This window comes from Toxorhynchites rutilus, chromosome 1 (assembly GCF_029784135.1).
Source record: "Toxorhynchites rutilus septentrionalis strain SRP chromosome 1, ASM2978413v1, whole genome shotgun sequence".
NCBI lineage: Eukaryota > Metazoa > Arthropoda > Insecta > Diptera > Culicidae > Toxorhynchites > Toxorhynchites rutilus.
In genome coordinates, this window is record NC_073744.1 from 121,705,197 (window position 1) to 121,777,135 (window position 71,939).

A 71,939-nucleotide genomic window follows, 5' to 3' on the forward strand; every position below is an offset into this window, starting at 1 on the left:
TGTCAAAGCACCAAATACGACTTTTGCCATACTCATATACGATTTATTACAGACATAGAAAAAAAAACAACTGGCGCAAAATATTTTCGTGAAATGTTTATTATAACCTCACGAATCGCCATTTTTATATATGAGTATTTATGTTCGTAGAAAAAATAATTGATTGATTGACTTATGTTGGGAGTGGAATATGAATGTTTAAAATGACACAGATTGATGTTTGGTGGAAACTGCTCCGATGTGGGTTCGAACTCCAATCGTCTGGATTATCATCCACCAGCTATCTCGCGCGGCTATCTGAAAATTAATTCAACAGCGGTTAAAACTTTCGAGTGCATCAGCATTTCATTGACATTTCAATATGATGTAATATGTTCTTCATTAGGATCTAATATGATTACTGTTTCATGATTTTCTTCAGCATGCAACACGGTTTACTACAGTACTGAATCGATTTAAATTATACGCTTATACGACACATAAACTGCATCAGCGTAATATACGCATATGATGCCGATTAATTATATTTTACGACAATATACATCATAAAATCGATGTTTCCCAGCAAACATTAAATCGTATAATTTCGCACGTGCCAAGTCTTACAAGAAATCCGAATAAATCATAATCGCATATAATATCAATCAAAGTATGTGTCGTGTATATTTGAAATCGCATAAAACGCAAAAACTCGATTTTATATACCATTATCAAATTAAGTCGCAATTCGGTATAACAAACATCAGTTTTATGATGTACATTGTTGTAAAATATATTTAATCCGCATCATATGCGTATATTACGCTGATGCAGTTTGTGTGTCGTATAAGCGTATAATTTAAATCGATTCAGTACTGTAGCAAATCGTGTTGCATGCTGAAGAAAATCATGAAACAGTAAATCATATTAGATCCTAATAAAGAACATATTACATCATATTGAAATGTCAATGAAATTCTGATGCACTCGAAAGTTTCAACCGCTGTTGAATTAAATTTCAGATAGCCGTGCGAGATAGCTGGTAGATGATAATCCAGATGACCGGAGTTCGAACCCACATCGGAACAGTTTTCACCAAACATTAATCTGTGCCATTTTAAACATTCATATACCACGCCCAACACAAGTCAATCAAATAATTATAATTTCTACAAACATAAATACTCATATATAAAAATGGCGATTCGTGAGGCTATAATAAACATTTCACGAAAATATTTTGCACCATTTGTTTTTTTTCTATGTCTGTAATAAATCGTATATGAGTATGGCAAAAGTCGCTATTATAGCCGGTCAAAGTTGCATATTCATCCAAACAAATTCGGTAAGCATTTGCCATGTATGTATATGGCCTCCACTTTTGCATGCATATGCCAGTTAGGCGCATTATATGCCAACCAAATTTTAAGGCATATGATGTTATATATCCGCTTGTTATGCGATTTAATGTTTGCTGGGTTATTATACCGAATTGCGACTTAATTTGATAATGGTATATAAAATCGAGTTTTTACATTTTATGCGATTTCAAATATACACGATACATACTTTGATTGATATTATATGCGATTCTGATTTATTCGGATTTCTTGTAAGACTTGGCACGTGCAGTCTGCAGTCTTCGGGGGCTCTGTGAGACACCTGTAACCAGCGTGAGCCACATCAAGGAAAACGAAGAGCGTACGACATGCATTATCGAGGACTACTGTTTTGATGTCCCATCCGACTACTACGACGTGGTGCCGATTTGAGGAAGGGAAAGAAAAACTACAGGAAAAACTTTTCAATAATTTTATAAAATTAAGAATAGAATAAGAATATTAATATGAATAAAAATATTCGCAATATAAAATAATTATTTGAAAAATATCGTCATTATCCAACCAATGGAGGACCAACAAATCAGCCATTACTAAGTTCAAAATTGAGCCAACATTGGACTTACAAACTGTAGTTTAGTTTGACATTTATGGCAACCAATTTTTATTCGTAGGATGTACCAATGATTAGTAGGGTAGACAATGACTAAAGCGGACCTTACACGGTCAAATTTATTGACAATATGATGACATTTGAGAGCATAATGACAGCTGAACATGGCCGACACCGCAGAAATCCGGATTTTCTGATTTTCGGGCATCAATATCGTGACATTTCGTATGGATGCATGATGTTGACGTTTTACCTCGCGGACTTCCAGACTGAGTTGCCAGATTTGCAAGCGGACATTTAATGTTTGTTAGTCTTTTTTGCGATTGCAATTAAAATTTATAAACTTCTGAAATTGTAGGAATCATAAATTAAAGCTTTTGGTTTGGAAAACTGATATAGTAATTTACATTTAATGCGACATGCCGGAGAACCACTCAGTGTCGCATTGGAGGCGATTTGACCTGTAATTGGACATTGAAGATGAGAGTGGTACAGCGTCGACGTCTGGCGGCGAATGTCAATGTGAGGCCATAATTTGGGCCCGAACTCGATGTTTACAAAAATGTCTAACTAAACGTGTCGCATACAGGTCTGTCCAATTAGAAAAATGTCGCATTAAATGTAAATTACTGTACCTAAAATAGCAAAATACAGTACTTTTCGCGTAACTGACAATGTGATGGTGAGAGAGTGAATGAAAATTAACAACGTCTTAGGAATGTTTTTAACAATGAACTCGGTCATTTTTTGCGCTAGCGAGCGGGGCAGCCACTTTAGTCTAAGTTGTGTGTTTCTTCACACTCCGCTATAAAATTTGGAGAATGAGAAGATCTGGGAAAATCACAGGTGGTAATTCAAGTTACAGTAGAATCCCGATTATCCGTGAATAGTCGGGATGATTTTTGAACATAGAAACTATTTTTTATCAATACAAAAATAAATACAGATACAGATAATCGGGGTACAGATACAGATACAGATAATCGGGGTTCTACTGTCATAGTCTTATTTATCGAATAAAAACGTTTGCTTGCAGATAATATAATTTGCATATATTTTCACAATCCAAAATAATTTGGCATCCCTGAAACTGAAAGGATCAGTCTGTATTTGTGAAGCGAGTATTATGATGTGTTTTTGAGAAGGAAAAACGAGTTTTAAAGTGTAAATTATGAATGAAAATTAACTTTTCCAAATCAAATTAGTATTCTATGTAAATGCAAATCACTTTTTTCTGCAAGTAGTGAGAAAATCCCATACAAAAATTGTATCTGAAACTGACGTTATATAATAATAATAAATTTTAGTAGGAATATCTGAAAATTCATAGAAAATAGGTTAAGTTAGAGTTAGGACTACGCGCTTCAACTAATTAAATAATACCGAGTAGATATTTTCATTCAAATTTTACCAATTGAAAATTGCAATTTAGCCTTCTAATCTGATGGAGAATAGTTTGGATCCCAAACTCGAATGTCACCACTAGCCATCGCGGATATTTTCGTTGTCTGGGGTTGAGGGCGATATTGACCGTGTAAGGTGGCAAAATATTGATTGAGGTTAGATCGGATGTCGAAAGCCTAGCTGTCACGATATTGAAGACACTTATTGTCAATCAGTTTGATCGTGTAAGGTGCCCATAACGAATTGGTAATATTTGCCAAAAAATTGGTCATATATACTAATTATTGCTCTCAGTGTATTTCAACGACTGTGTTTCCGATGATGACGCCCTTTGTAAAATATGATGCTGTCAAAAGCGATACATTCAAGTAATTCAGTTTTCACTATAGTTCAATTTGAAAAAAAAACATTGATTCCATATAGTGTTTGGACTTTTGCTGGTTTTGAACTAAAATATTCAATGTTTTCCACGGCTGGTTAGAGAAAGCAGCAATGTATGGTCGACCAGGTAGTGGTAGAGGACAGAATGGAGCACACTGTCCGTCTGGTGGTGCTTCAAATTCAATGATGGTTGCCATCACACCTACTGGAGTTGGGCTTGTGCCTCCAATGAAAAATTATCAAACCACGGCGTCGGCGCCTCCCGTTGGTGCCATGTTAGAAGGCGAATGGAGTTCGTTGAATCCAAATTTGTATCAGAACATGTCTAACGATCAAGTCGATTGGGCTGCTTTGGCACAGCAATGGATCCAAATGAAAGAGACGCTTCCGGCAGATATGGTTCCGCCAGCGCCCCCTCCACCAATCATATCGGATCACTATGCTTCGAATAGTAGAGAATCTTCGTCCGATGGTATGCGCCTGGGAACGATAGACGAACAAGGGGAAGCTCCCATGGAAGTTGAAAAGGAAGAGGAACAAACTTCTATGGGTCATCAACAGCAGCAGAGCAGCATTTGGAACAACGAAGCAGTCCCTTGGCAATTTCCGAATCATTCGGAGTGGCGCAATCCAGCATGGGATACCAACTGGTCATCGGGTCAGTCAAATAAATCGACTATTTCGACGAATGAGACCGAATCTGTGACATCCTCGGTCAATCCAAATGCTTCGATTGCGGTTGCGAACTGGCAAGCAAAGATGGCTCGCATATACAAACTTGGTGAATCCAATCACACTGAAACGATTGTTGGAACCGTGCAGCCGACCAGCCAGAAACCCGCACAGCATCATGATGTCTCCAAACGAATTCCTGGTTTGATGGATCAGGTTATCAAGCTAGATCGGGAACCAGTTGAGCAAAGCGAGCAATGTGAAGACACAACGGAAACTATTAATGACGCTAAGCGAAAGCTGCTTCCGGCTTGGATACGGGAAGGGCTGGAGAAAATGGAAAGGGAGAAACTGCGACAGGTCGAAAAGGAGAAGGAGCAGCGTTTGCGTGAAGAAATGCTAGAACAGAGACGGCAGGCTGAGCTGGAAGTTCTGAGCGAAATTGAGAATGCGAAAAAGAAAAGCAAATTTGTTTGTTTCTTCCATTGCATATATGGGACATGTGATGATCGTTTTGTTTTTTTCCACAGGATTCAGATTCCGAGGATGAGGAGGATGTCAATGAAGGGGAGAATGTAGACAATGTAATGATAAAGCGAGAACCTAGTCCGGTACAGACGCGGTCGCGCGAGGAGATTATGCAGGAACTGGTAAACACGCTTTAAATGTTGAACTTCCACCAAAGTTGATGTGTTATTCTAAATTCCAGATGATTGCTGTTCGTAAAAATCTAACAGATATTTTGCTTGAGGTGACCAACGAAGAAATTGCCTCCGTTGCGAAAGAAACCCTTGCCAAAACTAAACGAAAAGGTAGCCTTCAGATTATGATTATGGTTAACCCCGGATCTCTCTATTTGTAGCCGACACGAGCTGCAGTTTAGGTTTTTCTCAAAGGCATCGAATAATCGTGCAATCGTTGTTTGTGCGCTTTTCGATTCGAAATCTGTTTTTCCGTTTCCCATGCTTCCCATTCATATCTGTATAGAAAAGAAATTGTACCTTTTATGTATACGTTTTATTCTTTGTTGTACTCAAATTTCCCCAATTAAGCACCAACAGCTCAAGCGCTTCGAAAGACCGGTCTCGCGACACTCACAGGTGGACTTGGTAAGTTACAACTTTTTTTGATTCAATATGACAGTTTACCTTTTTGAAATGTCGGTAAACTGTATGTCAATGGGATATCAAGGAACTATTGGAATTCATTCAAAAATAAAAAAAAATAATTTAAAGCATAAGGCAACAATATGTTTTTTTGTTTTTCAAATAAAAGAGGTGTGAAACCACAAAAAGTTCAGAAATTAATAGGAATTACTTTATTTGTAGGTCTCGGAATATATGAAGACAGCGATGATGAAGACAACAGTGCATCAGATAATGACAGGAATGACGAAGTGAACAGTGAAAATGAAGAGGAAACAGAACGCCTACTACGGGTAATTAGCGTTATTGATGAACCAAATTGCAACAGTTTAAATTCAATACTTCACACTTCAGAACGCTGTGAAACAGCGTCAAAAAGAATTTGAATGGACAGCTCGTGAAATTGAAGATCAATTGGCTCAGGAAGAAGCTCGGGAGGAGCGTAAGCGCCGGGAATACGAACAAAGTACACGTCAGAAGCTACATCAACAGCAGGATTCGCAACAACAGAAGCATGATAGCGAAGATGAGGACGAATTTTCTGCTGGCAATAGTCGAGCTGGTTTGGGCCATTCACAAACATCCGTGGGTAACTTACATGGGGGTAAATTTGGACCACGAGACGGTGAGACCCAGCCTGTAAATGATAATATATATGCCTATAAGCTCGGTAAGTTAATTCTGTTTGAGCTAAGCATTGTGATCGTGAGAGTTTGTATCCGTGTCAATGATTCGGTGATGTTTCTAGGGATTGTTTCACCACCGAAACGGTCCTTAGTATGAAAGGTTATATTTTGTTAGGTATTGAAAAAAGGATTGCCAAAATGTATGGTTGAAAATTTACGATAATTGAGAATGATGATGTTTCATTGTTTTGCAATCCTTTTGGCATTCATCGTATGTACATCGCTGAAATGATCTTCTCTTCTTTTCATTTATCTACGTAGGAAAGACCCGTGACAAAAGAATATCGAGATTCAGCGATCCAAAAGACACTGTTCGTCAGACGCACATCACACATGTTGCGATCGTTAATCACAGGCCGGGGGAAATTGTTCAACCCGTGTCAATGCCGAGAATGGCCCAGTCCGCTAATCAAATGCCACCAGGTTCGAGCGGGGTTTCGCCTCCGGTAGTAAGTCCAACGGCGACCCCGCTTTTTCCGGCGGCCATTGCAGCCGCGATGCATTTAGAAAACTATCGTCGCGGAAACAGTGTTTCGTCGGAAACACCGTCAACTGCTTCCAGCAGACGGGCCTCGTCTTCACACCGAAGTAGTCGCGAAAGAAATAGTAGTAGCAAATCTTCCCATAGATTACATAAAAGCAAAAAACACAAACGATCGCGGCATAGCCGTAGTGACGATGAAAATTACGACTATGCTGGCGAACAAGACGATGAACGTTATTCCCATCACTCGAGAAGATCACGCAGTTCCGAAAGAAGTGCTGGTTATTCGCGCCGACGACGGTCCTATTCGCGTGACTCGCGAGATGACGATCGTGACCGAAAATATTCATACCGATCAAGAGACCGGTCTCGTTCTCGTTCACGTGATCGTCATAAATCATCGAAACGAATTAGAAGTCGGTCTCGCTCGTCTTCGAAGCGGAGGTATTAGACGATCTTACATCTTTGGATCACTCTGAAAATATTCGATTTGGTTGATGTTAAATTATTTAATCTTAGATTTGTGAACTTTATTAGGCAAGGTTTCGACAGAAGTGGAATTTGTACAGATTTTGTGTTTAGCGAGCAATATAGTTTTATATATGTGTTACCTTGTATTGCCTTAGCTGCATCGAAGCCATGAACATAGTTTGTTTACAGGTACTCCGAACACTTTTGCATCAACCCTTCTGGAATATAATCGATACTGTAAATACATAAGTCTTTTGAGCAACGCGGCTGAAATTTGGATATAGTATTGGGGCTAATATTGGAACATTAAAATCAAACGAAATTCATTTATAGCGTACGAGCTAGTTGTTTGGAAAATGATAACCAAACCTTCGTGGTATAGTTTATTGATGAATCCGCAGTGATTGAAGACGAAAAAATAATAATACATGAAATGAAGTATTTTCAATACCTAAGTGAACAACAAGTTACATTACGTTGTAACGAATTAAAAGCAGGTTGGAATGAAATAGTTTATTCTGTTCAAAACCCACACGCATCCTCCTCGAGCTGAAAGTAGAGTATTGAACACATGGCAACTACAATAAATATCGCTCTTTCCCTTAAATTGAATCATTTATTCTCCATCGGAAGTATAATTTTGAGAAATTAATGTCAAGAATCGTTGATTGGTTTTCGCTACGGTGTGTGCGGTGGTAGTCAAATTGTGTTAGCCGTCAATTAGTCGGTTATTTGATCACGAATCGCTTGAAGCTAAAGCGCATTTTGTTATTAAATATCCAGTTGTAAATCGAGCTCTAACACTTGTTCGTAGTCTCCGTTAAGCACTTCTTGTGGGGTTGTCTGAAATTTGATGATCTGCGAAACCTTCATGGAATCAACGGGAGTGCTAGACACTTCTTGAGGGACGATTCAGCAAGAGTAGCAGCGCTTTTTTGCTACCTAAAAGATGCCAAACTATTTTTTTTAAGATCTAGCGTCTGAACAATGGATCAGTCAAGAAGATCCTTTTTCCTTCCCCTCCACGATGAAGAGGAATAAGAACACTTCGGGATGTGTTTAATTTTTATGCCCAATTTTCATGTGAATTATTTATGTGCAATCTGTTCCCAACGAAACCTTGTGGCAATGCCGTCGATAAAGAGGCGAACCAGCCGAGGAGGCTGAAAACCCCCCCAAATAAAGAATAAAATAAAACTTGTTCGTAGTCCCACTCCTCAAAAAATTGCTACTTTTTTTGAAATTCGTTTAGTTTTACAAGCTTAGTTACTTAATGTCAAACGTCTTCGACCTAGAATGTTTTGAAGAATCAAACTATATTTTTATACTAATACAGTAAACATTCGCTAACTGGGCGAAAAGGGAAGACCAGTTATTGACATTTGCGTTTTAACTGGTCCGGCATGTTAAACGTCAAATAAAATCGAGGGGAACTTCAATGAATTGTTTGATTCACGTTGATAATGAAATTGGATAAACAAAAGGATTCCATTGAAAGTTTCGCATTGAGTGTGACAACAGATATGAAATATAATTTGAGGACATTATTTTTCTGTAATTCAATCAATGTTTTTGTCATGCGAAAATAATGTCAATTTTCATAACATTTCAAGTTTCATTCGAATTCCCCTCACAGCAAATCTTCCATTTGAATATGGCGTCGATTGTTTACGAAATTCTGCTTTTTAACTGGTCCAAGGACCAGTTAACGTTCGCCCAGTTAAAACGCAGACCAGTTAAAACAGGACCAGTTAGCGAACGATTACTGTATATATCGCAGGATAATGGAAAAACGGAGCAGAATGAAAAACGTAGTTACTCTCTGAGTGACGAAAATGGAATGAAAATTTTTATTTATTACCGTATCCATAGCAACGAGTATGTGTGTAGAAATGGGATAAATTATCAGGGTCGAATTTGCATCGGTGTCACACAGTTGTGTAACCCGACACTCCTCCTTAACGATGCTTTTTCGATGTCTCGTTTGGATCTTTCACTCCGATGGCAGTATCTTCCCATACGATGATAGGTTTCGCTTGAGCTTGCTGTAAGTTGTTCAGTAGTTTTCGAATCCACATTAGCTGTTGACATCCGTCCGCCTACGCGACGAATTCGGCCTCCGTCGAGGAAAGGGCAACACAGGTGCAGACGCTGGTTCTTTGTAGTCTTCAAATATCGAAAGACTCTCTTGGCTTCGGTCCAGTCGTGGTTTGTTGGGTTTGTAACTTTTCTGCCCAGCAGTGAGACGAATACGCAAATATCCGGCCGGGTGTTGACCGAAACGTAAAGCAAACAGCCTACCAGACTAAGGAATGACGTGTTCGTAGGCAATGGACACTCCTCCTTTTGATTGAGGTATTCGGGGTCAATCGGTACTTTCGACAGCTTGGCCTCATCGTGTCCGAATCGTCGAATCAGCTTTTCGATGTAACTTGTTTGATCGAGAGTGTAATGGTCACCGTTCCTCGTCACGTGAATCCCCAAGAAGTGCTTGAGTTCGCCTAAACAGGATAACTTGGAGTGTTGCTGGAGCTGTTGACGAATCTGCTCAAAATCTTCCTCGGAGTTACAGGCGACGACCATATCGTCCACGTATATGAGGATGTAGGTCACCTTTCTGTCATAGTTGCGAATATACAGACACGTGTCGGCATCAGCCTGGTGGAAGCCCATGGACTTGAAAACTCCGTCGATCTTCTTGTTCCATGCTCGAGCGGACTGCTTGAGCCCGTAAATGCTGCGCTTGAGGTGACAAACCACAAACCTGTTTTGTTTCCTCGATGTTGACTTCCTCTCCAAGTAGAGTATCTTCATCGCTGAAACCGTAGAAATCGTCGTCCGAATGGCTCCCAACCTCGCTTTCCTCTTCAGCGTTTTCTGCAGTCTCGATGAACTTGACGTCGCGGCTCACATGGACTTTCTGTATGGCTGTGTCCAGGAAACGATAGGCTTTGTGTTCGTTTGAACAGCCAACAAAAATCAATTTCTGTGCGGTGTCATCCAGCTTCTTTCTCTTTGCCTTCGGAATGTGGACCCACGCTGTACAACCGAAGATTCGCAGGTGGTCGACCTTGGGTTTTACACCGTTCCAAAGCTGGTATGGTGTAACGTGGATTGGTTTCGTAGGCGTTTTGAAGATACACGGCAGTGTTGATCGCCTCTGCCCAGTATCGCTGATCCAGTTGTGCATCGAATAGCATGCACCGTACCATTTCGATAAGCGTGCGGTTCTTCCGCTCCGCAAGCTCGTTCTGCTGCGGACTGTAGCCGGCGGTGTACTGAACTGAGATCCCTTCGCGCTTGTAGAAAAACCGCAACTGCTTTCTGCTGCAACTGCTGTACTCACCGCCTTGATCCGAGCGTATGGCTTTGTGCGTCCGTCCGAAATATTTTTTGGCAAACGAAACGTACTCCTCGATTTTGACTGCAACCTCCGACTTCTCCCTCAGTAGGTAGAGTACACAATAGCGATTGTGGTCGCCGATCATGGTCATAAAATATCGATAACCACTGATCGATGGCACCTCCACCGGACCGCAAACGTCCGTGTGCGCCAGAGCCATGGGCTCCTTTGATCTAGATTTGGATTCGCTCGGGAAAGGAGTACGAGGAGTTTTACCTTTCAGAGAGCATGCACAGTTTTCGTGAACACCGCATTTGTAAATTGTCAAACCATCCGCCAGATCAGCCTGCTGCAAACGATCGATAGCCTTCGGGTCCCGATGACCGAATCTCCGATGCCAGACGTGCTTGCAATCTTTATTGTGGTGACTGCCCGCCACCATTACAGTATCTTCCGGTTGCTTGATTTGGTACAGACCTTCCTTAAGGCGTGCCACGGCGACGACAACGTCTCTATGTAGAATACGACAACCAGTGGCATCGAAAACGACCGTGGCTTCATTCTGGACGAGTTCTGATACGGATAGCAGGTTCATGGACAGGCTTAGGGTGTACAGAGCAAAGCTTAACGTAACTTCCCGACGAAAACCGGCTCGGCTCGTACGACCGCTTGCTTGCCGTCTGCCAGGTTAACGAATTTAACTTCACTTTCACGCAGCTCTCGGAAAAATTTTTGATCAGCGACGGTATGTCGCGTTGCGTCGGAATCTACTATCCATGGTTTGGTTCTACTGCTTACTATTACTAATCCTGCAGCTAGGGCGAAGGACACTGATTCCTTCCTGTTGGAGGGTTTCTCAGCAGTTTTGGATCCCTTCTCCGAGTCACGAACCAACTTCCGGCCTTCGCTCTGCTTGTGTTCCAGGTTTTTGCAGTAGTGACAAACGATTTGTTTTTTCTCCTTACCGTCGTGGATGACTTTCAATGCAGAACTTGAAATGGAACCTTGCCGTTTCGCTGCTTCGTCGAGCAGCTTCCGCTAGACCAACTCCAATGTTAGTTCGTCGTCGGAACGACTTTCGAGGGCTGTGGTTAAAGTGTCGAATGAGCTAGGGAGACTGCTTAGGATCATCGCAAACGTAAGGTTTTCTGCCAGTTCCTGGCCAGCGTTGGCCAGACGGGAGAATAACTCCTCCATCTCGAACAAAAACTCCGACATATATCCGCCGTCGACTAAACGTTTTTCACAAATACATTTTAGGAGCGACACCTTCGATAACCATAGTTATTCTCTAAGTGACGAAAATGGAATGAAATTTTTGATTTATTACCGTATCCATAGCAACGAGTATGTGTGTAGACATTGTTGCTGCTTTGGCCGACCTTGGGTATGGGTATTACTAGATTGTGTCTCCAACCATCGGGGAATTCGTGTGTATTCCACAGGTCGTTAAAGATGCTGAGGAGGACGGACTGTCCAAGCAGGGACAGCTGTTTCAGTATCTTATAGCCGATACCGTCAGGGCCAGTTGACTCACCTTTGGCGGAACGTAGGGCGATGGAAAGTTCCAGTTGAGAGGATTATTAGGAAGACTCACAGAGACCACAAAGTTGCTGACCGAAGTGATATCCGCTCCCTGTCGACGGATGAACTCGGGCTCATATCCGGAAATTGAGGACAGTCCCGTGAAATATTCCCCGAGCGCGTTAGAAGTATCTGCCGGATTGCTGAGGATTATACCATCCACTTGAAGAATGGGGGTGTGTGCCCTGCGAATGCGAAGAATTTAGTGCGTTTACTCTGCGCAGAAGATCCGCAGAGGACTGGTTTTTGTTGAAAGACGCCAGAAAACCGTTCCGACTGTCCAACTTGGCCTTCCGGATTAACCACCGTACCCTGATGTGTTGCAATCGGTACCTGTTCATGGCAGCTTCCTTCATCAGGTCTCCGATTCGTAGTCGTTTGGACGCACGCAGAAAGTTTCTCCGTTTCTTGACCTCACCTTTGATGTCCTCGGACCACCAATGCAACGCTTTTTTCCCCGGAGTGGTTTTCGTTTTTAGGAAGGAGGTTTCGACCGTTCCATGATGGTTTTGTTGAAAGTGGCAATGTTGGTTGGATTGTCTCTAGTTAGTAAGAAGTTGGAGGATGTTTGAAAAGCTGCCCAGTCAGCTCTTTCGAAGGTCCATTTATATTTGCGAGTCGTCAGCGGCGGTGACCCATTGAATCTGATGATTATCGGGTGATGGTCGCTGCCATGAAGGTCGTCGGCTTTGTTCCACCCTAGCCTACCCATCAGGTTGAGGTACTGTATTGCTGGTACTTCTACGGAAAGTACCAGTGGCATCATTTAAGACCGAGAGCTCCAACACTTTCAAGAGGTCGGCGATCCAATTTCAAAATCCTCCCAAACTGCACAGTATTTACTAATACTAAAGCGAGGACCTTTATAGCATACCTGATAACTGTCTAGGTTCGTTGGTTTGAGTTCACGGTGGGTAAACAATGAACCGTCCATTAATGGCGTAACACTTTTTGGCATCAAAAATCGAGTTTTCATTTCACTTTATATGGACGTGTACGCGGGTAACGCGATTCATTTCAGGGGGAGGGAGTAGTAGTTTTAATTTAAGTAAGGTTGGATAAAGTGGGGGATTTCTATTCATTAGTCACGTCAATAAGAATAACCATTCGCTAGAATAGTTCATCAGTTATCCTCGCTCGCATCTTCGAAGATTTCGGGCCCTGATTGCAACATAGATTGTTAAAACCTTTTAAGCGCTCACTGGCGAATAAACAGCCGATTATTTGGTAACGAGTAACTTGAACCTAAGGCGCACTTTATTATCAAATATCGAATTATATATCGAGCTTTTACCCCTTCTCGCTCTAGTTGTCATAATATAATGGTATACTTTGACTCACAACTGTTATTTGATTGAGAAATATTTCGAAATCATTCTGTCATAGAGAACCAAATCTTTGAAATTGCTTCATTTGGTTCAGTCAAAGTGGATCATGTACATATAGGGAGCCAAATAACTGCCTTTTTGGCATGATACTTGATGTTTTTTTTACAATTATCACACATCAAAGTATTGCCAGAGAGTAGCTAACATTTCTGATAACAATATTGAACGAAAAAATTAAATGCTTTGAAAATTGCAGAGCATTGAACTTCAAGTCATAACAATGTCACATGGTCCGGTCTGACTTAACATCGACCAAATGTTTCCCAAAGGAAAATATGAACGCAAACCGAAACAAAATAATTCTCTGAAGATATGCAACAAGCAAACCAAACAACAGTTGCACCGATAGCTTTTACTCGTTCGATGCTATCGATTTGCTCGGTATCCATGGGCCCTATTGGGCGTGCTACACAAATTACGTAGCGCTGAAAATGCGGTTTTTGGACCTCCTATTGGGCGGTACGAATTGAAATCGGACGCGGGTTTTTCATGTTTTTGGTAGCTATAACTCGTACTTATCTCTAATCATCCGGAACAATATTGTTGAATCGATGAATTCGTTCGGATCCTCAGAAAAAGACGTTATTTTGCCTTTTTTAAGCTGTAATTTATTTATTGACCTTTAGTATATTTTTTAATTTTACAAATTCATCAACTTACGTTATAGTTTCCAAAAAAATCGAACAACAATTAGATCTGTTAGAGAACACGTTCTTTCCATAAGTTGGTTAAATAGCTCAATGAAAAAAGGTAATCATCGGCTTGACATAGATGTCAAACAGAAGCAAGATTGTCAGTTATCGAGGGATTCGACAATGATCGCGGAACAGATACGGCAGTGCTGCCAGTGTCCGTAACACTCCCCGACTCGTAAAGCTGCTCAGTTTTACCCTTTGAAAGCACGTCCAGTACCGCGATCTTGCATACAGGACGACGAAAAACTCCGTCGTTTGTTTGGACGACGGCCTGTCGTACGCGGCCATCGCGTCCTGTCACCACCGAGATTATGCGACCTCTGATCCATCCGTTGCGAACATTTTTCTCCACCAGGACCACAAGATCTCCTATTTGCGGAGCCTTCGTTTCGTCGAACCATTTTGTTCTCATCGAGATGGTTGGCAAGTACTCTTTCGTCCACCTCTTCCAGAACTGGTCAACCATCAGCCTTGACATATCCCAGTTGGTACGGCAGACTCCATGACACTCTGATAATGGTTTTCTGGTACGCACGACTCCGTCTGAACTCAGGTGAATGAAATGGTTCGGCGTTAAAACCTCCTGTTCCGTCGATTGAAGAGGTATGAAGGTCAGCGGCCGCGAATTGATTACGGCACTGATTTCAGCCATGATTGTTTGTAGCGTTTCGTCATCTGGGTTCCCATAAGCGGGCAGCGATGCCATTGCAACCTTGACGGAGCGTACAAGGCGTTCCCACACACCTCCAAAGTGTGGGGCGGAGGGGGGATTGAAGACCCACTTCGTGTTGGCATCCGTGAAGGTGTTAGCTAGACCGTTGTTGATGGTTTTGAGTTCCTGCAGTAGCTCGCGACTAGCACCCTTGAAGTTCGTCCCGTTATCGGTGTATATCTCGCTGGGCGCACCTCGATAAGCAATGAAGCGACGGATGGCCATCTTGCAAGACTCTGTCGTGAGGGAATGCACGATCTCCAGGTGGATGGCTCTAACGGTAAGACACGTGAACAAGGCGACCCACCTTTTCACGAGACTGCGACTTCTTTTGACCGATATCGGCCCAAAATAGTCGATACCTACGTAGGTAAACGGTCGGCTACACTGCTCCAATCGTGCCGCAGGTAATGGACCCATCTTCGGAGTAACGGGAGATGCCTTACGAATTTTACAGCTCTGGCAATTCTTTGTGACCTGGCGTATAACTGTGCGGAGATTCGGTATCTGGAAACGCTGTCGGATTTCATTCACTATAGTCTCGTTATTTGCGTGCCGGAACTTCCGGTGATACCAATCGACGAGGAGTTCAGTAAGCCGGTGGTAACGTGGTAGAATTATGGGAAACTTGAAATCATATGTCACACTCGTTGCAGCTCCAATCCGACTGTCCACGCGTAGGACACTCCTTTCGTCAGCGAACGGCGATAACTTGTAGATTTTGCTCGTTTTATCAATCTTCCTCACCGGGCTCCCACTAAGCAGCACGGCGACTTCGTCCGGATAGACTTCGGCTTGTACCATACGCCAAAGAACTGATTCCGACCGCTGTAACTCATCGCGCAACAACCTCCCAATTTCTTTTGGTTTCCCCAATCTGCGACGACGGGCATTATCGAAGCATCGGACGACATACGCAATCGTTCGCAGCAGGCGCTCCCACTTTGAGAAGCGTCTGAAATCCACTAAATGTTCTACGACGACCTCTCGATGAATCAAGCAAGCACGTAGCTCTTCAGTAGTCTCCAACGGTTGCGCTGTAGTTTTCTTCGGCCACTCTGCTTCCGGACGACGTAGAAACTCGGGACCCCGAACCCATCTGGAGTTGGGACCGAAGCAGGGACCTTTTCCCCACTTAGTTGCTTCATCCGCGACATTTTGCTTCGACGGGATCCAATTCCAATCTTCACCATTGGTTTTATCCAGGATCTCCCCTATTCGGCAGGCGACAAACTGTCGGTAACGTCTGTGATCCGATTTTATCCAGGCAAGCACGGTTTCCGAATCGGTCCACAATACGCGACGGACAATGGATAGTGAATGAGATGCGATAATAGTCTTCGCTACCCTAGCACCCAAGACAGCACCTTGAAGCTCGAGACGAGGAATGGATAAGACTTTCAGCGGCGCCACCTTGGCCTTCGACATCACGAGAGCGCAGTGAATATTCCCGTTGATTTCCGCCCGAAGATAGGCCACACAGGCGTATGCATCCTCACTCGCATCCGTGAATACATGGAGTTGTAATGGACCGATCTCTGCAGATGAGAATCCAGGAAAGTACGCACGGTCGATGCGCATCCTCGAAAGCTCTTCAAACCCAGCAATCCAACGGCGCGATTTCTCCTTTATTTCACCGGAAACTCCTTCGTCCCAGCCTGCCTGGGTTCTCCAGATATCCTGGATGATAATCCGTCCGTGGACCAGAAAGTGGGATAGCAACCCCAATGGATCGAAGATGCTCATAACGCACCGTAGCAGGTTGCGCTTCGTCGGCGTAATCCCGTTCACGTTCAAATCCACGTCGTACATGAATTGATCATCCTTCGGGATCCAGGACATCCCCAAAACCCGCTCAACAGCCTTCTCCTTATTGATTTCGATCAACTTGGCTTCATCGGGTCCAGGGTCCCCGACTCGTCGAAGAACCTCCTCTGAATTGGAAAGCCAGTTCCTTATCATGAATCCTCCATTCGCGTGTACTTGCTTCACTTCTAAAGCCACTTTAATGGCCTCGTCTACGCTGTCGAAGCTGTCCAAATAGTCGTCGACGTAGTGCTTGGACACGATTGCTGCGGCTGCCCTAGGGAACTCGTTTTTGTGATCTTCAGCGTTCAAATTCTTAATGAATTGTGCCTGACTTGGCGAGCTCGTAGATCCAAACGTACCTACATCCATCACGTACACCTGGATTGCGTGCGAGGGATCTTTCCGATATAGGAATCTTTGTGAGTGAACGTCGCAAGGTAGAATTCGAAACTGGTGGAACATCTGTTTCAAGTCCCCGCAGATCGCTACTTTCCGCTCGCGGAATCCGAACAGAACCTCCAGCAGCGATGTTAGGAGATCAGAACCTTTCAGAAGCATACTGTTAAATGAGACACCCTGAACCTTCGCTGCAGCGTCCCAGACTAGCCGAATTTTCCCGGGTTTCTTCGGGTTTCGAACGGCCCCTAACGGTAAATACCACACCCTACCAGGGTCCGCCGATTTCAGTTCTGCCGCGGTCGCCAAGTGGATGTAGCCGCTTTGCAGATACTCGATAATCTGTCGCTGAACGCTTTCTCGAAGTTCTGGATCTGCTTTCATCCGCCTCTCGAAGCACTCCAACCTTCGCTTCGCCATACCAAAGCTGTTGGGGAACTTAAACTGATCGTAACGCCACATGAGTCCCGTCTCAAACTGGTTCGACACGCGTCTGGTTGTCCGCTCCAGAATCGAACGAGCCCGCTTATCATCATCGGACTCTGGACCCTTTTCCACCGATACTCCTACGCTGTCCACGGAGAAGAATTCTTTCACTAGATCGTGTAATTCACTGTCTTGGCTACGCGCACAGATGTGTAGACTCACTTTAACTGAGCTGTCGCCCTCTTCTGCCATCCCCGAGAGTGTCCAACCAAGCCTAGTTTTACAAGCAATCGGGTCGCTAAGTTGACCCTCTTTCAGTTTCAAAGCTGCTATTAGACTGGCGTTGTTGGAACCGATCAGGATTCCAGGAGAAACAGATTCATAGCTGTTTAAAGGTATTCCCTTCAAGTGGGAGTGCTGTTGAGCCAACTCTCCGAAATTCAAAGACTGCCTAGGAAGACCGAGATTCTTCACCGTACGGGTGTCGTTCAGCATGAACCTTGCCGAGAGGGATGCACCACCAATCTCTAGCGAAACTCGTTGTGAATTGGGTTCATAGCGGGTAACGTTGCCTGTCCAACTCATGCACAGTGGTAGATCTTCATCGTCGTCAATTCCCAAACGTTTCGCTACCCAGTCTTCCACAAGAGTAACGTTCGACCTATCGTCAAGGAACGCGAAAGTCTCCACCGACCTTTCCTTCCAGAACAAACGCACAGGAAGAAATTTGAACAGAACTGATTGCTTTGGGTTGTGGTGTGCGTTCACCTTCTCAATGTTCTCGGTTGCAGCCCCTGCTAGTTTGGATTCTTCCCTTGCAGTTTTGTCCTGCTTGTAAAGCGCCGCGTGCAGCAGTGGGTGATGACGCATACGACAGCTTTCCACTCCACAGGTTGATTGTAATTTACACGGCCTACGACCATGCTTACCGAGACACGTGCGACAGAGATGGTTGTCCAGCACGAGCTTCCAACGACGTTCTGGATCCATCCGGCCTGATTCTACGCGGCGTGTGAGGTGAGATGACAATTGTCACATCACCATCACGCAACTCTCCTCACTCTATTCCTACAGTCGTTTCGGATGCCGTGAGAGGTTCATTTGATGTATGTGAGAGGATGAACAGCAAGTGACAAGGCGTTCATTCTGCTGGTTGCCAAATCTGGTCAAAGATGCCACATTCGCACATGTGTTCACGAATTTGCAGACATTTAACTTTTGTCACAACCTTTTATTCCTGCTGCAGGCTATTTAAAATAGTGACAAAACATTATTGATTCCATATGATAAACGAACCTGGTCAGTATGTCAGACATTAGCACATATTTACAAATATTTCAAATTTTTATCGCATATATTTGAGAAAAAACATCTGGCATCCCAGAATTTTATTTGTTTCGCTCAGAGAGGTCAGATATTTGTTTTGCTGCAGTCAGTACCGTATCTATAGATCTGATTTAACCTGGCCTGTTGTTAGTGTATCAGGACATTCTGCCGAATTTGCAGGTATTTGATTTAGATTTGGTGAAACAGTTGATTGCATCCTGTAAAGTTTAGCATTTTTGTTTGTTTTGGTCGTAGTTGCTGCTGCTCTCTGCACTCTCAGTGTTAAATTGTTGCTCTGGCTCCGGCTCGGGCATATACCACGGCTTCTGAAATGGATATGCAGTTCGGTGACGATGACTCGCGGATAGATAGATGAAACACAAGATTCATGTGATAGATACATTTTAGAGAAAATAAATAGATTTCATGAAATGAAAATAATTTCGGTGTGCTTATTCGTCCAATTGAGGAATAACAGACTCACTACCGCTTTCACAACAAAAAAAAAAACAAACTACTTGCAATTTGTCTCTCGTACTGTGAAAATTGAAGATAAATTGAATTTATTGATACATATAATACCATTACTATCGATTCTATACGACCCAAAAAACACTTACGGCCTGATTCTACGCGGCGTGTGAGGTGAGATGACAATTGTCACATCACCATCACGCAACTCTCCTCACTCTATTCCTACAGTCGTTTCGGATGCCGTGAGAGGTTCATTTGATGTATGTGAGAGGATGAACAGCAAGTGACAAGGCGTTCATTCTGCTGGTTGCCAAATCTGATCAGAGATGCCACATTCGCACATGTGTTCACGAATTTGTAGACATTTAACTTTTATCATAACCTTTTATTCCTGCTGCAGGCTATTTAAAATAGTGACAAAACATTATTGATTCCATATGATAAACGAAGCTGGTCAGTATGTCAGACATTAGCACATATTTACAAATATTTCAGATTTTTATCGCATATATTTGAGAAAAAACATCTGGCATCCCAGAATTTTATTTGTTTCGCTCAGAGAGGTCAGATATTTGTTTTGCTGCAGTCAGTACCGTATCTATAGATCTGATTTAACCTGGCCTGTTGTTAGTGTATCAGGACATTCTGCCGAATTTGCAGGTATTTGATTTAGATTTGGTGAAACAGTTGATGGCATCCTGTAAAGTTTAGCATTTTTGTTTGTTTTGGTCGTAGTTGCTGCTGCTCTCTGCACTCTCAGTGTTAAATTGTTGCTCTGGCTCCGGCTCGGGCATATACCACGGCTTCTGAAATGGATATGCAGTTCGGTGACGATGACTCGCGGATAGATAGATGAAACACAAGACCCATATGATAGATATATTTTAGAGAAAATAAATAGATTTCATGAAATGAAAATAATTTCGGTGTGCTTATTCGTCCAATTGAGGAATAACAGACTCACTACCGCTTTCACAAAAAAAACAAACTACTTGCAATTTGTCTTTCGTACTGTGAAAATTGAAGATAAATTGAATTTATTGATACATATAATACCATTACTATCGATTCTATACGACCCAAAAAAACACTTATTATTCCTCTTCCTTTTTTCATTTCTTTTCATGCACTGTCGACACCTCAAGACATGTCGACGATTGTCACCTAGAAATCCCAGTTCATGTGACAATCATCACGTATATTTGAGAGCGGGAATAAAGTGAGAGTTCATTCAAGTGAGATTTCTCACGGCATACGCCTGGTGGAATCGCGTGACATAAGTGACAATTGTCATCTCACCTCACACGCCACGCAGAATAAGGCCGAGTGTATCAGGACATTCTGCCGAATTTGCAGGTATTTGATTTAGATTTGGTGAAACAGTTGATTGCATCCTGTAAAGTTTAGCATTTTTGTTTGTTTTGGTCGTAGTTGCTGCTGCTCTCTGCACTCTCAGTGTTAAATTGTTGCTCTGGCTCCGGCTCGGGCATATACCACGGCTTCTGAAATGGATATGCAGTTCGGTGACGATCGGCCTTATTCTGCGTGGCGTGTGAGGTGAGATGACAATTGTCACTTATGTCACGCGATTCCACCAGGCGTATGCCGTGAGAAATCTCACTTGAATGAACTCTCACTTTATTCCCGCTCTCAAATATACGTGACGATTGTCACATGAACTGGGATTTCTAGGTGACAATCGTCGACATGTCTTGAGGTGTCGACAGTGCATGAAAACAAATGAAAAAAGGAAGAGGAATAATAAGTGTTTTTTTGGGTCGTATAGAATCGATAGTAATGGTATTATATGTATCAATAAATTCAATTTATCTTCAATTTTCACAGTACGAAAGACAAATTGCAAGTAGTTTTTTTTGTGAAAGCGGTAGTGAGTCTGTTATTCCTCAATTGGACGAATAAGCACACCGAAATTATTTTCATTTCATGAAATCTATTTATTTTCTCTAAAATATATCTATCATATGGGTCTTGTGTTTCATCTATCTATCCGCGAGTCATCGTCACCGAACTGCATATCCATTTCAGAAGCCGTGGTATATGCCCGAGCCGGAGCCAGAGCAACAATTTAACACTGAGAGTGCAGAGAGCAGCAGCAACTACGACCAAAACAAACAAAAATGCTAAACTTTACAGGATGCAATCAACTGTTTCACCAAATCTAAATCAAATACCTGCAATCTATTTATTTTCTCTAAAATATATCTATCATATGGGTCATGTGTGTCATCTATCTATCCGCGAGTCATCGTCACCGAACTGCATATCCATTTCAGAAGCCGTGGTATATGCCCGAGCCGGAGCCAGAGCAACAATTTAACACTGAGAGTGCAGAGAGCAGCAGCAACTACGACCAAAACAAACAAAAATGCTAAACTTTACAGGATGCAATCAACTGTTTCACCAAATCTAAATCAAATACCTGCAAATTCGGCAGAATGTCCTGATACACTAACAACAGGCCAGGTTAAATCAGATCTATAGATACGGTACTGACTGCAGCAAAACAAATATCTGACCTCTCTGAGCGAAACAAATAAAATTCTGGGATGCCAGATGTTTTTTCTCAAATATATGCGATAAAAATCTGAAATATTTGTAAATATGTGCTAATGTCTGACATACTGACCAGCTTCGTTTATCATATGGAATCAATAATGTTTTGTCACTATTTTAAATAGCCTGCAGCAGGAATAAAAGGTTGTGATAAAAGTTAAATGTCTGCAAATTCGTGAACACATGTGCGAATGTGGCATCTCTGATCAGATTTGGCAACCAGCAGAATGAACGCCTTGTCACTTGCTGTTCATCCTCTCACATACATCAAATGAACCTCTCACGGCATCCGAAACGACTGTAGGAATAGAGTGAGGAGAGTTGCGTGATGGTGATGTGACAATTGTCATCTCACCTCACACGCCGCGTAGAATCAGGCCGGATGACTCGCGGATAGATAGATGAAACACAAGACCCATATGATAGATATATTTTAGAGAAAATAAATAGATTTCATGAAATGAAAATAATTTCGGTGTGCTTATTCGTCCAATTGAGGAATAACAGAATCACTACCGCTTTCACAAAAAAAACAAACTACTTGCAATTTGTCTTTCGTACTGTGAAAATTGAAGATAAATTGAATTTATTGATACATATAATACCATTACTATCGATTCTATACGACCCAAAAAAACACTTATTATTCCTCTTCCTTTTTTCATTTGTTTTCATGCACTGTCGACACCTCAAGACATGTCGACGATTGTCACCTAGAAATCCCAGTTCATGTGACAATCGTCACGTATATTTGAGAGCGGGAATAAAGTGAGAGTTCATTCAAGTGAGATTTCTCACGGCATACGCCTGGTGGAATCGCGTGACATAAGTGACAATTGTCATCTCACCTCACACGCCACGCAGAATAAGGCCGTTATTATTCCTCTTCAATTTTTCATTTGTTTTCATGCACTGTCGACACCTCAAGACATGTCGACGATTGTCACCTAGAAATCCCAGTTCATGTGACAATCGTCACGTATATTTGAGAGCGGGAATAAAGTGAGAGTTCATTCAAGTGAGATTTCTCACGGCATACGCCTGGTGGAATCGCGTGACATAAGTGACAATTGTCATCTCACCTCACACGCCACGCAGAATAAGGCCGATCTTCTTGAAGATCGCGCAATCCTTCACCTTGTGCTGGGGGTCCTCGCACGCCAAGCAGAGTACCTTCGAAGCTAACTCCTGTTTCGGCTGCTGACCGTTTTTTGATGAGCCCTCCGCTGAATGAGCGTTGATGTAGTTCCTTTCCCTCGTCTTTTCACATTTGTTTACCTTGGATGACCTGGTATCAGCCAACACGGTGACGTCAGACGCTGCTACAACAAGAGTGGACAAGTACGCCGAGAATGTACGAAGATCAACTGCGGGAAAGTTCCGCTTGTACAACGCCCAATCCAAACGAAGCTGCGCCGGTATTTTCTCAACCAATTCCTGCAGCAATACCGGATTGCACATATGTGCCACTTGGCCCGCCGCGTCCAGGTGGTCGCAGAGATTCTGCACGGCCATCCCGAATGTTATTAATGTTTCTAATCTATCCGGTTTTGGAGCCGGTACCTCCCGTACTTTATTTAGCAAATTATGAATAATCAGCTCAGGCCGTCCGAAAAGCATATATAAAGTGGACAGCACCTGAGGCACGCATGCCGGTAGAAGCAACCGACTCTTGACTGCTTCGTACGCCTTACCTTGCAGAGCCCGCTGGAGTCTCGCCAAATTCTCCACGTCAGTATAGCCGCAAGCCGTAGTGGAGTTGAGATAGGCACTGTAGAACAGTGGCCAGTCCTCCGGGTCCCCTCTGAACGGGGGCAAATCTTTCGGCATTACCTGTCTCGCTAACAACTGCTGCTGCGTAGGTGCCACTGGTGCATATGGGTACACATACGCCTGCTGACTCGGGAACGATGGATGATTCGATAACGATGGAAGGCCCGGTACGGGGGGTTGATAGATCGACGACACTGATGACATTGTAGCACTCGTCGACACTGCATTCATCGTTGGACCGGAATACATTCTTGGCTGCGTAATAACTGGTACAGCATTGCAAGCTGGTAGAGTAGGCGCCGGAGGGATATTCATCGCTGACATCGAAGGTGGTGGCATAGTCAGGATCGTACGGCACGTTTGATATGCTGGAACTGAAGGTGTAGTTATGGCTGCCATCGACCACGGCGGCATAACGGGATTTGAGCTGCGCGCTTGGAAGGCGGACACAGTAGGCATACCCATGCCTGGCATGGAATGTGACGTCATAACCTTGCTTCTGTGAATCGCTTCTTGGTTTACATACTGTTCGATTCCACCCGACACTAGACCTGACGGCATGCAACTGTAGGGTACTTCTGGAGGGACGAACGACGGAACAGAAGGTGTCGCGGTCATCTGGGCAACTGTCATGCCAGCGCCATAGGCGGGAGTAAACGGTTGATGGAGCGAAACATTCGCGGCCGTTCCGGATCTCAGTGTAGAGGTCCCGTAGCAAGATGTAATGGGAGGTGCCGCTGCCACCACAGGCTGAGCGAGTGACAGGTTCGATAGCCGATTATCCACTCTTCCCATCCATTCTTCTACCCGTTCAACACCGGAATCTTCGACGATTGTCGTCATCGTTGTCAGGTCCACTTCCTCGCTTCGTATAATCTTTCCTCTCGCATTCGAGATCGCCCAGGCCAAATGCTGCTTCTTCCTCTCCAACTCCATTTGATGCTGCATTTCCATTTCTCGCTCCAGAATACCCTGCTGTTCTTGCAACAGTAGAAGGGTTGCCTTCGTTTTCTCCGAAACCTGCGACGAGGTGCTGCTGATAGGGCTGATCATATTATCACTGCTTCTACCAGTCACCGCGACCGGAGATGTTGTTTGACTGGTCTCAACTGCCGAGCTGATCGCATTTGACATCGACGTAGGTGGAATTGATATGGTTGCGGCGAGGGGTAACGGTGCCGGGGCTTTGGAAATCGATGCTTTACATGCCTCGCACTTCCAAGCTTTTCGGCCTTATTCTGCGTGGCGTGTGAGGTGAGATGACAATTGTCACTTATGTCACGCGATTCCACCAGGCGTATGCCGTGAGAAATCTCACTTGAATGAACTCTCACTTTATTCCCGCTCTCAAATATACGTGACGATTGTCACATGAACTGGGATTTCTAGGTGACAATCGTCGACATGTCTTGAGGTGTCGACAGTGCATGAAAACAAATGAAAAAAGGAAGAGGAATAATAAGTGTTTTTTTGGGTCGTATAGAATCGATAGTAATGGTATTATATGTATCAATAAATTCAATTTATCTTCAATTTTCACAGTACGAAAGACAAATTGCAAGTAGTTTGTTTTTTTTTTGGGAAAGCGGTAGTGAGTCTGTTATTCCTCAATTGGACGAATAAGCACACCGAAATTATTTTCATTTCATGAAATCTATTTATTTTCTCTAAAATATATCTATCATATGGGTCTTGTGTTTCATCTATCTATCCGCGAGTCATCGTCACCGAACTGCATATCCATTTCAGAAGCCGTGGGATATGCCCGAGCCGGAGCCAGAGCAACAATTTAACACTGAGAGTGCAGAGAGCAGCAGCAACTACGACCAAAACAAACAAAAATGCTAAACTTTACAGGATGCAATCAACTGTTTCACCAAATCTAAATCAAATACCTGCAAATTCGGCAGAATGTCCTGATACACTAACAACAGGCCAGGTTAAATCAGATCTATAGATACGGTACTGACTGCAGCAAAACAAATATCTGACCTCTCTGAGCGAAACAAATAAAATTCTGGGATGCCAGATGTTTTTTCTCAAATATATGCGATAAAAATCTGAAATATTTGTAAATATGTGCTAATGTCTGACATACTGACCAGCTTCGTTTATCATATGGAATCAATAATGTTTTGTCACTATTTTAAATAGCCTGCAGCAGGAATAAAAGGTTGTGATAAAAGTTAAATGTCTGCAAATTCGTGAACACATGTGCGAATGTGGCATCTCTGATCAGATTTGGCAACCAGCAGAATGAACGCCTTGTCACTTGCTGTTCATCCTCTCACATACATCAAATGAACCTCTCACGGCATCCGAAACGACTGTAGGAATAGAGTGAGGAGAGTTGCGTGATGGTGATGTGACAATTGTCATCTCACCTCACACGCCGCGTAGAATCAGGCCGTTTACTTTTCTCACGCTGCCATCCACTCCCGCACATCCATAATGTATCCACTCTTCACACGCCGAGCAAAGGACCATGTTGTCCATGCTGTTGGACTGCTTGCAAACCTTGCAATCATTGCGTTCCGTCTCCGGCATAGTGATGAGTTAGTCCAAACGTGGATATAACCTTAAATTTGTTGAATCGATGAATTCGTTCGGATCCTCAGAAAAAGACGTTATTTTGCCTTTTTTAAGCTGTAATTTATTTATTGACCTTTAGTATATTTTTTAATTTTACAAATTCATCAACTTACGTTATAGTTTCCAAAAAAATCGAACAACAATTAGATCTGTTAGAGAACACGTTCTTTCCATAAGTTGGTTAAATAGCTCAATGAAAAAAGGTAATCATCGGCTTGACATAGCTGTCAAACAGAAGCAAGATCCGCGTTGACGGCATTGAGCTTCGTATTACGAAATGGGGCAGCAGGCATGACAATATGGGTTTGCAAAAGACATAAACGTGCTTTTAAAATAAAAATTATGAATGAAAATTATTTTACCAAACCAAATTAGTACTCTAGGTAAACTAAAATCACTTTTGCTTGCAAGTAGTAAAAAAATATCATACACAAATTGTGTTTAAAGATAATTTTGTATTATAATGGCAAGTTTTGGTCAGAATATCTGAAAATTGATAGAAAATAGTTTAAATTGGGGTCAGAACAGCGTACTTATAGAAGGCAAATAACGCAAAGAAAAAAATTTCATTCAAATTTTAGCAATTTAAAACTGCCTTAGGGTCGACTAATCTGATAGAGAATAGTTGACCTCATACAAACTAATATCGTATCCAGATGTCGACACCATTCCGCCGTCAACGCGAATTGTCAGTTATCGAGGGATTCGACAATGATCGCGGAACAGATACGGCAGTGCTGCCAGTGTCCGTAACAAATATTATGCTTCAGAAACTGATTAATTAAATTCAACAAGCGGTGTTTTGCCACATCAGGGGGGTTTTTATATTTTATCATCACTATCATTTTCCGTCCCTTGCATTCAACTAATCGGGTCGCAAATACTGTATTGATGCGCCAATCATTGGAACGTGGGAGCCACGCGGGATCAAACATTTGAAGGATTGTGATTTGATCACTGGAACTCGGCACAACATAATACCAAGTTTACGACAAAAAGAAAATTTCGTCAGCCAATAATAATAATAATCATAAAACATTTTGTTGTCATGAACAATATACTTTCTGCAGTGTGCAACAATTCTACTTTCCCGCCGGTTTGAACCATTTGGGCAGCTTTGTACTACAGGTAGCAGTTTGTACCGATGACAATCGGAAGTTCGTGTTAGGCATTCTATTCCTTACATCAGTGGCTGTATCGTCACCATGCAGTTGTTCACTATCCGGTATTGTGTCCAGCCCATCGATTTCGGAGGCTACTGCAGGCGAATCCATGTTTAGTAGACTTCGGGATCGAGCAGCCACCACAGAAGCTCCATAAGCGTTCGAGAGTTGGTCATAAACGTTGACATTAAGAAACTTTGGAACATTATCCTGAGTGCAACCAAAATGCAGCAAAGCTTGAGGAATACATCTAGCCTGCACTAGATCACTGTCGGTAGGGAGGATCTCTTTTGGCGGCGTTGTGTCTGTGGAGGTAACATTATCGAATGAGGTTGTAACAAATGCATCATTCATGGCTCAAACTTACAGAGATGAAAATCAAGCGACTGATCATCCAAGTAATTACGGACAAAAGTAATCACATCGGCTATCCTTTCGCTCGCTTTAAATTTCCCCTGAAGAACATAGCGATCAGGAAACTGCACCCTTATGACGGTATTTTCATAGCGAGCTAAATTATCCCGTTCACGTCTATTGTCCACAAGCTGTCGCTGTTCCGAAGTTAACAAAGGTGTGTCTTCATATTCCTTGATTTTATTTTTTAAATCAACGTACATTTTGCGGACATCCGGAATGGTTATTTCGTAGAAAGAGTCGGGTACATCGAAAACGCTTCGTTCGGCTGTTTCCAGATGAAAAACAATGGCATCTCTATCACCCAGGATGTGAATTATGGATTCAGGTGTCGCTTCCACAACGGAATTTGGAATTTCCATTTCCTTTTGTTTCGATACGACAGATTTAGGCGCAGAAGTAGAAGGTGTTGATTCTGGACTGTCAACAGTCGGTTTAGATTTTTTAGATGCTGAAGGCGAGCTTGGTGAACTATCGGTTGATATTTCCTTTTTCGATGGATCATCTTTGTTTTCGCTTTTAGAAATTTCATGTTTCATTTCAGTAGCTGTCGGAGTTTCGGATTCATCGTCTTGCTTTTCTTTTTGTGGCAGCGGAGCGGATACATGTGCTTGCATCTTCAGCTCCTCTGGTTTTCTTTGCAGAAGTCTAAGTATTGCACGCCCCCCAGTCAAGCCCAGACTTTTCAGAGTTGTGTTTTCCATAGACTCCCATAACACCTCTCGCCTCATATAAATTAGAACAGGATTTGATTGTACATTAGCCTTATCTTCGCATAACGTTTTCATGATACTCAGCAAACTAGTCGAAGGTTGAAATGCCCCCTCCAAACGGGTCCCATCTTCCAGCTGGATCGCTAGCATAACATTTGTTTCAACCCGAATTTTCTTAGCAGGTACCATCTCAAGAAAGGCATTGTTTGGAAGACCAGAAAATCGGAACATAACAGACAAATCTAGGATTTTATCGTGGTGCTTCAGGTCATGCTCTGCTGCGTTGAAATTGTACTTTCGACACACCTGTTCAAGAATCTTGGAAAAAAGATCTTTTGTTATCGGTGATACAAATGCCGGTATCAACGTATATTGTAAGTTAGAATACCTCCAAAATGGTTGTGTTTGATTCTACTTTTACGTTTTGTCGACGTCCATTAACTGTGAGGACAGTAACCGCTTTCGATGCCATGTTCCTTGGATTTTTTATGAATATGTTTCGTAGAAAGCTAAACAAATTGTACAGAAAATACAAAATTCCGGTATTCAAATCCACAACATGACTTTACAGTTTGAAAGTGTGGAAACGTCAAACGTTGCAATTCAATGTTATCAACAAGATGTATATTTCAAGAGGTAGACCCTTTTTGTCGTTGAATTGATGTGGGGAGCCGTGAAACAATGAGCGTTAAGGCTGATTTAGACGATGCCAGTCAGCGCTCTAGTTGAAGTATCCAGTGAACAGAGAACAGACACTCTGTTCAAGTTACTTGTACCAGTATCGAACAAGTAATTGGCCTCTTACTTGAACAGAGTGTCTGTTCTCTATTCACTGGATACTTCAACTAGAGCGCTGACTGGCATCGTCTAAATCAGCCTTTAGCGCTAAATTGTGAATACACACATTTAAAAATAAGTAAGGATATTACTTTGAAACTAACACTCTTTTCAGACCGTTGCACACAAAAATGACATGGCTTGACATGACATGGCCAAAACATTTAAAAAGTTTCTCTTGAGATTGACACGGGTCTTGATCCAATGGACAGTTGAAGTCCCTTTACGTTCTTCGTCACTCATGTGGAAATCTCCTCTCCTGAGCCGACCAAACTAGTGCATATTCACAGGGTGAAATTGATGGAGCATAGTCCTAAATATGTAAATACATTCATAAGACTTTTCAAAATTGTATAAAAATATGTAAAAGAATTATCGCTTCTTGAGCTTGAGCTTGGGTAGACTATACAATTCGCAGTTGCTCTCCGTGATTGACCTGAACCAACCAAATTGAACAAAAAACACAGAATGACGCTTGGGACTAGCAAATCATTCTCGTTGTGCAATTTTCGGTGATTCGAGCTTTGAATGGTCAATAACGACGCCGGCCACGTCCTTACATTCACCAGGGGAAGGGAAGGAATGTTAGTATGATAATTGCCGCCCGAAGGCCAGAAGGGTCGCCTCTATAGCGTGGCTCCATAGCGATTATCATGGGAGGGAGATAGTTGTTAGCGGGGAAAGTTAGACTCAGGATTCACTTCAGATTCATCACATTGAACTCATATCCAGGGATGCTAGATGACTGTTTTGAATATACTAACACGGCACGAAAAGGGTCTTCACATATTGAACGAAAATGAGTAATTCAAAACAACTACTTTGAAGCAGACGAGCGCTCGTCTCGTTTGTTTTTATAGGCCAGAAGCCGAGCTCGACTAAAAACAAACGAGTAGCTCGACTAAAAACAAACGAGTAGCTCGTCTGTTTCGACGACCGTTTGGCCGCGCTCGTCAATGAATCAGTCGAATCGTCTAGTTTGTTTGATGTGGTTGTTCACCTTGTTGATTGAATGCATCGGTATTCTTCTGCTTTGCCTTTATCTTCAAAAATTGTGTCCCGGCTAAACTAGTATTGCATAAGCAATGTATGTTTTCAACTGCAACCATCAAATTCAATTCAGTAATTGTAAGATTTTACAGTTTTTCAAATGGGTCTCTTCCAAACAACACAACCATGAGTAATTCAAAATAACTATTTTATTGGAAATACATATATATAGATTTAAAACTTTTTTTGATAAATCGTTGATTAGGTGAACAAACATTACCCGCAATGAATCCATAATAACAAAACGTCTCAGTGATGAAACCATATGCTCGAGGAAAAATATCAATAAAACCAAAAGATATATGAAACTTATTCCTTTTTGTTATGTTTTTTTTTTATATTTTGGCACTGAGAAAAGAGTATCTTTTGATCAATTCTAAAACTGTTTGTTGTTTTTCTCAAAACAAAAACATGTCTTCTCATCTGACATCACTGATCATACCGAGAAAAACTGACTGGAGTCTCTCCAGTCTACCAAATAAAACATTTCAATGAAACTCGTGTACTGGAATGGGATCACGATAGATACAATACGGTAGCGCGACTTATGAGAAAGGCCTTTCAGCCATCTTGGATTTTGTATGTAAACAATCTGCAATATTTTGCAATATCTGTTTTTTGCTCTTTGTGTGTGGTATTGTTTTGGTGGGAATAAGAGCATTGGAAAGTTGAAAGATAAGTTTTTTACGGTTGAAGTTAGGTTTGTAATATACTCTATCTTATATGTTTCAGCTCAAGAGAATAAATCGACTTTCGGTGTCGGTCGGTGATGGAGGTATTTTTCCCGCGTTTTGCAGTTAGAGACATCGGTTAATTATTCGATTGTAAGGTTTCTGGAATTTCAAGTTTTCCTATATTTAATATTCTTTGTTTCTGTGTTCTTGGTTAACAAAAACTTAATGCCTGTTTTTGATGCATAAAATGATGATATAAAAGGATTTCTAGGAACTTCCTGCGACTTGTTTTATCGTCGATATTGTTCAGCTCATATATTATAGAAAAAAAAACCGTAGCTGTAACTGTAAAAATAACCATAAGCCACCGATTAATTTATAATTTACAGTTTACAATTCTTGTTTCCCAAGTGTGTATATACGTGACCATTATATTTAGTGAACAACTATACGAATGTCAAACATTTGTACTTTACTTTTGCACGTATGAATCTAACGACGAGTATATCGACGAATAATCCGTTCAATCCGGAGACAAAAGGACTAGAATCAAATAAAAATAGTTCGTAAATGATATTATGCATTATATTTAATAATGTTCCAAGCCACTGACATTATTTATACATTTCATTGAACAATATTCTAAAATAGGAAAAAAAGACACTTGTCCAAAAAAGTTACTCCTGTACGCGCGTCGGTGTCTCAGACCGAAGGTGGTGAAAAAGTGATATACGTCCCCTTCGTGCCAACTTCTACGATACGCTAAACGATGATGAACAACGAATGACGAAGCTAGAGAGAATCGCAATGTCGTAGTGTTGATGTTTTCTGAGAAATGAACGAATTATTGATTTCTTGGTCTCTCAGACCTATGCGCGAGTATAGGAGTGTTAACCGTCATGATGTTTCGTCGAAATTCTTCGGATATGCTAAATCATTTACGGTTGAACCATAAAAATGATTCCCTGGTGGTGGAGGAGACTGGGAAGAAGAATTCAGGGCCTGCAGGAGTAAAATGGGGACTTAAAGAACGTGGTCTCAGCTCCCGTTCTAAAATAGTAGTATTCAAATTCAGAGTGCCGAGGAAAATATACCATACTAGTGGTCAATGATTCTATAAATGTACCTCTTTTGAACTAGTAGCTATAAGGACCAAGCAGAAATATTCAAACAAATCAGTTATTTCATTCAACATATTTCAACAGATTTCATATTGCGCATCATTCTCATTGTGTACTTTTTTTTCAATCGTCCTCAAAAAATCATGAAATGGTAAATTTATCAATATACTAAAATACCATTTCATTCAAAAACAATTATTCTGCACCATGTTTATTTCAAAATTATATTTAATGTAACTTTTAAAATTATGACATCATACTTTTTTATTCCAAATATGTCTGCTCTTTTTGATTACAATAAATAAATATTCGCTCGGTTAATCGAATACTGAAAAACAATTATTCGAATGAATCGAATATTTAAAAATGACCCCACGATTAATCGACAATTGAATAAACGAAAAATTTAGACATCTCTATTTGCAGTAAAATCCCTTTCCACAGTCCTCTGTATATTTATACCGTTTCCCCTCGCGCACTTATTGACGACACGGTCACACCTTTATTCCACACATCTTGGAATGGGATATTTTGCTCGTCTAGTGATCCCCGAATTTTGAAATTAATCGTTCATCAGCTAACCGAATAGTCTTCAGAGGTTTATTATTCGATAAGATTAATCGCCCCAAATAATCGATTTACCGATTAATCGTCACACTGAGAGAAATAATTAGTTAGACTAATATTTCTCATTTGCTAGAAAGCCATATGGAATCAAAAAAGTGTTCATTCCGCCTGAAAATCAATTATTATCTTTTACGCTCCCCTAAAGTCGTAAACGAAGCTCAATTCGCGTTGACGGCATTGAGCTTCGTTTACGAACTCAGGGGAGCGTCAAAGATAATGAATGATTTTCATGATAAAACTGAAGCGACCGTACGTTTTTTTCTCTGTGGGTTTGAATCGATTAATCGACGTAAATTATTCGTTCGCTTCGATTATTGGTTGTGCAGTATTCGTTCGATTAATAATCGATTTCTGTAGGAAGCATTCGATTAATCGATTAATCGAACGATTATCACTATGCTCGTCTCGACAGTGACTAAAGCCGAGACGAGACGAATTACTCGTCTCGTTTTCTGGAATAGGGCCCTATTTTTAGGTATCCTGATAAGGAAAACCTGTAAAATTAATTGGACCGGCTACATATTATATTATTTATCGCACGTACTTTACTGTGGGGTAACCAATAGAACTCCTCAAAATCAATTGGACTAGTCATCTTTCATGCTGTTATGGGGATACAAGAGACTATCGATGTTATACCATTGTAGCACTGTATTTCTGTATTATCTCCATTCAGCTCCCCTGGCGGATCACACATGCATACACCGAGCTTCCAAAGTGAGCTCAGCTTCAGCTATGTATCCGTCAGTAGCATATAATTCGCGAGAAACAACACACTCGAGAATCAACGGAATATGGCTATCCAGCGTACCGTTAATCAAACTCGCGAACTCCACATCACCGACAAACACACAACCAAAACCAAAGTCACGTCAAAAATCCAACGAATATGAATGAAATCCGCGAAAAAAAAATAAAAACAATACAAAACACAGTACAATATAAAACCAACAACCCCCTACACCCCCACAACAGCATCAAACTACACACTCAACACATAACAATTCTAAATCTAAAATCACATCTTAACTCAATTCAGTTATATCAAAGAATTGCATAAGAGTATATAAAAACAAATAAAAACATAGCTCCTCATGTCAGTGAATCCTCCCATGTCGATAACATTGCCATCACACAACAAATTATTGCTGAACACTACTGAGTAAAAGAATTATCGCTTCTGACCAAAAACGTGGTATTTTGTTTAGTGATTGGTTTTGAGTTTTCTACGCAAACACTTTTTTAACCCCATGCGGTTCTAAAAAATTGGGCATGGGCATCGTTCTGGTCGGAATTATTTTTCCTTGAAAAAGCATTGATACATGCAAGATTATGGGCCCAATTCCAGAAAACGAGACGAGCAATTCGTCTCGTCTCGTCTCGGCTTTAGTCACTGTCGAGACGAGCAAATTATCCCATTCCAGTACACGAGTTTCATTGAAATGTTTTATTTGGTAGACTGGAGAGACTTCAGTCAGTTTTTCTCGGCATGATCAGTGATGTCAGATGAGAAGACATGTTTTTGTTTTGAGAAAAACAACAAACAGTTTTAAAATTGATCAATCGATACTCTTTTTTCAGTGCCGAAATAAAAAAAAACATAACAAAAAGGAATAAGTTTCATATATCTTTTGGTTTCATTGATATTTTTCATCGAGCATATGGTTTTATCACTCAGATGTTTTGTTATTATGTATTTATTGGGGGCAGTGTTTGTTCACCTAATCAACGATTTATCAAGAAAAGTTTTAAATCTATATACAGGGTTTTCCATTTCGAGCTTCCGAAAGTATACAGCCCTGCGCTGACAACCGTTTGACATAGCTGTCAACCAAAGCGTCATATCGTTAGTTCAATGTCTGTCATTTTACAATATGGATCGTTTTAGCATCGCACAACGTGTTAATTTTGTTAAATTATACTATAAAAATGATGAAAAACCTGCAAATGTTTTTCGAGCATTACGGACGGATTTTGGTCGTCATGGTCTGGTGGAGTCATCGGGCCGTATTTCTTTGAAAATGAGGACGGCGAGACGGTAACTGTGAATGGTGAGCGCTATGTCCACATGTTAACTCGCTAGCCTTTTTTTGTGGGGTTATGCGAAAGACCGTGTCTATGCCAACTCCCCGCAAACTCTTGAACATTTGAAACACAACATTCGTGAAGTTACGGCCCCATATGTGCCGAAAAGTCATCGAAAATTACCTGTTCCGGATAGAGGTGTGCGAGGAAGCCCTAGGTGGACACTTGAATGATGTTGTATTTCACACATAATGGCATAAACCAAATTTTAATTTGAAATAAAAGTTTCATCGAAATTCGAATTCTAAGTGTGTTTTATTTCAATTTACTTTCGGAATTTAAAGTTGGAAAACCCTGTATATGTATTTCCAATAAAGTAGTTGTTTTGAATTACTCATTTTCGTTCAATATGTGAAGACCCTTTTCGTGCCGTGTTAATATATTCAAAACAGTCATCTAGCATCCCTGGATATGAGCTCAATGTTTACGTTTGGTTGTGAGGTTTGGAAGAGGCCCATTTGAAAATCTGTAAAATCTTGCATTTACTGAATTAAATTTGATGGTTGCATAAAAACATACATTGCTTATGCAATACTAGTTTAGCCGTGAAACAATTTTTGAAGATAAAGGCGGAGCAGATGAATACCGATGCTTTCAATCAACTAGGTGAACAAACACATCAAACAAACTAGACGATTCGACTGATTCATCGATGAGCGCGGCCAAACGGTCGTCGAGCCAGACGAGCAACTCGTCTGTTTTTAGTCGAACTCGGCTTCTGGAATATGAAAACAAACGAGACGAGCGCTCGTCTGCTCGTCTCGTTTTCTGGAATAGGGCCCTATGAAGAACAAACATTTTATTCTTTTTTTTTCGTAATCTATATGCAAGTCGGGCTCGATTATATACAGACTCGATTATATGTGATTTGGTTGTATACAATTTTGGACTCGATTAAATACAGTTTGAAAAAAATATGTTTTTTTATAATTCAAATATGACTTATTTCAAGAAAAATGTAACTTTTCAACGTGAAGGGGAAGTTTAAGTGGCTATTACATGTACAGTGGGGTAAAAATCATGGTTTTTGAAGATTTTGCTTGAATTTTTACCAGGAATGGTTTATATTGATATTGCAGCCAAATTAAGAAGAAGAGAAGTTTTGTGTCAAAGAACAAATTGTAGAACGATTAGAGAGTTTCAATCTAATTTATAGAAACAATCAAATTAAATATAATTTTCTAGGAATTGATAATAACACATTCAAAATTATTAACTTTTAAGTTTTTCTTTTCCAAAATGTTATTAAAATCCACTAATTTAGATGTTCCACTATTATATACTGTACTAAATTTTCTCATCTTTCAAATGGGAGCAACAAAATCGTCTTCCGTAGCGTAGTTTTTAATGTAGAGCCAGTTTGAGGCAACAGAGTCCGAAACAAAACAAAAAAATTCTATAACTCTGTGATTGTTGGAATTCGAACATATGCGTAGAGGAATTTTTTCATCAAATATGATAGTCTATCACCTCCTGAGAAAATCTGGATAAATTTAATTTAAAATTTTTTTTTTAATAAAAAACGAATGATAAAGAATTTTTTTTGACTCGATTATATATAGGATTCGATTATATCTATACAGTGAAAAGAAATCAGAGTCTGTATATAATCCAGTCCGCCATATATATGTACTAACTACTTCAACATGATTTGAACCAGTAGTTATTCAAATAATAATTTCTGCGTATCCAAAATGATCAGAACTTTTCACTTCAGATGAATAAAGATTTTGTCGCTTGAGACACTTATGTGATTATTCGAATAACATAAAACATTTATGTAAACAGTAGTTCTGATACTTATGAACAATCTTATCTATCACACCAATGTTTTACAATGGCTAAGTTCTGCTGTTATGATTTTTGTCCCACATTCCTATGCATTCAACGCACTATCTGTTGTTTTGTGTGGGTGACTACTTTGTTTGATACTGAGTACCGTTATCTTTTACTCATGAGAGCACCGTATTGATTCATGAACAGGTTCCCTAGACATCACGCTTCGTTCAGGAAAAGCATGAACCGATACTTGGTTGAGTAAAATATAAGATAAGCATGGTTTCTTGCTGTGGTGGCTGAGAGTAGACAAACGACCAGAACGGTAAAAAAGGTATGGTGACTGAGAGCAGACAGACGATCACAAAGAGTTAAATGAAACCATCAAATTATCCGAATCAACATTCTGAATACACCCAACCTTTAGAATTTAAGGTAAGACGAGGAAAGATTTTTGACCGTCTTTTTTCAGAACGGCCCCACTATGCGTCGGTTGCGATTATGCTCTCAATTGACAACACATCGACAATAATATTGACCGTGTTAGGTCCGCTTAAGGCTAGGCGCAAATTGAGACGCGTATGGCGCGAGTAACTTAGCGCGATGTAGCGCCTGTCTTTGTGGCTAATGGAAACAGATGGAACGGCGCATATTGGTCAGATGACGCGAGATGGAGGAGCGCTCGTGAGACACGACTCGCTCGACGCTGTGGCTGAGCCACAGTTTCTCGTGCTGCTCATGCTGGTTGTGTTGGTTGTGTTGGTGAACAATCATATAGCGCCGTGAGTCTGATACTGTATGGTTGTACCGGTCGGAAGGTTGTGTTAGTAAATAAATATATCGCACAACTCTGTGTGAATCAGACATTGTATGCGAGTGGCACGTCATTTACACCAAACTGCGACTCAATATGCGCTCCACCACGCTACGTTTGTGGCACGAATGAGTCGTGTTGATAGGCTATACGCTTCTCAATTTGCGCCTAGCCTAATGGTGGCCGTACACTGTTTGCCCGGAGGTCAAATATTTGATATTTTTTGACAGATAAGGTTTGTTTTGATATTTGTACAAACACTATTTTGTTTGCCACTCTTCAATTTTCAACAGTAGTAAACAATATCAAACACCGAACATGAAAAAAATCAACTGAAATATTCAAGGTAACCTAACCATATACCGACAGGTTCGAAGAACAGACTGAAAAAATATTTTAGGCATCCAATAATTGAATATTTGCTTGTCGTGTTTTGTGTAGAATATATTTGATCAGTACACGTTGGACAAAATTTATCTGTCAAAAAGAGTCAAATATTTGGCTTCGGTCAAACAGTGTATGAGCACCCTAAAGGTGGCCGTACACTGTTTGCCCGGAGGTCAAATATTTGATATTTTTTGACAGATAAGGTTTGATTTGATATTTGTACAAACACTATTTTGTTTGCCACTCTTCAATTTTAAACAGTAGTAAACAATATCAAACACCGAACATGGAAAAAAATCAACTGAAATATCCAAGGTAACCTAACCATGTACCGACAGGTTCGAAGAACAGACTGAAAAAGAATTTTAGGCATCCAATAATTGTATATTTGCTTGTCGTGTTTTGTGTAGAATATATTTGATCAGTACACGTTGACCAAATTTTATCTGTCAAAAAGAGTCAAATATTTGGTTTCGGTCAAACAGTGTATGAGCACCCTAACAGTCATTTCAAATCAAGCAGATTGTGACACTGGATTCCCACCTATCTAGAACACTTGATTTGCACAGTTTTTATCGTTTTTATATCATTGACGGCAGTGACTGAATGTTGTTTTGTGTTTTTAGCAACAACCCAAATTGCGGACAGAAAATATCAGAAGTTGTGTAGCTTATTTGTTGCTTGCAGTTCAGAACGGTTACTTCGTAATCCATATAAAAGTGTTCATGTAGCAATTATCGATAGTTTTTATTCGCTCGGTGGAATCGAATTGCATTTGGACCGACGCTGAGAAAAAAAATATTGCTGTGTTGGGGAAAACAAACAAGTTCGCGCAGTAACAAAACAGAATCAATCATCCGTTGTAGTTTTTTTTTTGCGAAATTATAGTTCTCATCGGAACAACATACCGAAAGAATGGCCACGGTGAACTTATCGTATCCCATCCAGGGCAAGAAAGATCAGTGGATAAAGCTGAACGTGGGGGGAACTTGCTTTCTGACAACGAAGACCACTCTTTCCCGGGATCCAAGCTCTTTCCTGTCGCGTCTCATTCAGGAGGACAGTGATCTAATCTCGGATCGGGTAAGCGGTTGTAGAGGATACAGAAACAAAATAAATCAATTGCCAATAAGTGCGATATAAATATTTGATGAGTTCGTTGCCTTATTTGTTGAATACGTTCCAGAGTCTGACAAAATACAGAAGGCATTCATTTTTTTTTCAATATAGACGAATATAGCATAGTTTTTTTTTTAAATTTTTGATGAATTCTTTCTACCTAGGATGAAACTGGAGCTTACTTGATCGACCGAGATCCACGCTATTTTGCCCCTGTATTGAATTATTTACGCCACGGTAAGTTGGTATTGGACAACGGTCTCTCCGAAGAAGGCGTTCTCGAAGAAGCCGAGTTCTACAACGTGACGCACTTGATTGGATTATTGAAAGACAGTATCGCACGAAGAGAGCAGGTTTGTGCAGCATTGGTTGCGAAAATCTGACCACTACTTTGAAACTCATTTGCCTATTTTGCAGAGACCAACAGCCGATAAAAAGCGAGTTTATCGTGTGCTACAATGCCAGGAAAATGAACTCACACAGGTTAGAGTCCATAATTCGCGTCTAAATATAAAACATAAATCACAATTGCATTATTTAAGATGGTATCAACAATGTCGGATGGGTGGCGCTTTGAACAGTTGATCAACATCGGAACTTCGTACAACTACGGAGCTGAGGAAAACGCGGAGTTCCTCTGCGTGGTTTCGAAAGAATGCGCGAACACGCTGATTGGCCGTGAGAACGAATCGAATGATAGAGCTAAAGTGCTTCAGCAAAAAGGGTCTCGTATGTAAAAAAAAACAAATATTTGTGATCTAGCTGGGCGGCCTTTTGTACCGTTTGAGGAGGGATGTTCAGGATAACTAAACTTATTTACTCGTTACGACAGAGCTGATATGCACAAAGAATCCGTTAGCGGGAGAGCTGAAACCAATTACTATTAAATTGTTCAATTTAGATTACTTTTTTGATCGTCATAAAAATGCCTTAGACTTCTATTACGTTTTCAAGTGTTTGGTTGATCTAGGATCCAATCAAATCCAGGAAAAACATCGTTCAACATAGACTCTACAACGCGTACGATTTCCTCCGCAGTGAACAATATTTGAGGTCACACGGTCATAAATTTTTGGAGAACAGAAATCCTATACCCACCGAGCGAATAAACACTCACGAAAAGAAACTCATGCTCGCTAATTCAATTTGCTCCTCAATGTTCACACCATTTGAATTTGTTCACTATTTCGATGCCCTGGAACGCGATAATTATTCAAGATTGGCGTGTAAAATCCTCATGTTTGATTCACTCGAAAACCTGCTTTCCTCAGAACCTAATAATTTTTCAACACACCGCCAGCACTTCTATAGAACGATACAAAATATTGTGTTAGCTCTAAGTAAGCAATTAAGCGAACTGGTTGAATTTAAGGCACTCCACGATTGAGAAGCATGTCTCATTTCAACGCGTAGTTATAATCTCCGAAAGCGAATTAACCATTAAGGCGTTCGGTTACCTTGCATGTTAACACCCCGATGGAAAAGACGAACCACGTTTCAATGGGCGTTTCAATCACTCGACGTAACAATTTTTCCATTTTTTTCACGTTTCCAACAACACTAAAAACCTCATTTGTTTCCTTACGACTGCGTCTCTACAGGAATATTATTTTAGATAAAGTGCGTAGATTTGAGAAGGGTAGAGCAACTTAAAATGCAGAAAACAGTGCCGTTTTTACCTTTCCGGAACCGGTTGTCCGGCGTGGTAGAAGTGTTAGTTATTTAATCATCTTGAATATTGAACCTATGGAAGATCGGAGTGGCGCGGCTTCCTAGTGTTGCGTGGATAGTAGGGATGCGATGACGAAGAACGACGAATTGTAGAATGATGTTGTAATACAGGATTTAAATCATTTGACTGCAGAGGTATTATAATTTGAGTACACCAATTTCATTAATCGTTTCATTGAATAAGAGCTAAAAAGAATTTTGTTAGTGGTAACCTTACCGCGACATAGAAACTATAATCGAAATCAAATAGCATTAATTTGGGAACAGTTGCGTAAAATGCCTAAAGCAACGAGCTAAATAATAAACGATTTCTTATGGACTGAAGCGTTAGAATCTCGACAAGCTTTCTACCTCAGTATAGCAACAAGCTTTGTTGTGGGAGAAAACATTTCACATCCTTTTTTTCCCCGTTGCGTGGTTAGCGTCACGGGTTCGATTCCCGTTCTGGTCGGAAAATTTTTCGTTGAGGAAATATTTTCCGACTTGCACTGGTACATGCGTATTCTCGAACTTGCCATTCAAACTTTTTGTCGACTAATGTTGTAATAAATCGCATTAAAGAAGTTATATTAAAAAAAAAGAAACAAATAGGGAAACTGCCGTCAACAGCCATTGATCCGTCGCTACTGTTGAATGATAGACCTACCTCAGTTTCTGTACGCGATGAATTGACCCAATATGATTTTTTGTCTTCGCGAATTGCGTGACTCCCAGGAGATCTTGAAAATAAAATATATTTGGCCTAGAAGAAATGGGGTTGTTCTTGTTAAGAAGAACGGCAGCGATAGACCAGAGGTTATTAGAAATAGGGACGACGTAAGCAAACTAGAGGCGAATGAACTGCAAAGTTTAAAGCCTCTTAAAAACAAAGAAAGAAAGAAAGTAAGTAAACTAACGACACGTTATCTAAATGCGATGGTTACTTCTTCCCCAAAGAGCAACAAATAACAAGTAACAACGACTCAGCTCAGCTCTATTCTGTATTCCGTCGGATTTTAATTTCGTTCCAGTTATATTTTCGCTTTTGCTTTTGCCCATTTAATGTTCAAAGAGAAACAAATCGAATGGAATGCAAAAACAGGAAGTGGGTTATATCTATGGTATAACCGCAAGGGTACGTAGGACTATCGTTGATTTAGAGATCATTTGTTTGAAGTTGAATCTAAATCCATTCTGAATGAATGAATATATGAATATTTGGGGGACTTCGAAAGCGAGAGCGTTACGTTGGAGGCACAAGGTTTTATGCATCCAATATAGGATGCGAAAAACCTTGTTCTGAAGAATAATCTTCAGAAGCTTTCCTGCTAACTGTACTTGATTGGCAAATCATAAACCCAAATGTATTAAATGGATATTTTATGGATAGAAAACATTAAAATAAACTCTTTCGCTTGAATGTAATTTTCAATTCCAAGGGGAACTGGCAGATTATTTTCAGTAACGATTAGATATTTTCACATTTTCCTCGATACTGGAAGCCCACCAGTGGTTAATGCTAATTTGATAACCATCTGTTAATAGCACTTGCTTGAAACATATTTGGTCAGTGTTATATGGAAAGAAAACATTCAAATAAACTCTTTCACATGAATGTATTTTTAAATTCCCAGAGGAACTGGCAGATTATTTTCCAGCAATGATTAGATCTTTCCGGAACTTTCTCGATGCTGAATGGCATCCAAACGGAAAGAATTCCGCGCATGTATGTGTGTGTAGCGATGTCTTCCCGGGGAACCGTTTGTGGCATCACTCTCCTCCTGATGGATTCCCTTCTGGCATAGGGTGCACAAACAGGCTCTTGGTGACACCGTTCATTCGCGCTTTCATGATAAACGAAGAGCTTCACCACAACAGCGACAACATGCTCCAATCGCTGTTCAATTAGAACTGAGTGGATTTCCGAGCGGCGCTCGCTTATATACCGATTGGTGATTTCAATAGCCTGTTTTGAAAGCAATTTTAAGACTATTGAAACAAGTTTTTGGATCAAAAAGTAACAAGTATAGAACGCGTAGACATTTTATCTTTCGAATGAAGTGTTTATCATACCATTTCGTTCAGTTGTTTAGGAGCTATTAACGCTCAAAATCTCGGTCTCCGTCGTAACGCTTTCGTTTTCGAAACTTTGATTTTACACCCCGGTATAGAAATGAAAGACGTAGTCCTACGTCAAAACAACTCGAATGGAATACAGAATAGAGTTTTATCATGTAGTTCGAAATATTTCGAATCGATCGAAATATAAAATAGGGGTGAATATAGCATCCTTTATTTTACCTGACGTTTTAAATTTCAATGAATAATATTAAAGTTATAAATTACTAGCTGACCCGGCAAACTTCGTCCCAAAATTTGTTTTTTGTTATCAATACCTTCAAACACCCACGTTTTCTTACTAAGCGCAAGTTCATGAGTCCAATCGCAGAACTCTTCATTGATTGATCGTCTAATCGACGCCGTTGAATTTACCTTTTACTATAAAATTCCTAGTACTTCTACCAAAGTTCATCATTATGATATCAGATTATTTTCAGACACAATTCTCGTTCAAGATTTTTCAACCACTTGGAAATAACACGTTTCTCCGTTACAAGGAGTAAATGTTTGATACAGAAAATATGATAGAATAAAGGCATACCCCTCCCCCTTTCTCCCCTTAGAGAAGGGGGGAGGGGGTGTCGAACCACCATAGAAGCGTTTATCGATCCCTAAACCCTCTATATCCTAAGTTTAATTCCATTTGTTTGATTAGTTCTCGAATTATTCAGCACTAACCCCTCCCCCTCTCTAGAGAGGGGAAAGGAGTGTCATACCACCATATAAACATTTATTGCTCCCTAAAACCTCCATATGCCAAATTTCCATTTGCTTGATTAGTTCTCGACTTATGCAGAAATTTGGGTTTCATTTCCGTGGAAGTGCCCCCTTAGAAAGGTGGGTGGAGTGTTGAACCCTCTTATAAATGTTTCTTCCCCATAAAACCTCCCCATGCCAAATTAAGTTCCGTTTGCTTAATTAGTTCTTGAATTATGCGGAAATGTATGCTTCATTTGTATGGCAGACCCCCTCCCCCCTCAGAGAGACGGGAGGAGTGTCTATTCATCATAGAAACGTTTTGTGTCCCCTAGAACCTTCGCATGCCAAATTTGGCATTTTCTGGATTAGTTTTCGAGTTATGCAGAAATCTGTCTTTGGTTTTATGGCAGCTACCCCTTATAGAAGGGGGTGGAGTGTCCAACCATCGTGAAAACATTTATTGCGCTCTAAAACCTCCATATACCTAATTTGGTTTCGTTTGTTTGATTAATTCTCGAGTAATGCAGACATTTGTGTTTCATTTGTACGGTAGCCCCTCCCTAAGAGAGTGGAGAGGAGTATCTAACCACCATAGAATCATTTATTGCACCCTAAAACCTCCACATACCAAATTTGGTTTCGTTTGCTTGATTGATGCTCGAGTAATGCAGAAATTTGTCTTTCATTTGTATGGCAGCCTCCCCTAAGAGAGGGGGAGGAGTATTCAACCACCATAGAATCATTTTTTGCACCCTAAAATCTCCACATTCCAAATTTCGTGTCATTTCCTTGACTAATTCTCGAGTAATGTAGTAAATGACTGGACTAAGCGTACCATCGGTACTTCGCGTACCTGCAGGCATAAAATAGACCCCATTCGTGGTCCTTAGCTTCCTGTCCAGTAACTCCTATCCCTACCTCCCCGTGGTACCGGCTGGGGTACGAGTAACCATAGTGAAGATCGGGTAACCAACCCCGGTGGGATCTTGGTCGTATGCTGACAGGGAAGGGGGCCTATCCGAGCGTCTGTTCACCATGGAGGTGCGGCTCAAAACAGCGTCTGATCCCCATGTTAGGGGCGGCTGATCACTGTCTTCGTGCCAGCGGGGACTCTAAAAAGAGCTGTGCACGACGGTCCTCCGGCGAGACAGGGGGTTGGTGTAGGCCCTGCAAGCCATCCGTAAAAATAAAACGCACAGGAAAATTCACAAAGAAATTCGAGACAGCACAATCGGACTAGACCAAAAACACGGACTAGAGATTGGAAACTCGGAACATGGAACTGCAAGTCTCTCAATTTTCTTGCGAGTACCCGAATTCTTTGGGAAATATTGAGAGCCCGCAATTTCAACATCGTAGCGCTGCAGGAGGTGTGCTGGAAAGGTTCGATGGTGCGATCGTTCCATGGTGGATATACCATCTATCAGAGCTGCGGCAACACACACGAGCTGGGTACAGCTTTCATCGTGATGGGGGAGATGCAAAAACGGGTGATTGGTTGGTGGCCGATCAATGAAAGAATGTGCAGATTGAGGATGAGAGGCCACTTCTTCAATATCAGCATTATCAACGTCCACAGCCCCCATCTAGCTAGCACCGATGACGATAAAGAAGAATTCTACGCGCAGCTAGAGCGTGAATACGATCGCTGCCCAAAACACGACATCAAAATCGTCATCGGTGATTTGAACGCTCAGGTCGGCCAGGAGGAGGAATTCAGACCGGTAATTGGTAGGTTCAGCGCCTATCAGCGAACCAACGAAAACGGCCTAAGACTTATCGACTTCGCTGCCTCCAAGAACATGGCCATACGTAGCAACTTCTTCCAGCACAGCCTTCAATACCGTTACACCTGGAGATCACCACAGCAAACAGAAACACAAATTGACCACGTTTTGATCGACGGTCGGCACTTCTCGGATATCATCGACGTCAGAACCTATCGTGGCGCTAACATCGATTCAGACCACTACCTGGTGATGGTCAAACTGCGTTCTAAACTGTCAGTCGTCAATAACATAAGACACCAGCGCTCACCACGGTACCACCTACGACGACTACAGGAGCCGAACGTTGCTGCAACATATTCGCAGCGTCTTGAAGCTGCGTTACCGGGGGTAGACGAACTGGATGCTGTTCCCCTCGATGAATGCTGGAACTCCTTAAAATCAGCAATTAGCAGCACAGCAGAGACCGTCATCGGGTATGAACAACGAGGACAACGGAACGAATGGTTTGACGACGAGTGCCGAGCGCTCCTGAACGAGAAGGATGCAGCACGCGCAGCCATGCTGCAACGAGCGACTCGACAAAACGTGGAACGATACAGACTGAAACGAAGGCAGCAAACACATCTCTTTCGGGAAAAAAAGCGCCGCCTGGAAGAGAAAGAGTGTGAGGAGATGGAGCTGCTTTATCGTTCTCGAGAATCGCGGAAGTTCTTCAAGAAACTAAACGCCTCGCACAAAGGCTTTGTGCCGCGGGCCGAAATGTGCAGAAACAAGGAAGGAGGTATCTTGACGAACGAACGCGAGGTGATCGAAATGTGGAGGCAGCACTACGATGAACACCTGAACAGCGCACAGACAGGAGACCTAGACGGCGTTGAGGAGGACTACACCGGTGCAATGAACAACGACGACGTACCACCCCCGACGATGGGTGAAGTTAAGGAGGCCATTAATCAGCTCAAGAACCACAAAGCTGCTGGTAAGGATGGCCTCGTAGCGGAGCTCTTCAAGGGAGGTCCGAGAAAACTTGTAGAGTGTATGCACCGGTTGATAGTTAGGATCTGGGACACAGAACAGCTACCGGAGGAGTGGAAGGACGGGGTAATCTGCCCCATCTATAAAAAAGGCGACAAGTTGGATTGTGGGAACTATCGTGCCATCACAATCCTGAATGGTGCCTACAAAATTTTGTCTCAGATCCTCTTCCGCCGCCTATCGCCAATAGTAAGTAGATTTGTGGGAAGTTATCAGGCCGGATTCATGCCCGGTTGCTCGACGACGGACCAGATTTTTACACTGCGGCAGATCCTCCAAAAGTGCCGCGAGTATCAGGTCCCTACACACCACATCTTCGTCGACTTCAAGGCCGCATATGATACAATCGACCGACGACAGCTATGGAGGATCATGGACGAACACGGCTTTCCCCGAAAGCTGACAAGACTGATTCAGGCAACGATGAACGGTGTGCGGTGCAGTGTGCGGATCTCAGGTGAGCTGTCGGAATCATTTGAGACTCACAGGGGACTTCGACAAGGCGATGGAATCTCCTGTCTGCTCTTCAACGTGGCGCTGGAAGGTGTTATGCAGAGAGTGGGCTTCAACATGCGGGGCACGATTTTCAACAAGTCTAGTCAGTTTATCTGCTTCGCCGACGACGTGGACATAATCGGAAGAACACATGCGACGGTAGCCGACTTGTATACCCGACTGAAACACGAAGCAGGGCTGATTGGGCTTGGGATCAATGCGTCTAAGTCTAAATACATGCTAGCTGGAGGGACTGATCGCAATAGAGTTCTTCTTGGTAGTAGTGTTGTGATCGACGGCGACGAGCTCGAGGTGGTAGAGGAATTTGTCTACCTTGGCTCGTTGATAACAACTGACAACAACAACAGCCGTGAAATTCGAAGACGCATTGTCAATGGAAGTCGTGCCTACTATGGGCTCCGCAAATCCTTCAGGTCCAACAAACTCCGACCCCGTACGAAGTGTACCATGTACAAATCCATAATTCGACCGGTTGTTCTCTATGGGCACGAAGCATGGACGATGCTTGAAGAGGACTCACAAGCGCTTGGAGTTTTCGAACGCCGAGTGCTCAGAACAATATACGGTGGTGTACAGGAAAGCGGAGTATGGAGAAGGAGAATGAACCACGAACTGGCGCAACTCTACGGCGAACCCAGCATTCAGAAAGTCGCCAAGGCTGGACGAGTGCGATGGGCAGGGCATGTTGCAAGATTGCCGGACAGCAGCCCTGCAAAGATGGTGTTCGCATCGAATCCGGTAGGAACAAGAAGAAGAGGAGCCCAGCGAGCGAGGTGGTTGGACCAGGTGGAGCAGGACTTGGCAAGAATCGGTGCAGCCGGGAGTTGGAGAACTGCAGCCATGGATCGGGACTATTGGCGAAAAATTGTGAAGAAGATCTAATCTCTCAATGGGATGTAGTATCATTATAAATAAATAAATAAAATAAATAAATAAAAACAAAAGGATGCCGCTGGAGGAAATGATTTCTGTATGATCATATTTGAACGAACGAAACCGATTTTTTCAGTGAATGGATCATTTGGCAAACACCGGCTACAACTTGCTATCAATTTCAGTCAATTTTGTATGATTTTATTGGGCAATAAATTCGGCGTAAGCAACCATGTGCGGAAAGTACATAACCTCACATAACCTAACAAAAAACAAAACCTTATAAAATTCAAGAATATTTAAACATTCCTACAGTATTACTTTGATAAAAATGTGTGATCACATTGTGGTGTAGAAAAAAAAGACGGGTGGGTAATGTCGGGGACATAACCGGAGTGACGTAGGACTATACAAAGGGGACAGCTCATGTGAAATATATATTTTAAATATATTGTTTTATTTTCTTCTCCTACGTGAAAAATGGATTAGTGTACTGTTTACTCTACATTCATTACGATTTGTTCGCTCGTTGGATTCACATGCAGGCTAAAAAGGGTCTTTTCAGGATCACAAAATTATCTTCAATCCAAAGAGTTTATTGTTTTGTTATCACTCGATATCCCCATCTTGTTCGGCTAAACCTTTCTGTTTAGCGATTGCGTTTGCCACTCGCCACAGCTTTCACAGTTGGGAAATTTCTTCCCATCCAGCTTGTGCCATGTTGTACAGTAAATTATATTTAATGCGACGTGCCGAACACTACTCAGTGTCGCATTGGAGGCGATTTTAACCTGTAATTGAACATTTGCGATGACAGTGGTATAGTGTCGACTTTCAATATGGGGTCATAATTTGGATCTCTATGTTTACAAAAATGTCCAACTAATTATGTCGCATTACATGTCCGTCCAATTAGCTAAATGTCGAACTAATTGTAAATTACTGTACTTTCAATCTGGAAACAATTTAAGAATTGGTGAAAATTGAATAATCAGGAAAGTCCCCAACTATCAATAAGCTCAGAACAACTGCCAAATTCACATACTCATCATATCCTGGCAAACAAATTATGAAAAAAATCAATTTGTGTTTTATTATTGTTTTGGATATTATTTTAGAAAGCATTGAACTGTATTTCGTAAACTCTTTTTTGAAAGGTTTAATGGCCCTGATAAGCGCCGTGTTTTATGGAATGGTTCCAATTTAGAAAACTTAGTACTCGTGGTTTTGAAAAAAACCATTTCGAACGCCCTCGATGCCGCCTTGTTCTGGATTTGCCACCAAAGCAGTTTGTATAAAGAACAAACTTTTTTCTTCTGCTACCTGATGTCGTTTTGCGATTGCGTTTGCCACCCGCCACTCGCTGCAACTGCCTGTTGTTGTCTTGATGTGTTCTGTTCTCAATGCGGGTTTTCTTATCGTCGCGAGCAGCTTTACCAGCCAACTCGATCACTTCGGCGGCCGAAACTATATAACGCCGGCTAGGTGGACTGGTGCACTGGTACTAACGCGCTCGGCCTAGCTACCCTTGCGGGGAATTCCAGATCAACACGGATCGAGCGGGATTTCGCCTTTCTATTTGAGGAGCACAAAATGGACCAATCAAAAATGGGCACATAGTGCATTTGGACAATGCTTGATATTTCACAATTATTCAATTATTTATCTCAAGAAAAATGAAATGTTATTCGTTATGATAGATGCGTAGATATATTTCCTATCAATTGATGCAAAAACCTTTGCGATCTATTGAGAATTGCTCGAGTTATAAGCGTTCCAAATCTTGCATTTTTTTCTACTTGTTCAGTGCCTAGATTTCCATTTCACCCCCTATATCTTCCGGTTAGACGTAGTCCTATGTCAAAAACCATTGGATTGCATCTCCTACATGAACAAAAACGTAGGTTTTGGCCAATGTTTATGTTTGACGATTTTTCGATTTTTTGTCATTTTCCGAAAAATGGAAGAACGGAAAAAAAATTATTCTTGAAGATTGGGGTTTCTGTAACGCCAAGAATCAAAATTACACCAATGAAAAAATAATTTTTACAGCCTGTTCGTTAATGGGTTAAAATTTCATCTTTTGTTTGAACACATGTGTTGTAATGTCACGACCATGCATTGCGTTTTGGTTTGACAATTCTCGATTCTGTATTCCGAACGATTCGAAATATTTCGAACGACTTGAAAAATTGCATTCTGTATTCTGTTCGAATTGTATAACATCTTTCGTTCGACCCTACTCGAATGTCAAACCCTTTCTTTGTTTCGTTCGAGAGGTCTTCGAGAGGTCTCACTACTAACAATTTGTGTAATTGTGGTCCAGGATGTCATAATATCGAGTATGTTGTTTGGTTATGTAAAACTGCAATAAATGAATTAAAAGGCTGCTGATTTAGAAGATCGAAAGGGTATACCCACGTAAATCAGATTATGATAGCTTGAGTAGTCGCGATGTTACAGGGCTATGAAGTTATTACAAACAATGTTCCGGACAACGTGGTAACGAAGGAGATAATGCTATTTTTATCTATAACTAGCTGACCCGGCAAACTTCGTCCCGCCCAAAATTTATTTTTCGTTATCACATCCACGTTTTCTTACTAAGCGCTGTTCATGGGTGCAATCGCAGAATTATTCATTGATTGTTCTTCTAATCTACCCTTTAAAATTACATTTTACTATAAAATTCCTAGTACTTCTACCAAAACTCGACATTATAATATCAGATTATTTTCAGACACAATTCTCGTTCAAGATTTTTCAACCACTTGCAAATAACATGTTTCTCCGTTACGTTACATGCCAAATTTGGTTTTATTTATCGTCTAACCACCATAGAAACATTTATTGCACCCTAAAACCTCCATGTGCCTAAATTGGTTTTAATTGCTTGATTAATTCTCGAGTAATGCAAAAATTTGTGTTTCATTTGTATGGCATATAATCTCTACACTGTATTAATTTTACTTACATAACGTTCAAACATCCGAAATTATGCAACCGACATAACTTTTAAACGCCCGAAATTATGTAACCGACATGTCTCTTATAAACGGGAATGAACTCCTTTACACGCAACTGTCCGTGACAATGATGATAGACACAAAAATATAAAGTATGTGGTGTATTTAAGCGTATGTGGCAGTGATGTTCGTGATCAGGCTCAATGTTCTAGCTCGTTCGTTAAAGCGCTATATTCTCGCTCTCCCAAAACCCCTTTTTATTAAACGGTTTTATTGAGCTTGTCCTGCAATCTGTTTGTATGTTTGTATGTTTGTAACTTTGTAACGTGTTTGTCTGTAGCGCTGACCCACATTAATAGAAATTTGATCCCCTTTCTGTTGACCGATTAATCTGAAATTTGGAACACACCTTTATCTCTGTAGTCATTATAAAACTGCGTATTTTATGATCTTGAAAATTCAAGATGGCAGCCGCTACAGAATGGCGGATCACATATTTTCTCAAAACCTCATCGATATGGGTTTTCCAAAACCCCATCAATATGGGTATCAAATGAAAGTGCTTGACTAGTAGAACACAGTTATTTATGGAAAATGCAAATCCAAGATGGCTGTTATTTATGAAAAATACAAATCCAAGATGGCTGCCACTCCAAAATGGCGGACTATATATTTTCTCAAAACCTCATTAATATGGGTATCAAATGAAAGGGCTTGACTAGTAGAATACGGTTATTTATGAAAAATGCGGGCTACATATTTTCCTAAAACCACATTAATATGTGTATCAAATGAAAGGGCTTGACTAGTAGAACACGGTTATTTATGAAAAATGCAAATCCAAGATGGCTGCCACTACAAAATGGTGGACTACATATTTTTTCAAAACCCTATTATTATGGGTACCAAATGAAAGGGCTTGACTAGTAGAACACAGTTATTTATGAAAAATGCAAATCCAAGATGGCTGCCACTACAAAATGGCGGACTACATATTTTTTCAAAACCCTATTATGGGTACCAAATGAAAGGGCTTGACTAGTAGAACACAGTTATTTATGAAAAATGCAAATCGATAATGGCTGCCACTATCAAATGGCGGGCTGCATATTTTCTCAAAACACGATTAATATGGGTATCAAATGAAAGGGCTTGAGTAGTAAATCGCAGTAGATTATGAAAAATCCAAATCCCAGATGGCCGCAATCATAAAATAGCAAATTACTTTATTAAACGGTTTTATTTAGCTTGAACTGTTCGTATGTATGTTTGTGTGTCTGTAGGGTTGTCCGACATTAATAGAAATTTGACCGAATTTATAAAATACCTTTATCTCTGTCATTTTAAAACTGCTTATCTTGAAAAATCCAATCATCTAAAAAAAAAAGGTTGATAGAGATATGTGTATCAAACGAACGAACTTGACTTAAAGAACACACTATGTATTTTCTGCAATCCACTCAATAGCGGTATCAAATGAAATTCTTTGACTGATAGAATACTGATAGAATATTGTAGAGAAATATTCTAATGAAACAGATAATGTACTAAAAACTAGAAAATAAAATAAGTAAAAAAAACTTTTTAAGTTAAACGGTTTAATTGTGATTAAACATAATAATGTACTAAAAGCTAGAAAATAATTAGGCAAGTAGCAATTAGCAGTTATCACACCTCTCCTTCAGTAGTCTAGGGCATTGATAAGACTAAAATAAAATCGTGGGGCACGTTGGATTTCCATTATCCACAATTAGCGACTTCATCATATGACCCACGATTATATTTTAGTCTTATCAATGCCCTAGACTAATGAAGGAGAGGTGTGATCACTGCTAATTGCTACTTGCCTAATTATTTTCTAGCTTTTAGTACATTATTATGTTTAATCACAATTAAACCGTTTAACTTAAAAAGTTTTTTTTACTTATTTTATTTTTATTGGCTCTCTCGAAAATCAGTTTATATTTTGATTATGCAGCCAGCGTAACATCATAAACTGAACACACAAATCCAAGGCAACATTTTCTTTGGGTATTATCCAAACATTTTGCTCGAGTTCGGGGTAATGAAAATATAATCTATGGTTTGAATTTTTGCTAAACACTCGCTTATTTATTCAGTTTTTTTGCTAGTTCTTACGCTTTCATGAAGTATACATTTTGGCTTGTATATCATGTAGTAATAAATATGTATAAATATATCCGTAGTACATGTTTTATATTAAACAATTTAAATATTTCAATTATGTTGTTGCATCGACAACATTTTCCAGATTTTTTTGTGTATATGATTGAAACATTATTGTATTGTTGTTGATTTACTACTCACTTATTATAGATGTACAATAATATACAATATGTTGTCGCAGTTTACAAATGCTATTAGAGTAGTTCTTTGCATGCGGCTATTATAGCAAACTGCCATTTTTTCAGCTATGACGATAGATAAATTTATTTACAATATTTTCTATGCATAAATAAGCTTTGACCTTAGCGAACGATTGATACACTAAAACACATATAATTGTACGTAACTAATACGCTCGATCGGAGATTATAAGTAAATGCATGTGAATATTTCCCGACTATCTGGTTTCTCAGACGGCAGTGATTGTTATTATTAAATATTTTCAGTTGCTAGACGAGGAGGACGAAATTACTGATTCTTGAAACAAGAAGAATAGCTCGGAACTGTTTTTCTGTAAATGTTAGATCTATTCGTGATGTTTGTAATTACATTTCATTTTCCACTTGTTTCTATAATCATTTAAGCGTATTTTCCTTACGTTTTAGTTTATTTCACACTTGTTAGAAATCGCCATTCCCTAAATTCAATCACATCAGGTACAATTTAAACCTATTCAGTCCCAGAAAAAAATATTTCTTATTAATTTGTTAAATAATAGTCATCAACATTGTGTCTGGCAGTTTTGTATTGAAACTCGAATTGGACATCATTTTATTTGCATCCTACACTGAAGCCTCGTCGATCACAGATATCACGCGGGTGGTGAGAAATGGTCCGGTCTGTTGATTCGGTCGCCATTTGTGATTCACCCGACAGTGTTTACCGCCGTTATTGTGATTTTCATTCTTGGAGCTAGTTTTCCCACTACCAATACCACCGCCTCCTCCATCGTTCTGGTGGTTTTGCTGATGCACAATGTGATGAGTTTGATGATTGATATAGTTGCTATGGTGCACCTTATCAACCGAAGATGTATCGTGTTCGACGTTGGAAGAAATAGGTTGAGAGCCAGTTTTCTTCTGTTGCTCCAAAGCGCACTCTGGGTGGTGCTGAAAGTTCAACTGATTCGAGAGAAATGCCTTCGTTTTCGAGAGTGATAGCCTTCGGCCACGTTTGTCCAGCAAGATGGGAACCTCTGCACTTAGGTTGTTCTCGAACTCGCTCAGCATCAAGTAATTTTCAACCTGGGATAAGAGAAGATTGATAGTTTTGTAGCAGAATATGAAAACAGCGGGAAAGCTTACTTTATTGCAAGATGTAATACAGTCTCCAACGTAGTCCAAATCATCTAGGAGATTATCGGGAAGATCCATGTCAGCGATACCCTCTTCGGAAATGCACGTCAGCTCTGGTTTATCCAGTCCGTTCACTGGTTCCGCGATTCCATCGCTTAATTGAGGTATGAGTAATTCCGGTCCTATCATCATGGCAGTGTTGCCTGTGATTATGCCTGGCTCGTTATCTGGCTCCTGTGAGAAGGACAGCTTTCTACGCTGCGGACATGTTTCCGAGACACACAACTGGCGAGTTCCATTGGCTCTGTGGGAAAACCAAATTAGAATACAATATGAATAACAATAGTTAAACTCGATCAACTCACCTCGTGTGTTTGTGCCTTGAAACATTTCGTCGGTGTAGATCGATCAGGAACATGGTCAGACTTCCGATCAGCGCACACGCCGAACTAAAATAATAGCCAGCCTTTCCGGAACCTCGTACGTTCATATAGCCCGATATGGGCACTCCCAAGGCAATTGGAATGGCCTGAGAGAATTGTACGAATCCCCACGCTCGAGCGAAATTTCTCGCCCGAACCTTTTCGTACGTGTACATCTTCAACGAGTAATGATACCCTCCGCAGAAGATTCCGTAGATCCACACGAACATCACGTACCCATGGTAGTTACCATGAACGGCGGTCAATGCCAGTATGCACAGTCCGCACATGAAGGTAGCAGTTTGGCACAGATACTGACGCGCAATGCGACACTCAACACTATTCCTAACGACTAGCATCCCGAATGCGGCACAGCCTAGCGTCCATGCTAGGCCCAAATAAGTCTGCAAGATCATGACTTTATCTCCGATTCCATCCACTTCGACTTGGTGCGCGAGGTAGAATATAGGAGTGTTAATGCCAAAAGCGCTGGAATTGTATAACTTCTTAAATTAGGAAATCCTGTTATTGTTGAACCTTCACGTACCTGATTCCCGTAGATACAAGCAGTATCCTCACAGTTTTACTACGCAACGTGCTGAAGTCGAAGAACGGTGGTCGATCGTCATGCTTATTCTTGTCCTTAATTTTCCGCTTCTGATTCTTCAGATGCAAAATTGCTCTCCTCTGTGGATGATAGAGGGAAGCACTCCGATAACAGGTGCCAAGAATGAACGTTATGAACACGGTGCCCGTAACCGCTTGCAGTCCCAGTCGCCACCCGATAGCATCAATAGCAGATTTGATGAACGTGGACATTATCGCTATCCCCAGCCCACTTCCCGATACTATGAAGATCTCCACGAATTCGCGGCGTTTTTTGAAGTATTGCGCTACCATGAGCGTTGAACAGTCCCGGGTCATTCCCACGCCAACGCCGACAACAGCACCTGATTTGAGATAGAAGGTAACAATATCAATATTGGTTAAGATCGGTCCGAGACCAATTGAGGAATTACCATAGCTGAAGAAGAGTTGATGGAATTGTGACGCGAAGGATGTGAACAAACAGCCCAGCGCTGTAACCAGTCCGCCAATAACCGCCGTCAGTCTTGTGGATTTCCGCTTACACACCGCGATCGTGATAGGTGAGATAAATAGCGCTACAGCTGTTGAAAGAGCTCCGAGCCAACCTAGAAAAGAATAAAAAAGGAATGAATTAAAAATCTGTTTATTTTTTAAGTCACTAGTTCTTTTTCTAATGTATCTGTTATTTGCTTGTTCATAATTGGATTTTCAAAACGATTATTTACCAAATTAAATCTAGGCTTGTAAATTATTCTGTATGAAGCATGGTTGCGTTAGTATATCATTGCTATCGTAAATAAGACACGAATGCTTATACTCCAACTTTCCGATTAGGTGACGGAAACCGTTTTTTTTTTGCTTCGTGAAATGTGTGATTTTTGAAAAATGAAAAATCCATTGCTTGAAGAATGTTATGGAGATCAAGATTTATTGCAAAACGTGCGATTTTATTAATGGTTCCACTGACCCATAAAGCGCAACAAGCAGTGGAATCATTGGTCCGTTTTCCTTCCACAATTATATCGGACAGCCAAGTCAGTGGTGGACGCTGCATGTTAGTGATCACCGATCTTTTGACGTAGAACTACGTTTAACCGGAAGATATAGGGGGTGAAATGAAAATCTAGGCACTAAACACGTAGGAAAAAATTGAAGATTGGGAACGCTTATAATTCGAGAATTTCTAATAGATAGCAAAGACGTTTAGATCAATTAATAGAGAATATTTCTATGCATCTCTCACGATGAATAACATTTTGTTTGTCTTGAGATAAACATTTGAATAATTGTGAAATGTTAAGCATTGTTCAATCGCACTATGGGCCTCGTTGTGATTGGACTAATTTGTGCTCCTCAAATGGTTCCGACCAAAAGGAGCAACCAGAGTAGCAGCGGAATATAATTTGGATACAACTAAGGAATTATATTATGAGCCACTCCCCTTGTGATTCCAGTGGAATGAAATAAATTCGGCTGTTGCTTTCCGAAAATCTCATTCATTTTCCAACCGCGAAGCAGAGCTAATGTTCTAAGGTCATCGTTCTAGCATGTAGCGGCAGAAGTAGCAGGAGTGGCAGGAGCGTAGCACATTTGAATCTGTACCAGAGGGGTTAAAAATCTTACTCATCTGTACTTTTTCTTCCAAAAATCTGTACCATCGAAAATATTCGTTGTAGAGAAAATATCCATTTTATTAGCATAAAAAATACTCATTTATTTACTACAAATATCACATTTATATTTCATTCATTTATTTAAAGTTTCAAGCTGCCGCACCAAGCGATACTGCGGCGTAAAAGTAATCATGTACCTTAATGTAACTTTGTTTTAATGTAAGAAATTTTACCCGCGGAGAAAAATTTGTACCAATCTTTACTTTTTGACGAAAATCTGTTCTCTGTACCGTACATAATCTGTACCAAAAATAACGAAACAATCTGTACCTTTCCAGTGTGGCAACACTGGATGGAACATTTCCATCAGATACTGCCGCTGAAAAATGTTGGAATTTGCATAACATTTTTGGAAGCGGCGCTATTTTCAGAAGTTAGCAGTTGAATGAGATAGGACGCATTCTAGCGGCTACATTCCAAATTAATCTGATTTTGTCGGGCTTCCTTGGACTGGTTTCAGCTTCACATAACCAACGGCTAGCAAACCGGGAGCTATATGTCGGCAATAATATTCAATTAACATTCCTATACTAGGGGGTCTCCGTAGCCACATTGGTTGCGCGTTCGCTTAGTAAGCGATCGATTGTGAGTTCAAAACTCAGGACCTTCATTGACCATCTTTGTGTTGTTACAGAATAGCTACGTCTACGCAACAATCATCCGCGATGGAGATCGATCCACGGTCGAAATAAGATCGATTTATCCATACAACTGCTCTGCTCTGCAAGACACATCGGGCTGCTGTTCTATAAATAACTCAACAATGATCAATCAACTGTCTCCGCTTTCCGGTGGTCCCACTGGATAATGGAAGAACAGAAAGAATACCCTTACGCCTAAATGGCTACTGGGTGAATGTACCATATTCAATGGTATAGAAGGAATACTGGCGAATGGCAACTGTGTAATGTGCTAATTATAGATATATGATGATAACCATGTGACATGTACACGATTAAAATTCGTCTCTGTTACAGCTAAAATGCTAATGAGCCTTAAATAAATAAATGGGATAAAAAAATAATCAAAAAAAAACATTCCTATACTCGCGCATAGGTCTGACAGACCGAGAATCAATGAGGTGGCTGAATAAAAATGACTATTGAAACTGAATGGAGTTAAAGAAAAAATATTTTCTGGAGTTTTTTGATTCTGTTATATCTTCATATTACAGAGACATGCACAGTCTGTGAGTATATAAGTTACGATTTTGCGCGCGAGTACAGGAGAGTTAAGAATGGTCAAGAATCCAAATAAAGCCAAAATGACGGAAATTAACACTTTTAACCCAGGGGTACGACTAAAACGTCAAATCCCTCATATTGCCAGTGTACCCAATATTGCTGCGGTTTACTGACATTTTGGTTCAATCAATTACTGTTGTGTACAACTCGGTGCGGTTATATAGTCGAATAGTGGCTAACTTTAAACTCCATGTTAAATGTGAACACCTCCATGTGAAATCGAAATATGAATATCGCTCATGCAGTTAGAATAAAGCAGCGCATTTTTCGATTTCAATCCTCGTAAATGATATGTTGATAAACAAATGACGCCATATTGATTTTGATTTTGGGTAGCCTATATTCAATTGATGTCTAACCCCTGTTTTAACCTGTGTTTTATTTCAATTTAAAGTTTGTTTATTTTTGAATGAGGCATGCGAATTGAAGATCGTTCTGTATGGTGTAAGCTACATTTTGTTTTAAACATTACTCTTTTCAGGGTAACTAATCCAAAAGTAAAGCATAACAGAAACCATAAATGTGTTCTCATATCGAACTTTTTTATTCATTCCAAGTTACTATTGTTGATGGGCGGGAGCAGCAGTAGGAACAGGATTGAATTGATTTGCACTCTAATTTATGTTGCTGCTTTTCAACTTAATTGTGGTACCAATCGAGACACGGCGACATTTTGGTAGCCGAACATGACAAATACTACGCTCAAAGGCATCCCTAGAGACCAATAAATCATGTTTCCCGACGCCAGATTGTCAGTCCGAAAGTTTACTACCTATGGTCTCCGTTCACGGTTGGTTTCTGGTTCGTTCATACACGGAATAATTTATAACTTTACATGTGTTTTTATCGGAGAATTGATTGCATTCATCGGGATTTCAATCTAGTTAAGCGTGACTCTCAATTATTTGCATCAGATGTTAAACATTTTTGTGGTGACGAATATAACTTATAATCACAATGTGTGCAATTCTAATTTCAGCGTTCAGCTGAGAAACCATACACTCAGTATTTGGTGCTATTTTGATGGTTACTGCTGAAATATATATGACGACACTTTTCGTTTCAAGAAATAACATTAACGAGCATTAATACGGAAATTATTCCAACCATTAACTCCGTTGGGTTTTATGCAGTTCTTCATTAAAACGACCCTTCGGTTCAGCTTAACTGTTCCTTCCTGCGAAGCTCCCATTTAATGGTTTCAATCCACCCAAACCGGGATTGTCATAAAATCAGTCCGCATTTCGAGACTGCATTTGTCGCTAATTCAAAACGAAAAAAAACGCAGTGATGCAAAGTGCAGCTATTGCAGCGACTAACGAAAAACGGAACGGAACAACGCGGATGTAAAAAAGTGAATAGAATGGACGCAGTTTAGAGACAGAGTTATAGCACAAAAGTTGCTAGTGGCTCATCCTCTCCAGCACAGATTTTTTTTCTGTTCCCAGTTGAGAGTGCTGCGGATAACTATATCGGAAATGGTGTCATATTGCAGTGGGTATTTTCGAAAAAAAGATGGCGGAATGTTACCATTGGCTAATGATTACAACTCAACCACAGTGACTAATGTTCCGGTTGCCACAAAAATGAATTTGTAATCGAGGTGTTTTGTTTGTGTTCCCAAATGTAAGGTTTATATCACTGAATATCAGCCCCGGTATGTTTCGTGACCAAAAGGCTAGCCCGTGGATGAATTCAGTTTTTTAACATTCAACGAACATTACAAACGATTTCATATCCTGGTTGACGTAAATTGTTCCTCTCACAAACGATGAACTTCTACCATTCGTATATTACACTAGCTGACCCGGCAAACTTCGTCCTGTCCAAAATTTATTTTTCGTTATCACATCCACGTTTTCTTACTAAGCGCACGTTCATGGATCCAATCGCAGAAGTGTTCATTGATTGATCTTCTAATCTACCCTTTAAAATTATTTTTACTTTAAAATGTCAGTACTTCTACCAGAACTCGACATTATAATATCAGATTATTTTCAGACACAATTCTCGTGCAAAATTTTTCATCCACTTACAAATAATATGTTCCTCCTTACATGGAATAAATGTTTGATACAGAAAATATGATAGAATGAAGACAGCCCTAACCCGGACAATTCCTTTCTCGAGTTTTGCTCATATTAACACATACGGCGATCCATTTTTATTTATTTAGATAAAAGGCGATATAGGAGTGTATTTTATCACATTAAAATCCATTTTCAATTTCGAACGAAGATCATTTTCGTTTCCGCAAACATCAAATGGACTAACAACGCTTGTCAATATGTAGTTGTAGAACACATGCGAATTGAATTTTTCGAATTTTCCCATTTTCCTTCAGAGTTTTCCGAAAATTTTCAATTGTCATGTTTGGTTGGAATATGTTTGGTTGAAATATGTGCATTATTTTCATGGGACCCCCTCTCCTTTCCAAATTTGGTTCCGTTTGCTTGAATAGTTTTTGAATTAAGCGGAAATGTTTCATTTGTATGGCAGCCCCCCTAAGAGAGAAGGGAGGAGTCTCTATCCACCATAGAATCATTTATTGCACCCTAAAACATCCACATGCCAAATTTCGTTCCATTTTCTTGATTAATTCCCGAGTAATGTAGAAATTTGTGTTTCATTTGTATGGCAGCCCCCCTAAGAGAGGAGGGAGGAGTCTCTAACCACCATAGAATCATTTATTGCATCCTGAAACATGCACATGTCAAATTTCGTTCCATTTGCTTGATTAATTCCCGAGTAATGCAGAAATTTGTGTTTCGTTTGTATGGCAGCCCCCCTTTAGAGAGGGAGGAGGGGCGTCGAACTATCATAAGAACCTTTTATTACAGTAAACAACCTTGGAACCCTTTTTATTGAACAGCAAGAAAGGCGAAGTTCTTCCTAACACGTCCGCATTTCCTCCTCTTCCCCTGAAGCTAAAGTTGTCTGCTAATGAGCAGCAAACTCTTCTATGAAGTTGTTTGAAATATTATTTGTATTGCCGCTTTATTGCTCATGGGAAAAAAATGAATACATCTCTTCACTCACCCTGTGCTCTGCTTTTTAACAAAAGAAATGAAAATAAACGAAGACAGCTCGGTAGACTGAAAGAGATGTGATCCATTATAGCTCGAGCGAGCGGTATATTTGTATATCATCATATGTCGAGTTCTCAAGCTTGCAATAAACCATACCGCATCTCATTGGCAGGCATCTCGTGAGTAAATACTCCTTATTGATGATTTTGTCGAATGCACAACCAGAGTAAACGTTGTTCCTGTTTATTTGTTATAGATTCGTTCCACAGTTTCAGTTTCGCAAATCGTTCTCCATTGACCTGTTTCGATTTTTTAAAACTCTACACGGGGAATCCTTTAATTAGTTTAAAATATCTGAACGAATATGAGGGGTAAATTTATTCTATTACTTCGATTTTTGTTGTGGAAAAAGGAGGAGAATGGGATTGGTACTTCTTAGATCAGAGAGATCAGTTAGGGGTAGTGGTGGCAAATTGGTCATGGGGGGCAAAGTGGTCACCTGCTTGTTTGGTAGTATAACTATTGACTATAGATGCCGTATTGATAGTCACCTTATGTTTGAGTTAGGAAAACACTGTTGGGTAAATTAGTAAATAAGATCAGTTAGCGCGCAACGTTGTTTATCACGCCATACAGCGCGCGCCAATCAGGCATGGGGGCGCGGAATGTGCATAGGTTAGCAAAATTAGGCAATATAAGCGAGCCGGCAGCGCGGCTCGCCCTCTTTCTGTATCGTGCTTGATATCAATAAAGTGTTAGTGTATGAATCGCAGTGTTTTTAAAAACGTAAAACTACAAAGAAAATCCCTAACTTTGAAAAATTTAATGACTTTTTATTTGTTTTATTTTTATTTCATTTGTCTTCGAAAAAAATCGTACAGACTGTTATTAATTTAAATTCCTTATCCTATTTTCGAAAACGTCCTTGCTTATATTGTAGTCAAAATAGTCGGAAACATCGTTGAATGCTCGTAAACTCGCACTGAGTGGGTTGTTGTGCCCGTAGTTCGTCCTGTGGAGGGGGATATTGATCGCGTTATGATTGCGAAGCAAACGAGATGGAGCGTTGAAGTTAACTTGCTGGAGCAGAGCGGAACAATCAGTTCTGTTTGTCATTATGTCAAATAGGAACATCCCTTGCAATTTCAATCGTCTGGATGAAAGGCTTTCAAGGTCAATCAGGAGACACCGTGATCTGTAGGGAGGTAGGTTAGCTGGGTCCAGTCATGGCAACTGTCGGAGGGCGAAGCGAATAAAGTGCTTTTGGATCCGGTCAATTTTGACGATCTGGGCCATGTGATACGGCGCCCAAACTGGAGTTGCATATTCTAAAATACTTGAGCACAAAATAATGATTTCAATGCGTAAACGTCAGTGATGACCGATGCGTGTCGACGAATGAATCCTAGGACAGAATATGCCTTGGAAACTATAGTTGTGACATGTTCGTTGAACCGCTTTTTTGGAATCGAAGATTACTTCAAGATCGCGGATAGCATTTTCACGTTCAAGAGTTATCGTTCCGATCTTATAAGCGTGTCCCAGACTAGCGTGACTCCGAGTAAACGAGATCACCTTACATTTGCTGATGTTCAAGCACATTCCATTCTCTTCACACCATTTGAGTAGCTCGTCGATATCATCTTGCATGGCAATACAGTCCAAATCTGATGCAATGACCCTGAAGATTTTCAGGTCATCAGCAAAAAGTAATTTATCTGTTGACAATCGATGATCTAGGTCGTTGATGAAAAGAATGAAAACTAGGGGTCCAAGCACGCTTCCTTGTGGAACTCCGGAAGGGATATCAAATATAGTAGAGCAATCTGCGCCAATCTGGACAAAACCTTTGCGGTCCAATAAGTAGGATTTCAGCCAACTGGTTATCCAATCCGGGAATGTGCTTCAGTTTAGCTATGGCAAAAGTGTGAGGTACCGTGTCAAAAGCCTTTGAGAAGTCCACATAGACTGAATCTACCTGGCGCCGATTCTCCATCGCATGGAATAATTTGTTCACGTAGTACATCAGATTTGCAGTTGTCGACCGGCGTTCAACGAAACCATGCTGATTTTCGGACACAATCGGTTTAGCGGCATTGTATAGGTAGTGGTGAACTTTTGAGTCACCTTGTATTTCAGTAGAGTTGTCGCATGTCAAAACACAAATAAAAACAGAAATTACTCTCTCGATAGCCATTCGGCCGTAGTTCTGTGCGCATGATATTTAAAAAATTTATCGTGAAATTTAGTTGATTCAATCTGATATATTGAACAAATCATCAGCTTGGACGACTGTTCACATATTCTAGGAGAGGTGAACAGATATTTTGTTTGATTTCAGCGATTAATTAGCATAGCAATTATTTTGATGTTTGGGGGCAAAGGTGAATAATAACTTACAATGGTCTGTTTACTAAATCTGATATACCCCATCACATTCTGCTCTTGAAGAAGATCCTTTTGCGGGTTTGACCCAGGATATATATGCCACTTCAATTTACCAAGCCTCATTATGCGGAACGTTATGTGTTTCTTACTACGTTTTTGTATGCAAGAGAAAATTTAAATTGAGACTCTAGGTGAATAGGCCAAGCTTATTTCATACATGTACCTACTATATCAAATATGATTTGAACAAATTTGGACGAAAAAACACATAAATCTATCCCATTTAGCTTGATATGTGCGGGTGACCACCTTTTTTTCTAATGATGAAAAGTGTACTATTTTGAATTTTTATAGTAAAAGCCGTTTGCTATCTTGAAGAACAATGAGTTGAACTATAATACTTTTCGTGAAACGGGAATTGAATCGGTATGTGGGCGCTGGAAATGGGCATATTCCTTATGGTGACCACTATGCCCCCACTTCCCCTATATCTGGAATGGGTTAGAAGTAATAATAATGTTGAGAACTCAAAATGAATGTGCGGCCCGATGATTCTAACATCTCTTTAATTTTGAAGCATCCTGAACCTTCTTGCAAGAGTTGCAGTTTTTGCTCAGCAATTGCGCAACATATCCCGATTGAGCAAAATAAGAGGTGATTGGTTTTCGATGAATTCAATGTTTGCAGCTTTTTTGTGTTGGTATACAGAGGAATGCTTTTTCCAGGTGATCATCTTTGAGCCCATCGTCGTATTTAGAATTGAGACCTGAGGGTTTATAGAGATGTAGATTGTAGAGATGACCCAGCCTACGGCTAAAATCTCTTCAGTAAAAAGAAATATCTGAAAGTGCGTTTTGTTGTGCTTCCTTGGCACGGAACAATAGAATATTATGAAATGTTCATTTTGGAAGCTACAAAAGTTAACTGGAAGACGTTATTTGATTTTTGATGAGTATGTTCATATTCTGTTGCGTAAACATTTTTTTAATAACAGCGGCACATTCTCAGGACATGGATTCAATTAAACTGTTATTTTTTCCGTACAAAATTTATCTCCAAGCTAGCACTCTATAACAATTCGGTTGTGGACATCCGTTCTTATTTGGTGCTACACAATTATACGAATGTTTTCTATGGAGTTCAAATCATAATGGAATATAATCAAAACAAAAATCGTAGATGAACCAAAACACGTGTAAGAAAAGCAGTTGTCAAAAATTAACTGAACATTCGAAATAGCCGTACTTGTCAGCATAAGTGAAAGACATGAGTACCAACATAATGTCATAAAAAAATCTAGAATCGAATATACGTAACCCGCGTAAATTCGAAAGTTGCGATACTTTTAAACAGACCTCGTATTTGTTTGATACATTATTACACCAGCAGCTCACACATATAAATAAGATACATTTCATGAAAGTGGCAAAACGTTATGAGGTATAGTAGATAATAGTGCATATTTGTTTTTGTGAAAAAGTTCGAGAGCTTTTTTAAGCTTTTTTTGACGTAGGACTACGTCTTTCATTTCTATACCGGGGTGTAAAATCAAAGTTTCGAAAACGAAAGCGTTACGCCGGAGACCGAGATTTTGAGCGTTAATAGCTCCTAAACAACTGAACGAAATGGTATGATAAACACTTCATTCGAAAGATAAAATGTCTACGCGTTATATACTTGTTACTTTTTGATCCAAAAACTTGTTTCAATAGTCTTAAAATTGCTTTCAAAACAGGCTATTGAAATCACCAATCGGTATATAAGCGAGCGGCGCTCGGAAATCCACTCAGTTCTAATTGAACAGCGATTGGAGCATGTTGTAGCTGTTGCGGTGAAGCTCTTTATTTATCATGAAAGCGCGGATGAACGGTGTCACCAAGAGCCTGTTTGTGCACCATAGGCCAGAAGGGAATCTATCAGGAGGAGAGTGATGCCACAAACGGTTCCCTGGGAAGACATTGCTACACACACATACACGCGCGGCTATTAACAGGTGGTTATCGAGTTGGCATTAACCACTGGTGGGCTTCCAGTATCGAGGAAAATGTGGAAATATCTAATCGTTACTGAGAATAATCTGCCAGTTCCTCTGGGAATTTTCAAAATATATTCATGTGAAAGAGTTTAATTGAATGTTTTCTATCCATGTTACACTGTGACCAAATATGTTTCAATCAAGTGCAATTAACAGGTTGTTATCGAGTTGGCATTAACCACTGGTGGGCTTCCAGTATCGAGGAAAATGTGGAAATATCTAATCGTTACTTAAAATAATCTGCCAGTTCCTTTGGGAATTTTCAAAATATATTCATGTGAAAGAGTTTAATTGAATGTTTTCTATCCATGTAACACTGTGACCAAATATGTTTCAATCAAGTGCTATTAACAGGTGGTTATCGAGTTGGCATTAACCACTGGTGGGCTTCCAGTATCGAGGAAAATGTGGAAATATCTAATCGTTACTGAAAATAATCTGCCAGTTCCTTTGGGAATTTTCAAAATATATTCATGTGAAAGAGTTTGATTGAATGTTTTCTATCCATGTTACACTGTGACCAAATATGTTTCAATCATGTGCTATTAACAGATGGTTATCGAGTTGGCATTAACCAATGGTAGGCTTCCAGTATCGAGGAAAATGTGGAAATATCTAATCGTTACTGAAAATAATCTGCCAGTTCCTTTGGGAATTTTCAAAATATATTCATGTGAAAGAGTTTAATTGAATGTTTTGTATCCATGTAACACTGTGACCAAATACATTTGGTTTTGTGGCTTTTCAATCAATCGCAATTAACAGGATAGCTTCAGAAGATTATTCTTCCCCATCAGTAGGATATTTCCGTATCCAATATTGTATGCGCCCGCAATCGATTATTGCTCAGTCGCCGAAAGTTCCCAGCTCAGAGAGTTCATTCCCCTCTAGTTTGCCTTCCAAATTGCCATCGTAAACCACACCTTCTCTCGGTTCAATCACACACAAAAAGCATACTTAAGCGATATTCTGGTGGTGAGACACATTCATTTTTCGTGAGGACATCGACAAGACAACATCGTTGCCCAACGTGCTGGAGGAGGTGGACGGCGAAGGATCGACACATACACGCGCAGAACTCTTTCCGTTAGGATGCCATTCAGCATCGAGAAAGTTCCGGAAAGATCTAATCATTGCTGGAAAATAATCTGCCAGTTCCTTTGGGAATTTTCAAAATATATTCATGTGAAAGAGTTTAATTGAATGTTTTCTATCCATGTAACACTGTGACCAAATATGTTTCAATCAAGTGCTATTAACAGGTGGTTATCGAGTTGGCATTAACCACTGGTGGGCTTCTAGTATCGAGGAAAATGTGGAAATATCTAATCGTTACTTAAAATAATCTGCCAGTTCCTTTGGGAATTTTCAAAATATATTCATGTGAAAGAGTTTAATTGAATGTTTTCTATCCATGTAACACTGTGACCAAATATGTTTCAATCAAGTGCTATTAACAGGTGGTTATCGAGTTGGCATTAACCACTGGTGGGCTTCCAGTATCGAGGAAAATGTGGAAATATCTAATCGTTACTGAAAATAATCTGCCAGTTCCTTTGGGAATTTTCAAAATATATTCATGTGAAAGAGTTTAATTGAATGTTTTCTATCCATGTTACACTGTGACCAAATATGTTTCAATCAAGTGCTATTAACAGGTGGTTATCGAGTTGGCATTAACCAATGGTGGGCTTCCAGTATCGAGGAAAATGTGGAAATAACTAATCGTTACTGAAAATAATCTGCCAGTTCCTCTGGGAATATTCAAAATATATTCATGTGAAAGAGTTTAATTGAATGTTTTCTATCCATGTTACACTGTGACCAAATATGTTCCAATCAAGTGCTATTAACAGGTGGTTATCGAGTTGGCATTAACCACTGGTGGGCTTCCAGTATCGAGGAAAATGTGGAAATATCTAATCGTTACTGAAAATAATCTGCCAGTTCCTTTGGGAATTTTCAAAATATATTCATGTGAAAGAGTTTAATTGAATGTTTTCTATCCATGTAACACTGTGACCAAATACATTTGGTTTTGTGGTTTTTCAATCAATCGCAATTAACAGGATAGCTTCAGAAGATTATTCTTCCACATCAGTAGGATATTTCCGTATCCAATATTGTATGCGCCCGCAATCGATTATTGCTCAGTCGCCGAAAGTTCCGAGCTCAGAGAGTTCATTCCCCTCTAGTTTGCCTTCCAAATTGCCATCGTAAACCACACCTTCTCTCGATTCAATCACACACAAAAAGCATACTTAAGCGATATTCTGGTGGTGAGACACATTCATTTTTCGTGAGGACATCGACAAGACAACATCGTTGCCTAACGTGCTGGAGGAGGTGGACGGCGAAGGATCGACACATACACGCGCAGAACTCTTTCCGTTAGGATGCCATTCAGCATCGAGAAAGTTCCGGAAAGATCTAATCATTGCTGGAAAATAATCTGCCAGTTCCTTTGGGAATTTTCAAAATATATTCATGTGAAAGAGTTTAATTGAATGTTTTCTATCCATGTTACACTGTGACCAAATATGTTCCAATCAAGTGCTATTAACAGGTGGTTATCGAGTTGGCATTAACCACTGGTGGGCTTCCAGTATCGAGGAAAATGTGGAAATATCTAATCGTTACTGAAAATAATCTGCCAGTTCCTCTGGGAATTTTCAAAATATATTCATGTGAAAGAGTTTAATTGAATGTTTTCTATCCATGTTACACTGTGACCAAATATGTTTCAATCAAGTGCTATTAACAGGTGGTTATCGAGTTGGCATTAACCACTGGTGGGCTTCCAGTATCGAGGAAAATGTGGAAATATCTAATCGTTACTGAAAATAATCTGCCAGTTCCTTTGGGAATTTTCAAAATATATTCATGTGAAAGAATTTAATTGAATGTTTTCTATCCATGTAACACTGTGACCAAATATGTTTCAATCAAGTGCTATTAACAGGTGGTTATCGAGTTGGCATTAACCACTGGTGGGCTTCTTCCAGTATCGAGGAAAATGTGGAAATAACTAATCGTTACTGAAAATAATCTGCCAGTTCCTCTGGGAATTTTCAAAATATATTCATGTGAAAGAGTTTAATTGAATGTTTTCTATCCATGTTACACTGTGACCAAATATGTTTCAATCAAGTGCTATTAACAGGTGGTTATCGAATTGGCATTAACCACTGGTGGGCTTCCAGTATCGAGGAAAATGTGGGAATATCTAATCGTTACTGAAAATAATCTGCCAGTTCCTTTGGGAATTTTCAAAATATATTCATGTGAAAGAGTTTAATTGAATGTTTTCTATCCATGTAACACTGTGACCAAATACATTTGGTTTTGTGGTTTTTCAATCAATCGCAATTAACAGGATAGCTTCAGAAGATTATTCTTCCCCATCAGTAGGATATTTCCGTATCCAATATTGTATGCGCCCGCAATCGATTATTGCTCAGTCGCCGAAAGTTCCGAGCTCAGAGAGTTCATTCCCCTCTAGTTTGCCTTCCAAATTGCCATTGTAAACCACACCTTCTCTCGATTTAATCACACACAAAAAGCATACTTAAGCGATATTCTGGTGGTGAGACACATTCATTTTTCGTGAGGACATCGACAAGACAACATCGTTGCCTAACGTGCTGGAGGAGGTGGACGGCGAAGGATCGACACATACACGCGCAGAACTCTTTTCGTTAGGATGCCATTCAGCATCGAGAAAGTTCCGGAAAGATCTAATCATTGCTGGAAAATAATCTGCCAGTTCCTTTGGGAATTTTCAAAATATATTCATGTGAAAGAGTTTAATTGAATGTTTTCTATCCATGTAACACTGTGACCAAATATGTTTCAATCAAGTGCTATTAACAGGTGGTTATCGAGTTGGTATTAACCACTGGTGGGCTTCCAGTATCGAGGAAAATGTGGAAATAACTAATCGTTACTGAAATTAATCTGCCAGTTCCTCTGGGAATTTTCAAAATATATTCATGTGAAAGAGTTTAATTGAATGTTTTCTATCCATGTAACACTGTGACCAAATATGTTTCAATCAAGTGCTATTAACAGGTGGTTATCGAGTTGGCATTAACCACTGGTGGGCTTCCAGTATCGAGGAAAATGTGGAAATATCTAATCGTTACTGAAAATAATCTGCCAGTTCCTCTGGGAATTTTCAAAATATATTCATGTGAAAGAATTTAATTGAATGTTTTCTATCCATGTAACACTGTGACCAAATATGTTTCAATCAAGTGCTATTAACAGGTGGTTATCGAGTTGGAATTAACCACTGGTGGGCTTCCAGTATCGAGGAAAATGTGGAAATAACTAATCGTTACTGAAAATAATCTGCCAGTTCCTCTGGGAATATTCAAAATATATTCATGTGAAAGAGTTTAATTGAATGTTTTCTATCCATGTTACACTGTGACCAAATATGTTTCAATCAAGTGCTATTAACAGGTGGTTATCGAGTTGGCATTAACCAATGGTGGGCTTCCAGTATCGAGGAAAATGTGGAAATAACTAATCGTTACTGAAATTAATCTGCCAGTTCCTCTGGGAATTTTCAAAATATATTCATGTGAAAGAGTTTAATTGAATGTTTTCTATCCATGTAACACTGTGACCAAATATGTTTCAATCAAGTGCTATTAACAGGTGGTTATCGAGTTGGCATTAACCACTGGTGGGCTTCCAGTATCGAGGAAAATGTGGAAATATCTAATCGTTACTGAAAATAATCTGCCAGTTCCTCTGGGAATTTTCAAAATATATTCATGTGAAAGAATTTAATTGAATGTTTTCTATCCATGTAACACTGTGACCAAATATGTTTCAATCAAGTGCTATTAACAGGTGGTTATCGAGTTGGAATTAACCACTGGTGGGCTTCCAGTATCGAGGAAAATGTGGAAATAACTAATCGTTACTGAAAATAATCTGCCAGTTCCTCTGGGAATATTCAAAATATATTCATGTGAAAGAGTTTAATTGAATGTTTTCTATCCATGTTACACTGTGACCAAATATGTTTCAATCAAGTGCTATTAACAGGTGGTTATCGAGTTGGCATTAACCAATGGTGGGCTTCCAGTATCGAGGAAAATGTGGAAATAACTAATCGTTACTGAAAATAATCTGCCAGTTCCTCTGGGAATATTCAAAATATATTCATGTGAAAGAGTTTAATTGAATGTTTTCTATCCATGTTACACTGTGACCAAATATGTTCCAATCAAGTGCTATTAACAGGTGGTTATCGAGTTGGCATTAACCACTGGTGGGCTTCCAGTATCGAGGAAAATGTGGAAATATCTAATCGTTACTGAAAATAATCTGCCAGTTCCTTTGGGAATTTTCAAAATATATTCATGTGAAAGAGTTTAATTGAATGTTTTCTATCCATGTAACACTGTGACCAAATACATTTGGTTTTGTGGTTTTTCAATCAATCGCAATTAACAGGATAGCTTCAGAAGATTATTCTTCCACATCAGTAGGATATTTCCGTATCCAATATTGTATGCGCCCGCAATCGATTATTGCTCAGTCGCCGAAAGTTCCGAGCTCAGAGAGTTCATTCCCCTCTAGTTTGCCTTCCAAATTGCCATCGTAAACCACACCTTCTCTCGATTCAATCACACACAAAAAGCATACTTAAGCGATATTCTGGTGGTGAGACACATTCATTTTTCGTGAGGACATCGACAAGACAACATCGTTGCCTAACGTGCTGGAGGAGGTGGACGGCGAAGGATCGACACATACACGCGCAGAACTCTTTCCGTTAGGATGCCATTCAGCATCGAGAAAGTTCCGGAAAGATCTAATCATTGCTGGAAAATAATCTGCCAGTTCCTTTGGGAATTTTCAAAATATATTCATGTGAAAGAGTTTAATTGAATGTTTTCTATCCATGTTACACTGTGACCAAATATGTTCCAATCAAGTGCTATTAACAGGTGGTTATCGAGTTGGCATTAACCACTGGTGGGCTTCCAGTATCGAGGAAAATGTGGAAATATCTAATCGTTACTGAAAATAATCTGCCAGTTCCTCTGGGAATTTTCAAAATATATTCATGTGAAAGAGTTTAATTGAATGTTTTCTATCCATGTTACACTGTGACCAAATATGTTTCAATCAAGTGCTATTAACAGGTGGTTATCGAGTTGGCATTAACCACTGGTGGGCTTCCAGTATCGAGGAAAATGTGGAAATATCTAATCGTTACTGAAAATAATCTGCCAGTTCCTTTGGGAATTTTCAAAATATATTCATGTGAAAGAATTTAATTGAATGTTTTCTATCCATGTAACACTGTGACCAAATATGTTTCAATCAAGTGCTATTAACAGGTGGTTATCGAGTTGG

The 71,939-nt window shown here is 40.3% G+C and overlaps 5 protein-coding genes across 16 annotated transcripts in view; 2 read left to right on the forward strand and 3 right to left on the reverse strand.

The window, feature by feature from the left end:
* The first annotated feature begins 3,660 nt into the window (after positions 1 to 3,660).
* On the forward strand, positions 3,661 to 7,782 carry LOC129766417 (arginine/serine-rich protein PNISR). Its single transcript, XM_055766949.1, has 7 exons — positions 3,661 to 4,860; positions 4,920 to 5,039; positions 5,099 to 5,201; positions 5,442 to 5,498; positions 5,718 to 5,827; positions 5,889 to 6,204; positions 6,482 to 7,782. The coding sequence occupies exons 1-7, from the start codon at positions 3,829 to 3,831 to the stop codon at positions 7,153 to 7,155; spliced, it is 2,412 nt and encodes an 803-aa protein (XP_055622924.1). The 5' UTR covers positions 3,661 to 3,828; the 3' UTR covers positions 7,156 to 7,782.
* A 3,360-nt stretch (positions 7,783 to 11,142) lies between these two features.
* Positions 11,143 to 18,518, reverse strand: LOC129761395 (uncharacterized). Its single transcript, XM_055759115.1, has 4 exons — positions 14,271 to 18,518; positions 12,436 to 12,644; positions 12,056 to 12,287; positions 11,143 to 11,556 (listed from the first exon to the last, which is right to left on the reverse strand). Exons 1-4 carry the CDS (start codon positions 18,516 to 18,518, stop codon positions 11,143 to 11,145), a joined length of 5,103 nt encoding a protein of 1,700 aa, XP_055615090.1.
* An 8,729-nt stretch (positions 18,519 to 27,247) lies between these two features.
* Positions 27,248 to 29,162, reverse strand: LOC129762824 (tether containing UBX domain for GLUT4). Its single transcript, XM_055761369.1, has 3 exons — positions 28,946 to 29,162; positions 27,798 to 28,875; positions 27,248 to 27,735 (listed from the first exon to the last, which is right to left on the reverse strand). Exons 1-3 carry the CDS (start codon positions 29,027 to 29,029, stop codon positions 27,350 to 27,352), a joined length of 1,548 nt encoding a protein of 515 aa, XP_055617344.1. The 5' UTR covers positions 29,030 to 29,162; the 3' UTR covers positions 27,248 to 27,349.
* Positions 29,163 to 38,523: 9,361 nt separating this feature from the next.
* On the forward strand, positions 38,524 to 40,941 carry LOC129771843 (BTB/POZ domain-containing protein KCTD5). Of its 2 annotated transcripts, XM_055775943.1 has the most exons (5): positions 38,524 to 38,754; positions 38,817 to 39,011; positions 39,212 to 39,400; positions 39,465 to 39,530; positions 39,590 to 40,941. In XM_055775943.1, exons 2-5 carry the CDS (start codon positions 38,844 to 38,846, stop codon positions 39,782 to 39,784), a joined length of 618 nt encoding a protein of 205 aa, XP_055631918.1. In that variant the 5' UTR covers positions 38,524 to 38,754; positions 38,817 to 38,843; the 3' UTR covers positions 39,785 to 40,941. The 2 variants fall into 2 exon arrangements, with proteins under 2 accessions (XP_055631918.1, XP_055631911.1); XM_055775936.1 differs by having other exon boundaries at positions 38,524 to 39,011.
* Positions 40,942 to 52,798: 11,857 nt separating this feature from the next.
* Positions 52,799 to 71,939, reverse strand: part of LOC129762280 (monocarboxylate transporter 12-like) — a 660,562-nt gene continuing 641,421 nt past the window's right edge. For all 11 annotated transcript variants that reach the window (XM_055760403.1, XM_055760402.1, XM_055760404.1 and 8 more), the window contains 5 exons: positions 55,621 to 55,794; positions 55,149 to 55,551; positions 54,545 to 55,090; positions 54,189 to 54,483; positions 52,799 to 54,128 (listed from right to left, as the gene is read on the reverse strand). In XM_055760403.1, the coding sequence (XP_055616378.1) occupies positions 53,667 to 54,128; positions 54,189 to 54,483; positions 54,545 to 55,090; positions 55,149 to 55,551; positions 55,621 to 55,794 (1,880 nt within the window). In that variant the 3' untranslated portion in view covers positions 52,799 to 53,666. The remainder of the gene's footprint in view (positions 54,129 to 54,188; positions 54,484 to 54,544; positions 55,091 to 55,148; positions 55,552 to 55,620; positions 55,795 to 71,939) is intronic.

What these genes read in the sequence shown, in the direction of transcription:
- LOC129761395 (XM_055759115.1), bottom strand. Translation starts at nt 18,518, where the DNA reads ATGGATCCAGAACGTCGTTGGAAGCTCGTGCTGGACAACCATCTCTGT. An exon ending in AAGGAAGCTGCCATGAACAG is followed by an intron (nt 12,288 to 12,435) that starts GTACCGATTGCA and finishes TCGCATTCGCAG; the next exon opens with GGCACACACCCCCATTCTTC. An exon ending in CGCCCTACGTTCCGCCAAAG is followed by an intron (nt 11,557 to 12,055) that starts GTGAGTCAACTG and finishes GAGTTGGTCTAG; the next exon opens with CGGAAGCTGCTCGACGAAGC.
- LOC129771843 (XM_055775936.1), top strand. Translation starts at nt 38,844, where the DNA reads ATGGCCACGGTGAACTTATCGTATCCCATCCAGGGCAAGAAAGATCAG. An exon ending in GTGATCTAATCTCGGATCGG is followed by an intron (nt 39,012 to 39,211) that starts GTAAGCGGTTGT and finishes CTTTCTACCTAG; the next exon opens with GATGAAACTGGAGCTTACTT. An exon ending in AGGAAAATGAACTCACACAG is followed by an intron (nt 39,531 to 39,589) that starts GTTAGAGTCCAT and finishes GCATTATTTAAG; the next exon opens with ATGGTATCAACAATGTCGGA.
- LOC129762824 (XM_055761369.1), bottom strand. Translation starts at nt 29,029, where the DNA reads ATGGCATCGAAAGCGGTTACTGTCCTCACAGTTAATGGACGTCGACAA. An exon ending in CAAACACAACCATTTTGGAG is followed by an intron (nt 28,876 to 28,945) that starts GTATTCTAACTT and finishes CTTTTTTCCAAG; the next exon opens with ATTCTTGAACAGGTGTGTCG. An exon ending in GTCGCTTGATTTTCATCTCT is followed by an intron (nt 27,736 to 27,797) that starts GTAAGTTTGAGC and finishes TTACCTCCACAG; the next exon opens with ACACAACGCCGCCAAAAGAG.
- LOC129766417 (XM_055766949.1), top strand. Translation starts at nt 3,829, where the DNA reads ATGTATGGTCGACCAGGTAGTGGTAGAGGACAGAATGGAGCACACTGT. An exon ending in AGGAGATTATGCAGGAACTG is followed by an intron (nt 5,040 to 5,098) that starts GTAAACACGCTT and finishes TCTAAATTCCAG; the next exon opens with ATGATTGCTGTTCGTAAAAA. An exon ending in GACACTCACAGGTGGACTTG is followed by an intron (nt 5,499 to 5,717) that starts GTAAGTTACAAC and finishes CTTTATTTGTAG; the next exon opens with GTCTCGGAATATATGAAGAC.